General features: G+C 59.1%; 4 protein-coding genes and 1 pseudogene across 10 annotated transcripts; 2 read left to right on the top strand and 3 right to left on the bottom strand.

Annotated features, from left to right (window-relative positions):
- The first annotated feature begins 1,377 nt into the window (after positions 1–1,377).
- Positions 1,378–4,394, top strand: VENTX (VENT homeobox). Its single transcript, XM_019644073.1, has 3 exons — positions 1,378–1,615; positions 3,778–3,938; positions 4,014–4,394. Exons 1-3 carry the CDS (start codon positions 1,378–1,380, stop codon positions 4,392–4,394), a joined length of 780 nt encoding a protein of 259 aa, XP_019499618.1.
- A 13,959-nt stretch (positions 4,395–18,353) lies between these two features.
- On the bottom strand, positions 18,354–22,791 carry LOC109383523 (uncharacterized; annotated as a pseudogene).
- A 928-nt stretch (positions 22,792–23,719) lies between these two features.
- On the bottom strand, positions 23,720–37,547 carry ADAM8 (ADAM metallopeptidase domain 8). 5 transcript variants are annotated; one of them, XM_019644122.1, is made up of 25 exons: positions 37,460–37,547; positions 35,278–36,532; positions 34,432–34,535; positions 33,429–33,505; positions 33,210–33,288; positions 33,050–33,126; positions 32,591–32,774; positions 32,264–32,326; positions 32,103–32,171; positions 31,630–31,799; positions 31,445–31,526; positions 31,014–31,162; positions 30,715–30,892; positions 30,336–30,425; positions 30,000–30,189; positions 29,838–29,919; positions 29,365–29,527; positions 28,867–28,944; positions 28,297–28,381; positions 27,659–27,773; positions 26,918–27,104; positions 26,483–26,548; positions 26,238–26,288; positions 24,841–24,918; positions 23,720–24,418 (listed from the first exon to the last, which is right to left on the bottom strand). In XM_019644122.1, the coding sequence occupies exons 2-25, from the start codon at positions 36,056–36,058 to the stop codon at positions 24,368–24,370; spliced, it is 3,249 nt and encodes a 1,082-aa protein (XP_019499667.1). In that variant the 5' UTR covers positions 36,059–36,532; positions 37,460–37,547; the 3' UTR covers positions 23,720–24,367. The 5 variants fall into 5 exon arrangements, with proteins under 5 accessions (XP_019499667.1, XP_019499665.1, XP_019499666.1 ...); XM_019644120.1 differs by having other exon boundaries at positions 35,278–36,914; positions 37,460–37,537; XM_019644121.1 differs by lacking the exon at positions 37,460–37,547 and adding an exon at positions 36,698–37,377.
- Positions 37,476–55,911, bottom strand: TUBGCP2 (tubulin gamma complex component 2). Of its 3 annotated transcripts, none has more exons than XM_019644125.1 (18): positions 55,832–55,911; positions 52,235–52,417; positions 51,227–51,355; positions 50,288–50,464; positions 48,428–48,587; positions 47,424–47,631; positions 47,050–47,249; positions 46,584–46,773; positions 45,922–46,067; positions 44,430–44,610; positions 43,822–44,002; positions 42,343–42,515; positions 42,045–42,173; positions 41,545–41,665; positions 40,842–40,985; positions 40,240–40,368; positions 39,158–39,321; positions 37,476–37,900 (listed from the first exon to the last, which is right to left on the bottom strand). In XM_019644125.1, the coding sequence occupies exons 2-18, from the start codon at positions 52,382–52,384 to the stop codon at positions 37,765–37,767; spliced, it is 2,718 nt and encodes a 905-aa protein (XP_019499670.1). In that variant the 5' UTR covers positions 52,385–52,417; positions 55,832–55,911; the 3' UTR covers positions 37,476–37,764. The 3 variants fall into 3 exon arrangements, with proteins under 3 accessions (XP_019499670.1, XP_019499673.1, XP_019499671.1); XM_019644128.1 differs by lacking the exon at positions 55,832–55,911 and adding an exon at positions 54,532–54,614; XM_019644126.1 differs by lacking the exon at positions 55,832–55,911 and adding an exon at positions 54,343–54,521.
- ZNF511 (zinc finger protein 511) lies at positions 55,882–59,698 on the top strand. Its single transcript, XM_019644129.1, has 6 exons — positions 55,882–56,098; positions 56,267–56,340; positions 56,648–56,849; positions 57,041–57,165; positions 58,388–58,537; positions 59,291–59,698. The coding sequence occupies exons 1-6, from the start codon at positions 55,946–55,948 to the stop codon at positions 59,367–59,369; spliced, it is 783 nt and encodes a 260-aa protein (XP_019499674.1). The 5' UTR covers positions 55,882–55,945; the 3' UTR covers positions 59,370–59,698.
- The last annotated feature ends 7,382 nt before the right edge of the window (positions 59,699–67,080 follow it).

The following is a 67,080-nucleotide window of genomic DNA, read 5'->3' as shown; positions in this document are numbered from 1 at the left end:
CGGCTCCCACATTCCTGACCCCTTGCTGCCAGAGAGGCTGGGGAGGCGGCGCTGGGGTGTTAATCCCGGGGCGAGGCCCGCGGGCCCTTTGATTCCGCGGACGGGGGCGCGGAGGTGGACGTCGGTGCCCGGCCCAGACTGGCGCCGGCGCCCCAGGAGCCCAAGCTGCTGACCCGACGGTCTGCACCAAAGCCCCGGCGTAGGCTTGGAGGCTGGACCAGAGCCGGCACCCGACTCCGGCCCCCGGGGGCGCTCGCGGACTCCGAGCCGGCATTCGAGGGGTGTTCAGCTCCGGGCAGTGTTTTTTTTTTGCCCTGAACGCACCGGGTATGCGTCTGCCGGGTCCTGTCCAGGAGACAGATGCGGTCGGACAAGGTTGGGAGAGGGGTCCAGGTGAGGCGGCGCCAGCCTCGGGGTCGGGCCGAGCGCCGCGCTGTGCCCACCAGGCTGAGCCTGCTGCCTCCCCCAGAGTACCAGGTCCTGGCCAGTTCAGGAGTGAAGCGGCCACAGGGACAGGGTGACCGTCCTGAGGGCACTCCCCTGAAGCTCGGGCTCCATAGCCTCCGGTCCCAAAGGTGGCAGCAACTGAGTTACAACCCGCCGTCTAGGTGGTGAGCCTGTTGGCCTTCCTGCTGGGTTCCTCCTGCGAGCGCGCAGGCAGGTGCCCCTGCCCTCAGCCAGCAGACCCTCCTTTGTGTCACCCAAATCTGGAGGCAACTTCTGGCACCAGATCGAAACCCAGCAGAAGGGAGGGGCGTGGGCTGGAGGTGACGAGACCGAAGGGCTGCGGTGCCTGGCTCGTGGCAGTCGCCTTCCATGAATGCCAGCCTTACATTCCTACCCAGCCAGACAAACCTGGACACAGCAAACACTGGTCGAACCCACCCTGTCTTGGGAAGCAACCTCTCTCTCAGTTGCACAGTTGTCACCTCGGCACTGCAGACCCACAGGGCGGATGGAGAGGCAACCAGGGGAGAGAAGATGGTCTGGCACCCCACAGGACAAGCCCTCAGCTTGGGAGCGGAGGTGGGAGGAGCCATCCTCACCTTCCGACAACCTAGGCCTGCTGGGGTGGGGGTGGGGAGAGATAAAGGGATGTAACAAGTCCGCAGCCACCACATCTCCCTTAACCGTTGACCGCAGCCCCGCCCCTCCCCCAGACATCTTGGAGCCGGGGGAGGTGTGAATGGCCTCCTTTGTGCCTCTGAATTGCAGGCAATTAGATGCTACTTATCTGGGGGGATTTGAGCCATCTATGCAAACCCACCTCCCACCCGCTTCTCCTGAGTTTATAAATGCAGCCCAGCCCCGCTAAACCTGAGGCGATCCAGTGCTCAGCGCGGCCCCACCCGCTCGCCTGACCCCCACCGTCCAGTCATGCCTCCTTCCTCCACACCGCCCGGCGGCGGAAAGCCGGCCTCCAGCTTTGGCTCTGTGGACTGGCTCTCCCAGAGCAGCCACGTGGGGTGCTTGCACACCTCCAGACCCGCTGACATCTCCTGGGGGAGCCTCTCTGTCTCAGCCAGGGTGTCCAGCAGTTGGGAGGCCCCTCAGACCGTGGGCGTGGAGGAGCTGAAGTCCTCAGAAGCGTCTGTGCCAGGGACATCCACAGCTGGTAGGTCTGGGAGTGTGGGGGTCCTTTCCTTACCAGATTGGGATGGAAGTTGGAGAGAGGCTAGCATGCCCGGCCACATCCAGTGTGCCCCGGAAGGATGAGGGACCCAGGGGCTGGGGTTGGGGTCCCGCCTTACCCCTCTGGCAAGTGGAAGCTTCCCCCGGGAAGCAAAAGCCACAACGGGTTTCTCTCCTCCACCCCTTGGGGTTCCTCTTCTGCAGCCTCCCCCTAGAGGGGCTGGACCCCTGCCCCCCGCCCAGGTCCCCACGCTGAGCCGGCGTTAGCGCTTCAGTGCACATGGTTTTCAAGTCCGTAATAGTCCTGGACTCATTTCTACACGTGCCACAGGGTCGCAGATAAGTGTGTCTTAAAGCTTGTGACACCTGCCCAGGTCACAGGGGTGGTTGTGCCCCCCCACACACCCCCACAAAGCTGGCGCTTCAGTTTGGCATCTAGGTTTTGGCCAGTCCACAGTCCACCTGCGATCCTGCAGGTTTGGCTCCTGGGCGGCCAGGACTCTGCCTGAAGACGCAGCCTCTGCGTTTCCACAGGCGTCAAGTTGTGACTTTCTGCCGCTGGGCTCTAGGTCTCGGCGGCTCCTGAGCCTTATCTGGCCCTTTGTCATTTGCTGGCGGCACTTACTCAGTTTATCTTTCACTCTTTGTGACTTAACCATTGGTTTAGGTTTAAAATCCTACATGGTTGAAAGTGGAGGTTGATATCTGTTAAGTTTTCATTTTTAAGCAAGTTTAAGTAATCTTGATTAAGTAGTTTTGTACTTTGATGAGGTGAATTTTAAAATTTATTCTCTGCAACCAGTAGCCCCCTCCAAAATCCAGCCAAACGCCCTGCATCAGAACCCTTCCCGCTGACCAGTCACACCCCCCACCACCCCACCCTCCTCCACAGCCAGGGCGTGCCCTTCTTGTGCGTGCACACTTCCAGGTAAGAGTTAAAACTGATTTTGTAAAACCTGCTTCCCTTAAAACAACCGCTTGGCATTTGGTCAGACTTGTGTTAAGACCCCACACTGGCTGACCTGACGGCGTGGGGGTGCTGAGTGCCATCCCCCATCTCCTAATTTAGAAATTAGAAAATGGTACCGGCATCCTTGGCTCTTGTCATCTCCCAGGATGGAAGTCAGATCACCACAAGAAAGCTCAGGCAAGAGGCAAAGGTTTATTAAGCTTGCGCAAAAGGGAACCAACACCGAGAAAGGGACGGTTCGGGTGGCTCCCCGAAAGCAGTTGGGGCAGGGTTGAAGGGAGCGGGGCGGGGTCTCTTGGCGCCTGCGCAGTGCGGCTACACGCGTCTTCCTGCGCGCATGTCTCATTAGCATGGTAAAATCTCCACCCCAGGAGTGGTTTTTAGTATTTAAATTAGGGAAAGGTCACGTTAGGGATACGCTTGGCCTTACTGCACATGTGCTGTGAAAGGGACAGCCCCTTGTTGCTGCTACGAGGATCTTTGCGTTTTGCCTGGCAAGGCTCCTTGCCCATCGATGGTCCCCAGGTGGTACCTGAGGGCCGACATTTGTGAAACTTATCGGGTTCCAGCAGCTGACCTTTCTGGCTAACTCAACGCTAGGAAGCTGCCTTCCTGTCTCCAAAGCAGACTTGCCCGACACACAGTAGATCCTGGTTCGCGGTGACAAAGGCTGCTTTCCCAGCCCCTCAGGCCTTTGCATAGAATGGGCTCCACCAGCCCTCACTGCCACCCACCCCTCACCTGGTGAGTGAAGGGAGTTCCTTGTCTGCAGGCAACAGAAACTGCTTTCTGGGTGGGTGTGGGGCGTGTGGAGGCCACCCTTCAGGAGGGGACCGAGTGCTCTGGGGCAGCGGGTGAGGGGTCTGCGCCAGAACTACTGTCCCATCCCAGCCATCTTTTTGTGATAGCCACGCCCCTGCCGGAGCCACATCTCTGGACCCTATGCCATACTTGGCTGGGGGTTGGGGCTGTGGGACAGCAGAGCAGTGGAGGTTGTTTTCAAAAGTGAGGTAAGGGAGGGCGGTCTGCACTTCCTGACACCCCAGTCATATTTCTTATCACTGTGCCTGCCATCTGCAGCCACAGCGCTGTGGCACCTGCCAGGCGAGGGGAGTGGGTCACATGTGGGCTGCACCCATAGCTAGATGGACTCAGCGCCCTCCGCCCTCCTCCAGGGATGAGCAAGGAGGCAGGCAGCGCGCGGCCTCCACGCGTGCGCACGGCCTTCACGGCGGAGCAGGTCAGCACCTTGGAGAGCTCCTTCCGGCACCGCCGCTACCTGGGCCCCCTGGAGCGCCGGAGGCTGGCGCAAAAGATGCGGCTGTCCGAGGTGCAGGTGAGGCCCGTGGGCCGCGCTGGGGCAGGGCGATGGCCTGCTGTTCCCCTCGCTCTTACCTTGTCTTCCCCACAGATAAAAACATGGTTTCAGAACCGCCGAATGAAACACAAACGCCAACTGCAGGACTCGCAGCCGAGCGCCCGCCTCCCTGGAGCTCTCTACGCGCCCCTGGCTTTCTGCCCACCACCTTCTGCTCCGGACAGCGGCCTGCAGCTGCTGTACCCTTGGGCATCCCTGCCTCAGCCCTTGGTGCTGGCACAGCCCCCTGGCTCCTTCTGGGGCCCCTGCCAAGTGGAGCACGCCTCCGTGGCCTCAGCGTGGGCCCCAAGCGGCAGGCAGCCTCTGCTGTGCTGCCTGCCAGACCCGGGGAGCCAGGTGCACGCGCTGGGCCTGGCCTTGTCCACGGGGTCCTGGAGCCTGTGTTTCCTGCCGGAGACTGGGGATGCCTTTTGAGGATGCATGGCTGCCCGGAAGCCTGCAGCTGGCGTCACATGCCAGCCGTCTTACACACACCGGGTGTGTTCACAGCTGTGCCTGGCATCTACCTGGCCAGACAGACGTTCCCCACTTACACTGATATCACACTGACATCCTGGTGGGGCCTCCTGCTGATTCACAGGTGGGACCCGGGACCCTGACCTGCATTAAGATTCTGAGGGTTTACAGCTGAAGACATTTTAAAGCTGTTCCTTCCCTGACAGCTACTAAAGGTTTCATTCAGGAAGTCAAAAGCCAGAAGCGGACTTGTTCTGTGCTGGGCTTTTAGCATGTGATAAAAGGATAATTTATTCAATATAAGGTGTCGGATAAACTGGTTTCCCAGTTAGAAAAAATAAAGTTGGACCTTTCTCCCGGGGCCAAACACACATCCCCACTCTGAGTCCCCAGTTTCTGGTGCCCAGGCTGTGATCCCGGGGGTAGGAGGCAGGGGCAGGGAGGGGGTATAGACACTCCCATGAACCCCACAAGCAGAGTGGACATGTTGGGCTTGCTGAACAGATGCAGCCCCTCCGGTCTCTCAGGGGCATCTGGGGTGACTATATACCCCCTGGTACAGTGACTTAAAATGCAGCTCTCTGGGACACATTGACTACTCTGCCCAGCCATGGGGGACCCCGTGCTTTTCTCCCTGCACAGGGAGCTGTTGACCCCTGGACTGCGGTGAAGCACGTGACCCACAAGGCCAGTCAGGGGCCTGGGGAGGTCGTGCGTCTTCCCCCAGTGTGGTGACGCTGAGGGTGGTGCCCTGCAGCTGCTATCGGGATAAGAGTGGAGTGAAGCAGAGCTTTTGACTCCCTGGCTCCAGCCATGCCTGCAACCAGGGCTCGCTGCTCAGGGGACAGGGGCGTTTGCCTCAGTGCAGCTGGGGCTTATGCGCTGGGGGTGCTGCGATACACGCTTCCTGCCCCCACTGTCCCGCAGAGAGCCTCACGGGGCTCACCAGTACAGCCAACCCCCAGTCTTGGCGAAGAAGGACGGAGGGGCGGGGCTGTCTGAGCGGAGGGCTTCCTGGTGTCGCCGCCCCTGCTGTGCCCATTCGCTCCCACCTCCCACCGAAGGCTGTGGCCTCTGAAGGAGGAGCCGGTTCCTAGCACAGATTAGGGGGGCGGCCAGCCTGGGCGGGGCTGCTGATAAAGGGGCGCCTGCACTTTGCTGGGCTGATTAGCGATGTTAGTCGACAATTCACGGGAGCCCCTGTGTCCGCTTTTCCTCACCAGGAAGTTAAGACCAGACTCCCAGGTGGCCGAGGCTTCTGTTCGGGGCACACTGTGCCCTCATGGTCAGGCCCTGGCATTCCTGGCCCGCCCATCACCATCATGTGTCACCAGGCACCCTGGGGGGGGTCCCCGCCTCCAGTGACGCCGGTTATCAGGAACACCCCCCACCCCCGCAGCCATGGGCCTGGGAGTCAGTTCATTGCCCTCTGGAGTGTTTTTGGTTCCTTTTCTCCCAAGACCACTTAGTGATGTGACCCACCGACTCGGACGAGAGGAAACCGGGGCCCAAGGCCACAGTTTGGTTTTAAACTCATGTCAAACTTCACACTCAGGTTTACAGGAAAGTTGGCTTTATTGACATTTATGTTCAGGACGTCAACTCGAGCATCATTACAAAAGCAAGAGGGAGGTGTAAGAAGCAGAAACCACCCGCGAGGACCCCTGCTGACATTTGAGCCACAGCGAGACCTGGTGTGGCCCCAGACAGCTGACCCAGGTCCTCTTCAGGACATCCCTGGTGAGATTTGTCACAGGGGCTCCTGGGGGGCAGAGATGGGGATGGGAACTGGACCACACACCCTGACAGCTCCAGGGCACGCCCTCAGCAGCGAAGGTTCCGGATCCCGGCCTCGGAGATTCGACCCACCCTGTCCGAGGTGGGGCAAGGAAGCCTCTAGGCCCCAGAAAAGTGGAGGCAGGTCAGGACACAGGTGCGGCTGGAGGAGGACCTCGTCACCCCATTTTCCCATGCGCTACACCTCTTTAGGCCAGACCCTCAAAGAAGTATATGCATAGGAAAAAGGAACCACGAGACGCTGCGGCGGCGGCGGCGGCGGCGGCGGCGGCGGCTGGGCCCAGGCGGCGGTGCTGCGAGTCTCCTGCGAGGCCAGCGGGAGGGGCTGCGGAAATGAGGAGGGGGTCCCATGGCCGGGAGTCTCCCCCTTACCTGGTCCTGCCTCCTGTCCAGGTCCTGGGCGGCCGGCGAGGCGAGCGGAGCGTGGAGGAGAGCCGTCTGCTGACCGCTGGGCTCTGCCGCTGCCGACCCACACGCCCCATTTATGCTCGACAGAGACCTTGGCAGCCGGCACACAGGGCAGCAGCTGTCACATGTGATCGCAGGCTGCGCCGGCCAAGGCCCCGTCCACCCCCGCACCTGCGAGATCAGGGCACAAAGAACTGCTCTGAGCAGAGTGCTGAGCTGTGCCCCACCGGGCCGGGCGGCGTGGCCCACTGGGCTGGGGGCTGCAGGCAGGGCCTGGGACGGGGCCAGCCCTGGCCAGCACTTATCTCCCCACATGCAACCGCTTGCGTCAGGGCCCGAAAATGCACACGGGGCGTCCCTCCCCTCCCTGCTCTCAGCTCGTGGACAGCAGCACCTCCAGCCTCCTGCCCCACTGCCCAGAGCAGAGAGCCCCAGGAACCTGCCACCCCCACCAGTCTGCCCAGGGGATCAGGTGGGAGAGATCTCCCGGGGCCATACACACCTGACATGTGTCAGCTCTGCTCCCAGACCCCTGGGGTGTCAGAAGGGCAGGGGCCCTGCAGCCTTGGGGGTAAGAATGCAGAGACAAGCAAGGGAGATAGCACCTCGGGGACAGCTAACCCAAGGCCCACACAGAGAGACCACACACACACCACCGTCTCCCAGACAGGTGCCCCCGGCTGAGGGAGGGCCCAGGCAGGGCAGCTCAGCTCCTCTGTGTGTGGAGTAGGTGCCCTGTCTGCCCACTGGAGTTGGGGGTGGCTGGGTCCACGTGGGTGATTGTCCACTGCTGTTCACAGGAATTCCTGGCTTGTGGGAAGTGTCAGAGGTGGTGGCCTGAGTCTGAAAGTGAATGGCCTTCAGGTCCCCCACTTGTCTCCGGGGTCCTGGGGTCGTCCTGCCGTCGGCACCCACAGCCCACTGCCCTCCCCATGTCCTTCCTCCAGAGGCTGCTCTGCCAGCACTTACCTTCCCTGCCCGACTGCCCTGAGGCCTGAATCCATGTGTGTCCTTGTGTCTGTGTGTGTGTCCATGTGTGTGTGCACGCGTGCAGCAGCCCCTCGGGCTCTTACCCCACCTGTGGGGGTGGGGGCTTGTCGGGCTGTACCATCGACATCTCCGACTGAGTGTGGGCACCTGGGTGGGTAAAGACGAGTGGACAGGTGCAGGAAACCAGGTGAGCGAGCGTGACCATCCATGTGCCCTGGACATGCCTGGCCCCCTGCCGGCCTGGCTCAGGCCTTCCTGACACCCCACCCCCATGATGGCCAGGACCCCTGTGTGGACCGAAGGGTATGACTGAGAAACTGCAGAGCCTGGGCTGGGCTGGGGACAATGGGCCAGCTGGGGACAATGCTGCCTGTGCCAGGGGCTTGTGGGGGCCCCCCCAGACTCTGACCAGGACTTTACACCACTGCTCTGTGAGGGGGGCAGAGGAGTAGAGAGGCCAGAGGGTTGGCAGGGCAGGAGCCCCCTGGGGTGTCAGGGTCTAAAGGGGCGTCTGATGGATCCTGTCCTCTGCTGGAGGCGGGCAGGGCAGGCCTTGATGGAGGGGCGTGCTCTAAAGCTCAGACAGGCTAGCACTTGCTTATGCTCAGTGAGGCCCTAGAGGGGAGCCCCCTACGGAGCCCCAGGCTGACTCTGAGGCCCCACCTGCCTCCCGGAGCCCTTGCGGGGCCTCCTGCCCTGAGCCCCCCTCTCAGTCAACTCTCTCCCCTCAGCTGCTTCCCAGGGCTCCTGGGAGAGCACTGTTGCGCTTGGTCTTGGTCTCCTGGGGCTGCAGGGTCTGGGCAGGAAGGAGACGCAAAGCAGATGAAGACAGAGGGCAGCAGGGGTGGGGAGAGGCCCTGGGCTGTCCTAGGACTCCACCGAGTTTTTCGTTTTCTTAAACGTCTGTTCCTAATTATGAAATCAATGCCTACTGGTTATAAAGCACTTTTAAAATCCAGAGGGGTGTGAAGATGACCGGGGCAGGGGTGGGCAGGGACCCCACGCCACTGAGAGACGCAATCGCAATCTGAGTGTTTCTGGCCCCGCCCCACCCCAGCCCCCGCATGTGGCCCCCTGGCCGCCCTCTCCCCTCGTCCGGTGTCGCTGGACCCCTGCTCATTGTCCGATCACTACCCCCTGCCCCTGCCTTTCCCTTTTTTTCTTTTTTTTAAGATTTTTATTGAGAAATTGGGGGATGGGAACAGCGCTGGGGAATTGGGGAAGGGGAACAGACAAGTTGCTGTCGTTTTGTTCTTCAGTCTAGTTGTGGAGGACGTCGCTTCACTGGCCCAAGTTGGCACCATCATTGTGCTCTTCCTGGGTGAGGCAGGTCAGTCACCGGCTTCTGGACGGCCGCTTACCACGGCTTAAGGGCCGCTCACGCTGGCTGCTGGCTACACACAGTAGCCCATGGCAACCCACTGCAGCAGGGGCTGCAGCCCACGCCGTCCCCGGTGACTCACGGCAGCCCAGCTCCAGGCTGAGCTGTTGTTCAGCATCTTAGCTGTGGAGGGCAGTGTCACTGGCCCTCATATGTGGGATGCGAACCGGGGCCCTCTGACGTCCCAAGCCAGCTCTTAACCATCGCGCCACTCGGCCGGCCCTGCTGCCTTTCCCTTTGAAGTTGAGGAGCCCAAGGGCTTGGGTGGGAGGCCAGTCGGGGAGAGGGCTGGACCCACTCTCTCTGTCTCCAGAAGGCCATGGGGAGCCAGGTGGTGACGGTGGGTGACGCAGTAGATTCTGGGTCCAGGAGCCTCCGTCTGGCTGCCGCGTGGAGCTGGTCAGAGGGAGGAGGCAGCCGTGGGCCAGGCACAGACCTGGCTGTGGCCCCTGGAGAGCCCGCACCCCAGGGGTTAAGCCCCCCACCCATGCCTGTTTTGTGGATGCAGGCAGGTGATGGAAGGGACTCAGGGCAGCTCCAGCCTGGGGAGCTGAGGTCAGGAGGCCCCAGCAGGTGGACAGACGCTGGGGCCACTGGCTGCGTGACTCGCCCACCAGGCCCTGAGCTCAGTGTGCCACTGAAACCCAACACTGGGCCACACGGCCCTGCTCTGCCTGGCAGGGGACCCAGGCCAGACTTCCGTAGGAGCACAGCAGGGAGGATGGTTCTGCTGAGCAGACATGAAGGCTGGAGTCCAGCAGGCCAGGTGAGGGACAGGGGTCTTGCCCACTACTCCTGGGGCCTCCAGCCAGAACTTTGCCCCCAGGAAGCCTTCATGTTTGCCACCCTTTAGAGGGCATGCAGGCTCTGGGCACTGTGTCCTGGTCCCTGTTACCTGGGGCAGAGCCCCCTGTTGGGTCCAGCCAAAACCGGGGCACTGTGAACCCCCAGAGTGGCCCCTGCAATACCAAACATGCCAGGCCCAGCCCTCCCTTTGCCTACAAGACCGAGTATCCTTGTGGGCCCTGGGAAGGCGTGCTTGGCAGTGAGTTGGAGTGGAAGGGCGATAAGGGGTGGCCTTCAGAGCTCGGTCCTCACTCCCTGCTCCATTCCGGGGGGCGGGGGGCGGGCTCCCACATCTGTCTGCTGACCTCCTGCCTAAGCTGCCAGCCCCTGAAGGTAGCCTGTCATTAACCCTTGGGGGCTCTCCTGGCCTGTTCCCGGAGTGCAGCCCACTGGACTGTGGGGCACAGAGACCTTGGTGCCTGCCCTGCACCCCCCTGGTGTCACTGCAGTTCCCCGAGTAACTGTCCCCTGGTGTTTTCCACCCCAAGTGGCACTCCAGGCAGGGTCAGTGGCCCTCCACAAAGCACTGGCTGAGGCCTGGATCACAGCTCAGCAGGACGGCGTTGGGCAGCCCTCTCCTGGCTTCAGTTCCCCCACCTGTCAGGCAGATGCTGACAACGGCCAACCCTTTTGGAGCCATAAGGTTAAGTGTGTGTCTGACCCAACTCGGCAATCCCACCCTCAGGTGTTCCCCAGAGGAAGAGAAGCACCGGCTCTGAACAGACCGGACAAGGGTGTCCTCAGAGCAGACACCTCCCCGAGGCCCACTCACAGCGGGGCAGACAGCACGCACCTGGCTGGTGGGGCCCTGCACCGAGCACCACCCAGCAGCCACCCATTTCACCCATGAAAATTATCGTTGATCTGAAATTGGAATCTAACTGGGTCTTGAACGTTTGTTAACTCTGGCACCCTTACATCCCGTTTGTGGAGAGGGTGTGGGCTCAGAGAGCTGGGGTGACAGGACACCAGGCCTGGGCCTCGAACGAGCACTTGTTTGCTGGGAGAAAGGAGAGGTGGCAGGCGGAGACCCCTGCGGTTCCCAGGGCCACTAGGCATGGGGTTTCCCAAGTAGGAGCCTGGGCCGGGGCAGCACAGCCAGTGTGTCCAGGGTCAGAGGCTCCTGTGGGCCTGGCACCCATTGGAAGCCCCGTGGGTGCTGGGTCCCCAGGACCTGTGCTCCAAGCCAGGCTGTGCAGGGTGCTGCTGGGCCAGGGCCTGTGATGGGCCCCCGGGAGATGGGAGGGGAGGCGAAGGGTTAAGCCTGGGCCTTGGGATGCTTTCTCTGCGTCAGGCTTTCAAGGCTGGTCTGTGTGACTCCTTACTGGGGAGATAATCGTGGCTTCTTGATATTTTCTTTCTCTCCCGCTGGTATCAGGAACACTCGCCCGGCCATGGGAACTTCCCCCTGCCCTTCAAGGCCACGGTGCGATGGATTTCCCGGGCACCCTTGGCCTTTCCAGGAGCCTCTACCTCGAGCAAGGACTGTGACCTCTTTGTCCAAACTGCTGACTTGGCAGCCCCTGCACCCACCCCACCTGCAGGGAGCCCCACTGAGCACCTGGCCCAGAGCCTGGGCCGCTACGCTGTCACACAGGCGTGCACGCGTACTTGCACACACCCACACGTGCGCACACACACTCAGCCCGCTCCTCGCCTACCTACTCAGTGGGTCCAGGCACCAGCCTCAGCCCAGGTCCCCAGGTCCCCAATCACCACTGTCCATGGCCCGGGGGTCTCTCTCCCAGGTTGAAGGAGGACCTGTCACCTTCAGACTCCTCCCAGTAGCAGCCACTGCCTTCATAGCCCTGCCCACAATACCCTCGGGTCCTCAGGCCCCCAGAGTCCCCACAGGTGCGGCAGGCCCCTTGGCAGAGGCCTGGGGGTCAATCAGGGGTTAGGGGTGTGGGGAACACGGCCTGAGACCACCCCCTCCGTTGCTGAAGAGCAGCCAGGCCCCGGGCAGCAGGGTGAGCCTGGCTTCCTGAGGAAGAGGGCCAGCCGGGGTCAGAACCAACATCCTGCCAGCTCAAGGCGTCTCCGAGGAGAACCCTCCCCACTTTCCTGGGCTGGTTAGGCAGGTGGGGGCCGTGGGGTACCACCTCTCCAGGGAGTTCTGGCCAGCTGCTGGTGCAGACTCACTGCCCCTGACCTGGGACGTCCAAGTGGACCCAGAATCTGGGGAAGGGGCCAAGGTCCTGGTGGGAGGAAGTCCTCACCCTCTTGCCCAGGCAGTGATGGGACACAGGGGACATGTCGGGCACGGCCCCTGCGCGCCCAGTATGGAGGGTCAGAGCTGGGGAATGGGGTTGGGGACAAGGAGGGGTTCTGGGGGCTGAGTGTGTGCATGCGCACATGGGTGCACTTACGGGGCGTGTGTGCGAGAACCTGTGGGTTTGGGAGGTGGACTTGGACCTGAGTCCGAGTGGGGTGGAATGATGAAGGACGTGGGGGCCGTGAGGACAGCTCAGAGGCCACTGGGCTTGGAAATGTGGGTGAGCAGAGCCTCTCCTCCGTGTCCCACAGGAGATGGGGGGTGGGTCATGCTGGGGGACGTTGACACACGTCAAAGCAGGAGAGGGGACACAGGGGCAGAGGGGCCAGCGAGAATCGGAGCTTGGGGCGGGGTGTGGGGAGGGTCAAACCATCCCTGAGAGGCTGGGCTTTCCTCTGGGAGTCCAGAGAGGATTCGGCACCCGCTGGCCATCTGCCTAGAGTGGTCTGCACGCACAGTGCCACCCAGGGGCAGGGGTCTAGGTATGGCCGGCGTGTCCAGGCGACTGCCACTGTGGGGTGTGCAGTGGCGCCACAGCCCCTGCCCACGCCTCAGTCCTCACCCTCATCCCCACCCCAGCCTTGCACCCCCCAGTCCGACCTGCAATCCCTCGTCCCCCGCTCCTGACCTCCAGGCCACCCTGGCCGACTGGAGGGGTACAGTGAGGTCGGAGAGCAGGTTCCATTCTTTCCTGCCGTTCGGCCCATTACACTGTGGAGGGCGAGGGGAAGGAGACTGAGAACATGGGGGGCCGGCAGGGGGGTCTGGGCCTGGGGTCCCCACTTCCCTGGGGTCAGGCCACCCTGCCAGGGCTGCTGGGCCAGTGGTTCCGTTTCTTCTGGGGATTGAGGCTGACGCAGCAGGACGCCCTGAGGTGGTGAGTCCACACCTGAATACCTAGTTCGATGGACATCTGAGGCATTTTTCTCTTTTTACAACCAGCGTGTCCTTTTCAGAGTCTCTGAGTCAGGACAGCTGAAAGTGTATCAGACCCTCCGGGAGCAGCAGGCGCTCAGGAAGCATAGAGGAACCACGCACGGCGTTCGCTTCTTCCATCACGGAACAGCGAGGTGCGACAGTGGGCACTGGGAAGAATCCAGAGCAGAAGTGGCCATTTGCTGTCCAAAGGCCATCCTGTGAGCCCCTCTGGTTCTGTCAGCCTGTTCCTGGCATCATTTTGCCGACTGCCTGCAGTGCGTGCACCTGCCCTTCCATGCCCGCTTCTGGGCGCCCGCAGGACAGGGATGTTCCTTCCGGTCCTCGTCCACTGGGGTGCCCGGGTGTCTCTCTGCGCCCAGGCCCCGCCACACTGTGGCCACGGCCTCCCTACCCAAATGCAGAGCCTCCGGTTTGCCCAGCACCTTCCTGCGCACCCACCTTCCTCAGGGCAAGTCCCCCCCATTAGTCCGAATGCCACCTCGTGATCCCGACCCCTGGCTCTCTGCCCCAGGCCCTTTGCACCCGCTGCTCCTCTGTCTGAACCACCAGCCCCCTCATTTTCTTCACATATTTCCTCAAAAGCCAGTCTTGGTGGGGCAGCCATGTGGCTCAGATGGTTAGAACACAAGCTCTGAGCAACAGGGTTGCCGGTTCGATTCCCACATGGGCCAGTGAGCTGTGTCCTCCACAACTAGATTGAAGACAACTTGAGTTGAGCTGTTGCTGACCTGTCGGTAGGTGGCCAGATGGCTCAGTTGGTTAGAGCGCGTGCTCTTAACAAGGTTTTTGGTTTGATTCCCACGTGGGATGGTGGGCTGCAACTCCCGCAAAAAGATTGAAAACAATGACTGGACTTGGAGCTGAGCTGCGCCCTCCAGAGCTAAGATTAAAGGACAACTTGACTTGGAGCTGATGGGTCCTGGGAAAAACACGCTGTTCCACAATAAAAAATAAAAAATAAAAAAAATAAAAAGCCCATCTTGGTGGCTTTCCCTGGCCGCCCACTGCAGAACGTCAGGCCCCATGTTTTGTGTCCTCCACTCCCCACTCGCCGTCACGCTTCTCTTTCCACTCAGTTATCGTGCTCTTCACACTCTCTGCCACTGGAGGGCCTGCGCCCGCCCGAGCACACAGCGGCTGCGCTCGCGTCTCATTTCCTTGCCGCTGGAGCGGAGGTGGCAGGGACAGGCTCCTGTCTCCTTGCTGGGGCCCATTTGAACTGAAGCTTTCGGGAGTCCTGGGGCCAGCCTCAGCCTGGCGCCCCTCGAGGTGTGTCCACTGCAGCGCCGTCCACTCCGGCCCGGCCAGTGCTTCCCAGCTTCTGCTCGCTCGAGTACACGTCTGGCGACGACTGGTTGGATGTGAAAGTACTAAAAAGTCAAATCCAGTCAAATGTGCAAACCCAAGAGCTGGGAAGGGTTGGGGGGCATCGGGCGATAGGGACCGTGGGCGTGAGGGTTTCCCGTGTTCATCTGCCCACATGGGGCTGCCCTGCCGCCCTCACTCAGGCCACGGCAGCCTCACAGGTTTCTGGCAGAGTGGATTCCAGGTCGTTTCCAGCAGAGGCCAGGAGACCAGGCCTGCTGGTTCAGGGAATTGCAAACCTGTATTGTATCACAGCGAGCTGCCAATTTTAAGGGAGAGTCGGGAAGGTGTGATTTCCACACTGGCCATGCGGGGTCACCCTTGGGCCAGCCCACCGGGCTCCCGGGCGGTTTGCGTGCGTCCGGTCCAGCCCACCATCGCAGTACCAGACGCCCTGCAGGCACCTTCGCTTCCCCATTTCACAAATGAGGAAGTGAGTTCCAGAAACCCAGGCTCATGTCACATCTTGCTGACTAGGGTGGGCGGGCCTGAGGTGTGGTGACACCGCTGGCCCCATGCTCGGCCAGCTGGGCACAGTGGGTTTCTAAATTCCAGTTCACATTTACACTCCTGTGCATCCTAATGTTTTCCCTTAAAGTTTTAAAAATTATTATGAAATATTTAATACCCGCCTCCCAGCTGCACAAACACCCTAAGGCTCTGGTCTGTGTTGGGGGTCGGTGGGCTGGCCCATGTCTGCTCTGCACAGTTTACAGCAGGAGAGAGTGCAGTGACCTGAATCTCTACAACCAGAGGGTTATTTGAGCCCGTGGCCAGCAGCTGAGTGGGTCTGAGCGGAGTGAGGAGGGACGGCCGAGTGCACGACCAGAGTGGGTGGTGGTGGGGGGCTGCTCTGGCTGGACCGAGCTCCCCCCCCCGCCCCCCCGTTCTCCCAGAGCCTGTCCACTTGATCTTCCCGAGGAAGGGCCGACACTGCATTCAGACCCATCTTTACCCACTCGCTCTGCCTTCACCTTTGGACACAGGGATGAAGGTATTTGTCACCATGGATCACTTTTGTGGACAGTCACTTGGTTCTAGCATTTTCTGTGCTACTGTTGTAGGCCAACCAAGTAGCCCCCCCCCAAAAAAAAAACCAAACCTTTAAGTGTTTTTTCTTAATGAAATGTTAAGTTTTCTCCCTAGTTTCTTAGTTCTTTAGCTCCTGGCTTTGATCACTCTTTTAATCAGTTTGTGAATCCTAGGCTAAAGATTGCTCCTAGGCTGAATCATAGAATTCTCCTAACTCCCCGCTTCTTGATTGCTTTGTAAATCAGTTTCTGAATCCTAAACAATAGATTGTTCATAGAAGTCTCCTACCCTTGCTTCAGATAACTACTTGAAAGCCTGTGACCTCCTAATATCCCCCAGGCCAGTAAGCTAAATGCCAAACCCATTCTGGACCCAGACAACTGATGCTTCATGAGAGCTAACAGATTTATTAATTAAAATCTATTTTCCCTCATTCAGGGGCCTTGGGGATACAGAGGATACCCCAACAAGATTGCCAGTCACAACCAAAGAAGCCAACGCGGTCTTCCAGGTGGAGCTCGAGACCCCTTCCTCTCCTCTGAGATCAGCTAGGGTGAGAGTTCCGTGAATCCCCCAATAGGCAGGGACAGCTCTACACCCCTGCCCAGCAGGAAGCAGGTACAGAAGAAGAGAACTGCTGTCCCTCAGCTTCTCAGAGATTTTATGGGGATCACGTCTCTCAAGGGGAAAACAAGGCAGGCAGTTAGAGGCAGGCATTGGGTCTCTGCATTCCTGCACATCCCACAGAGTGACCACCAAGGGGACACCCCCTCTCCGCCCAAAACTCCCCTTTGTTATTGTGATTACCTACCCCTATGGGAAAACAAATGGGCACAAAATACCCAACGAGATCAGACCAGTCACTCGGCACCTGAGCAGTAACTCTTGTCAATCACAGGTGCCAATCAAGTGTTCCCACGCCCAGAGGGGAACAGCCCATTCTAGAGAAAGGGGATAAAAACTCCAAGTCCGGGGCAGTCTGGGCTTCTTCCCCTTCCTCCCTTTTTGAGCCTCGCCTTTGCGCGTGGCCCGCTCCATAAGCTCCAAACTCTTTAGAATGTAATTCCCCTTCTAGTAATGGGCCCATGAGCTGTCCTCTACTGCTCACGCCCACTTCTACTTCTTTAAAGTGTGCTCCCTCTTCTAGTAAACTGCTTTTTTACTACTTTGCCTCGGTAACTCTTTCAATTCTTTGCTCGAGATGCCAAGGACCTGGACTTTGCCCCGAGAAGGGCCCAGTCTCCAACAACACTACTACATCATGGAACAGGGATGACGGAGGTGGCACGGGCCCTCTGTGCACTGTCAGGCACTTCTCTGCCTCAACAGAAAGTCAGCGCTGAGGCAGACAGAGCTGGCTTAGCTGGGAGCACCGTCACTTCCCATCACAGGACGGGACTGGCCTGGCTTCAGGTTTTGTCCTAAATTTAACCTTGAGGCCAAATTCTTCCATTGATGACAGTGACATGGGGAACGGCACTGGCGGGTGTGACTTGCATCATGATGTTCAACACGGCACCTGCGTCACGGCCATGAGTCCTGAGGGGCCGTGGTTTCTCGGAACTAACTGCTGCTGAAACAGGTCCCCTGCAGAAGCAAGGCCAGCCCAGCACCCTGGAGCGGGCGGGTGGGTGGGGCTCTGGCTGGGATCCTTGCGCAGCCCTCCAGGTGTGGCACTCCTCACCTGGGCCAGTCCCCAGCCTCCAGGCACTTGATGCTCAGCACCTGCTCCTCTGTCCTGCCAGGTGGCACCATCACCCTGGCCAATTTCCAAACTCCATCGTCTCCACCCCAAAGCACACGCAAGCAAGCAAGCACGCACGCACGCAGCAGCCTGTGCTCAGCATCGGACCCAGTATGGCCAGAGGTGACCCCTTCTGTTTCCACACGCGTGTGCATGTGTGTCCGTGCGTGTCTGGGCCCCAGAACAGAGCGGCAGCCCCCTTGCTGTACCACGGAGGCCACCCCCACCCAGGCAGGCAGCCAGGTCTGAAGCCTCCCAGGCCTGTCCTGACTCAGCTTCTGGGCCAGGCCCTTCCCAGCTATTTCCTGCCCCTCCCCCAGCTGCCAGGAGCGGTAGGCGCGGAGCTGCGGGGACCCCCCCATCTCTGGGCAGATCCTCCCGCTCCTGACACGGGGACAGGTGGGTGCTGCTTGTGGTCTGGTTCCCACAACCAGCGGGGACTGGACCCCCCGCCGAGACCCATGGGAGCCTTCCTGACCCAAAGTGCCAGCGGGCCAGCAGAGCATGTGGCTCCGTGGTGCCTCCAAGGGGCTTAAGTCCCAATTCTCCCAACAAGGGCCTCGGACCCGTCTTGTGCTGCTGGGACGAGGCTGCGGTGAGGCCACCGGACATGCCATCTGACTCAGGGAACACGGGGGCTGTCTGACTCAGGCTGAAACCCTAATGAGTCTGTGGCTGTGACACTGCTTCTCAGGACTTTCCCCACCCCCCCAGCCCTGGAAGTAACGGGAGCGGGAGGAGAACCAGGGCTCGGGGTACCCCCAGCCCCCACGCTGGACTTGGGAGCAAGGGAGGCTGGATGCCAGGACACAGAAGCCAGCAGGCCACAGCCCCTGCCTGTCCCCACATCCACCGTGTCTGGGGGTGCCCCCGCCACACCAGCACACCACCCCTGAAGCTCCCATTCCAGGGCCAGGGACCCCCTGTGGACTGGGAGGGACCCATCCCATGGTCCCAACTCCACCATGAGTCTCAAAATCCCAGAGCAAAGCGGGCTGACCAGCCCATCTCAGGGGATCAACACCCCAGTGAGCTGTTTCTCCCACAGGGCTCAGGTTGGCTGACGGACGTGGGATGCTGCCGGCCAGCTGGTGAGGGTGGGCGCTGTGAGCCACACAGAGAAAATGACGACAAGACCCCTCAAGGTTCAAGGGAACCAGGCCCAAGTCTTCATGCCCAGACTGGTTCGTGGGGGACGAACCTCAGGAGACACCCAGTCGGGAGCCGCCACGCAGCCCGTGAATTCCACACACTGAGCCCCGACCCCCAGTCCTTTGTACACTGTCCCCTCCGAGCCTGCTGGACAGCGTGGCCACATCTGGAAGAACTCTGGTCTGGGGGAGTCCCACGTGGTTGAAGCAGTTCAGGGTCTGGCTGACTTGGGTGGGGTGGCCACCCTCTCGGAGCCTTCCTCTGTGGCCTCTCTCATTGGCTCATCCCTGCGTCTGGTCAGCTCTGCAATCTGCCGGTCCTTCAGCCTGACCAAGTGTTCCAGCCTCTCCACCTTCATCTGCAAGATCTTCAGGGAAACCACATCTCTGACCAGCATCTGGCACCCTGACTCCCTGACCATCTGCGAGCGCTGGGCAGTTCCGGCCAGCCCATGGCAAGGCCACATGGCCGGCGGTCAGACCCCAGGCCCTCGAGTGGGACACCATGGGGGGACGTGGACTGGGGGCCCTCAGGAAAGGTCCTGGGGATCAGCGTGAAGGCGGGGTCAGTCAGGGAGGGCCGGCTCCCCCAGGTCCCTCTGCAGCCTGCTCAGCGTCTGCATGTTAATGTTAATGGAATGCAATCTCTGCGGCTGCACAGTATGCCAAGTTCACTTCTAAGTTAATCGCCAAGAAAACACTGTCCTGAAAAACGATGGTGCGGTAAGAGCGGCCCAGCTCCTCACCCTCCCCAGCCCTTCTGCATCAGGACAGCCGGCCGTGTCACAGACCGTCCCTTACTGGAGGCAGAGACCTCACTACACTCCAGCAAGCAAGAAAAGTGGAGGAGTAGGATTTGGAAAGGCTCACATGCCCCAAACACCATGTCCAGAGTGAAGCCACAGCAGGACAGCCCAGCGCCAGCTGAGTGGGGACAGACCCCTCCAGCTGCCCAGGCACACAGTCCCCTCCTTAACCCTAGGCAGCGTGGGCCACCCAGGGGTGTTCTGGCCATACCCCTCCCCAGTGCCCACTCCTCAGTAACAAGCTGCAAAGGGCACACTCAGTGCTGCCCACTGACACTTCCTATTTCGGCCAACACAGAAGGCGCCCACCCCTGCACCAAGGAGTTCCCTCAAGGCCCCTGGGTGTCCTGTCAGCCCCGCCCAGTACCCACGCCCATCAGTGACTATCACCTGACGCCAGGTAGAGCTGCTTTCCCCGCTGGGTTTCGTAAAACACAACAGTTAAGGTTCACTTGGTTAGCATGCGGACAACCTAGGGTGGGCGCAAGGGGCTCCGAGAGCCCTCGCTGAGACAGCAGCTTTGAGCCGCCTGCCTCATCACTTCCTGTCTACTCTCCTCCAGCAAACTCAAACCACACGATGATATCACTTCCCTGCTAACTCAAGAAAACAGCTCACAGGATGGGGACACCCAACCAGGAACCACCGACATCACGATTTCCTCCAGCCCCTTTGACCTTCAGCCCACCGTGCAGCCTGCAAGCCCCACCTCGGGTCTGGGGTTGCAGCTTGTGCTCCAACAGGGTGTGGGGGGCATTTTCTACGGCAGTGAGGGGCCTGAGCTCTTCCTGAACTCTAGACCACCGCAGACGCTTGGTGAAGGGGTAGAGGGGCAGGCATGTGCCCTTGGAACCAGGCAGGCATCTTGGGGAGTGTCTCCACTCCCTGATTTGGCCCCCATGACCCTGGGCCTGCTGTCCAGCACATCTGTGTGGTGACCCCTTTGACTGCAGCCCCTGGGACATGGGCCCCGGGGTTTGGTAACTGGTGAGACTAGGTGGTGAGTTCTGCTTCTGGATGTGTTTGGAATATTCCATAGTTAAATTGTTTTCTAAATAACCAAACTAAATGTGGTTCTCCCTGGTCAAGGACCCTGCCTGCCCCACCCACCGTCACACCCCACACTAGGTCTGAGCCTCCCCTGACACCTGCAGCTAGTCCCCCCTCCGCTTCCTGGGGTGAGCGGACATTGAAGGTGTCCCGGGCACAGTACCTTGACCATCTCCTACAAAACGGCCAGCGCCTGTCCTTTTCCTCCAGCCTCTGCTGCACCCCAGGCTCCAGATGCTCCCAGGGCCCATAGGCTGGGTCCCAACTAAAAGGCAAGCAGCTGGGTTTTAACCCTGCAGGCTGGCAGGGAAGGGTGGCTGGAGGGGACAGCAGAGGGCTGGGAGACAGGGGCCCACCCTCTGCACACACAGGGGCCCGTCTTCTCCAGAGCCCTCTGACTCAGGAGGGTCTTCACGCTGGAGGGCGGAGGGCTCAGCAGGCCTGCGAGACAAGTGTGCACGTCGGCTCAGGCACCTGCCTTGAGAGGAGCCTGGCCCGGCAGCAGCACGTGGGGTGGGGGTGGGTGCAGAGCCCACACAGGCGTGCCACGTGGGCATGGCCCGGCTGACATTGCCCTGCGGTGACAGTGCAGCCTTGGATGCCACCAAATGGCCCCCGTTTGGAGGTGTCCATTGAACAACAGCCGACCCACAAGGCTCCTAACAGGAGCCACGGGCTCCCCTTTCCGTCCCATCGGTGGCCTACCAGCCCTCACTGGGGCCTGTGTCACCTGAACACACCTGCCCTCCCTTGCAGGTGTGTGAGCTTGAGAGTCTCACATGCCTGTCCTCTGGTGCTGCCCCTTAGGTCTCCCCCCTCAGGGGGTTCAGATACTACCAGCGTGTGGGGGGGTGGCGAGCCCCACCCACGGTCCAGCAGCATCACCCCTGGAGACTCCTGGGTCCTGCAAAGATTTCGGAGGTTGTGCAGTGAGATGCAGCCAGCAGGGCCTAACTCCCACCACTGGCCTCCCTGGATTTCCCAGTCACAGGCTGGAGAGGTGGGGGGAGAGGGTGCAGCCTGCACAGGCCTGGGAAGGAGCCATTGTGAAGTTTGCATGGCCCAGGATGGGGCACCAGGGGCTTCATCACCATTGATGTCCTGGTTTCTCTCTCGTTGGCAGGTAAGGGGACTTGCCCACACGATTGCACCAGCACGTACAGCTGTGCTGGGTGGGTCCTCGGGGTCCGTGTTGCAATCCACCACCTTTTCCCCAAGTGCACACAAGATGGGCTCACTGGCCTCAGGCGTGCTGCCCACCACCTTTCGGATATCCGCCTCTGAGACACAGAAACGCAGCTTGTGAAAGACTTTCCTGTGAAGGAAGCAGGTGGGAGGGGTGCAGCCCTCAGCAGCGAGCCTGGTGGGGCCAGGCAGCAGGCCTCGCTTTCCTCAGAGGGGGACGCTGGGACTGGGGACCCTTCTTGGCCCTGTACCTGTGGAGGCCTGGCGGCCATCTGGTTCCCAGCCGCCTCATCACGGGTGACAAGACACTCGGCGCCCTGTGCACTCAGGCCCAGCATGTCCCAGCCTGGGCCACCATCTCCTCGATGAGTGTGGCAGGGCTCTCTGTGGCAGAAGCCGTCATCCTATCTGAGCCACCTGCTGCTCTAGTGCCCAGAATCGAGGTCTTACCACCACGACACCTCACATCTGCCTGCCACCCTCACGCCCCTGGGGGTTAGGGCAGCCGCCTCCCCCTCCCCCATGGCCCTCGGAAACAAGTGCTATCAGAACCTGCCCGGGCCTCTACCCTGGAGGGCCACTTCACTGCCCGGGCTAGGAGCCGGGTCCTCAGCGTGGCCTCCAGGGACCCTTGGTGGCTCTGAGGGCCCCTCCCCACCCAGCTCTGACCCCTCAGCTCCCCCACAGGGACTCAGGGACGCTGCATTCCCCTCCCCCCCGCCCTGAAGCCTCCTTTTGCACCCACAGGTCACCCCGCTTTCCTGTGCTGTCATTTCCTCAGGGGCCCTGCCTTGTCCTTCATGGAACCCGTCACACGCGACACCTCTCCTTATTTGTCTTCCCTCCAGACTGTCAGCCCCACAGAAGCAGGGCCCCCTCACCGCCCTGTCTGCTGCACCTGGGGCAGCGCCTGGCACCAGAATTACTGTTGAGCGCGTGAGAGGTGTGGCCAGCGTGGGCTGGACACAGTCAGCGAGGGGGTTGCAAGGTGACCGGCGTTGTCCTCTCGGCGGGGAACCCTCAGGTTGATGGTGAGAACCCAGGGGTCAGGAACAGACACTGACAGGTGTCGGGGCAACCCAGAGCAAGAAAGGGCTTGAGAACTCGTCCCCGAGACCAGGAGGGCAGGGGAGAGGCTGCCCACCCGGACCAGCCTTGGAGGGAGGGCCGTCAGAGGCCGAGGGCGCGGCTCCGACAAGCGCAGGGAGGGGGGCCTGCAGGGCTGCGCTGGTCTGAGCGGCCGCCTGCCCGCGGCGCGGCGCCTGCCTGTGGAGCACGCCCCGCTGCTGAGCTTCCGGTCCGTGCTGCAGGTGGGGACAAAGGTGTGCAGGTCCCCGAGCTGGGGGCGCACGTGCTTCACGACCTCCGCCAGCATCACTAGGGCGGGGGCGGGGGCGCGCGGTGCGCCTGGCCCGCGGAGCTGAGTGCGTTTCCTGACGTCATCAGTGTCCCATGGCCCCCGAGTGGGTGAGGCCAGGAGTCCGGGGGGGTGATCGCTGCGCCTGGGGTGTGGCTGCCCCGGGGAGAGGGCTGCAGGAGGCCGGCTGGGGTCCGAGGAGGTGCTGGAGGGGACCCCGAGTCGGCCTCATCCTCCCCAGGGAATGCTGGGGTCGGGGACTCCCCAGGGACGGGGTGGAATGCACAGCGCGGCGCCCTCCGCTGCCACACTCTTCCCCCCGGGGCCCCATCTCTGCCTCCTCTCCTTTCCCGCGTTCTGCCACCCTTTCCGGGGCGCCCCTCACGCCCTGCTCCGGGGTCGTGAGCACTTCGCAGGCACCCCAGCCCTGCGTCCGGCCGGCCAGGTCCGCCTCCGCCTCGGGGCCCGCACCGCCGTCGCTGAAGTCCCGGGCCAGGCGGCGCTTGGAGCGGCTGAGCGGGAGCCCGTCCAGCCGGGCGTAGAGCCCGCGGAGCGCGCCGGGCAGCAGCGGCGTCGGGGCCGGGGGCCTCGGCCGGGCGGCGCCCAGCATGGCAGCGGGCTGGTTGTTGGGCCGGTTGCCGGGAGACGGCGCCGGATGGGGTGGGGCCGGCGGCGGCAGGGACCGGAAGGGGCGGGGCGCCGGGGCCGTTGCCGGGAGACCGGGGGCGGGCTGCGGCCTGGGGTCCCGCCCGCGCGTCTCCGCCAGTCGGTGGACTGGGACGGCTTAACTGTGTGTGTGGGGGTCTACGACAAAATCTACAGAGAAGGTTAAAAGCTGACGCCCAAGTACAGTATACATTTTATTTTAAGAAGCATTGGACCCTTAAATCTTGTAAGTTGAATTCCACATTGTTTAGTGCGCCATTTTCCATCCATCCAATAAAAATCTCTTGTAAGTCAGAACTTGATCAATAATTTAATCGTAAAAACAAGCTTGCTTTCTTAAATCTCAGGGAAACAGGCTCAGAAAACTGAGGGGCTTGCAGTCGGATCCAGATCCAATCCCGGGCCGCCACCCTGTGCTCAGCGGACCCTGGGGCGCTGCACACGCCCCGGTGTCTTTCTGGGAGGCACAGCACGCGCAGGGCCCTCCTGCCTGGAGCAGCAGCCGGGAGTGCGGGAGGCGTGGGAGCCGGTGGCGCGAGGTCCTGGCCTCCAGGCTGAGGGAGGCCGGCGGCCCTCTGGACACATGCACACACGCCACAAGGCGCTGGCTTCGCACCCCCAGCCTGGCGACTGCAGACACACTGAGCTAAGCGTGGCCAAGGTGCGTGAGAGCTCAGGCACAGCAATGGAGGGCCCAGCCCGGGAGCCCTGAGCTGAGAGGCCCTGGGCTGTGGCCCTGCCATGCTGAGAGCGACCTTGGCCATGAGGAGCAGGCTCTTCGGCTAGGACTTCTCACAGTGGACCAAGCCCGTCCGGGCACCAAGGGCCTGGGCAGAGGTGTGCATCAGCTGGCAGAGGCTGACGGGCTTTTTCAACTTAAACAATAGGCAACTTCCAGGAAAGTGTGCAGGTGCCCCCAGGGTGCTGTGAGCTGGCCCATCACCTCCTCTGGACGGGGGGTTTCAAAGCAACCTTTGGGCCAACAACTCCCTTGGAGGAGGAAAAAGGAACTGGTGTTAACCAGCAGCTGCTACAAGGAGCACAACTGAGTCTTCCTTCTCCATTTCGTAAAAGTTAGATTCTTCATTCGTCTGACAATACGATGGCCCTGTGCACACACTGAATGGCAACCGTACTCACACCTGACAGCCACAATACCCACCGCTAACCCCATAAATGCAGACTTTTGTATGAGTAGGTGCAGGAGACAACTTAGCAGCCAGTAGAGGGGCAGTCACTGAAAGGCCCTCTGGCAGAGTATCAATCAGATGATAAAATTAACCCACAGCTGACAGTTCTCCTTCCCATGACAACGCAGCCCTCTCAAGGCAGTGCCCCAATTGGCCTGCTGGGGGAGGACAGCCCGTTCCACTGCCCCTGTGGGTGGACACTGCCCTGGGTGAGGGGCTCACCTGAGTGGGTCCAGGGTTGGCCACTCCAGCCTTGGGCTTGACCGGTGGCATCGGAGGCGCAGAACTTGGCTTGACCACCTGGGAGGAGGCAGACATAGTCATAGTGATGGTGCCATGTAACCGTCCCCAGCCAGGCCAGGGCACCATCTCCCCAAGTGCTCTGCTGTGCTCCACACCAGCTTGCAGGATTCTCTGCTGAGCTCTCTACAGAGAAGTGTGCCCCAAGCCCCTGCCTCCATCCACAGGCATGGTTGCCCTCAAACCAATGCCCCCACACCACCCCAATCTAGCCCATGAAAAACTCGTAAATTGCCAGAACGTGAGTCTTGGAAATTCAAAAGCCAAGAAGTTACTATGGAATTTGCCATTGTTTTCATTTCTGCTTTCTCAGGGAGACGCTGGGATGGAGGTGGAGACTGCCCAGGCCTAGCGCGCTGTGCTCAGCCCTTGCCTCATACCCCAGCACCCAGGATGCCTGGCTGGGGCCCAGCATCTGTAGTTTCCGATTACCCAGAAGGACCCTAGTGACCAGCCATGGGCCTCCAGCATGACTCCCCTGTGGCCTTGGCCAGCTGGCCACCACCTCCTGGGTCAGAAAGCTCTCTGCCAGCCCACCCTCCTCCATCTGGCTGGTCAAACCCTCCAAAGACCAGTTTTGCAACTTTTCTGTAGGTCTAAAATTAGTTTGAAACAAAAAGTTAAAAAGAGGGGGCCGGCCGAGTGGCTCAGTTGGTTAAGAGCTTGCTCAAGAGTGCGAGCTCTGAGCAACAGTGGTTCAATGCCCGGCCTGAGCTGAGCTGCTAACAGGTGGCAGGATGGCTCAGCTAAAAAAAAAAAGTTAAAAAGGAAAAAAATAGAGAATGTCTATTAAGAGAGTACCACAGTAAATGTTTGTTGCAGGAAACCCCATGTGGGTCACAGTTTAAGGGGTGACAGGGTTCTCACTCTCAGAGTATCTCCCAGACACCGAGTACAAAGGGAAAACGGGGCTCTACAGGGAGGGGCTGGTACAGGTGAACAACACTGGTGGTCACCGGGTGGGTGGAGCCCGTCCCAGGAGGGGACCCCAGGGTGTTGAGAAAGCCCAGCCCTTCCTGCTGTCCCCCGTTTGCCAGAAGCAGCTGGCAACTGCCCGCGGGGGCCAGTGTTCGTCAAGGGCCGAGGTGGCCATTCGGCAGGCCCTGCAGCAGTGCTGCCAGGGCCAGACCCTGCGACCCACAAAGGAGCTCGGGGTAAGTACAAAGGCAGGCAGGGCGTGCTGGCGAGCCCACACCCTTCTGTGGGGTTTGGGTTGCCGGGGAGGCTGCGGGTCTGGCCTGAGAGGGCCCCCCGGCCAAGGCAGGGCACAGGCCCAGCCGCGGAGTCTCCTGAGTGGCCGAGTGGCCATGTCCTCTCACCTGCCTGGGCTTCAGCTCTGGGAGGGGCTTGGTGGGAGGAGCAGGTCGGAGCTGGAAGGAGAAGGGGCAGTCAGGACCTCGGGCCCTGGGTGCAGTGAATCTCCTCACTGAGCCTGGGCCATCAGCCTTCTGAAAGTGCATCCCGGGGTCCCCAGCCCACCAAATCCAACCCCTGGGCCCCCCACTTGCAGGAACCCGCTTTTCACCACCGAGATGGCTTGGCTACGGCCCCCACCGCTGCTCACCTGGGCTGGCGCCTGCTGGGTGTACATGGGAACAGGGAAGGGTAGGTTGGACATGGCGACCGGAGGCTGCAGGAAACAGGGCCGTGAGCCTGGACCTCACTGGGAGGCCGCCTCCAGGAGCTGTCCCCCCAGCTCAGGACCCGAGGTTCCTGCCTCCCACTTGTGTGCATGGGGGCTCTGCCTCACCACCCGGCAGGGCCCAAGCCCGAATGTGACCTCACGCTCCCTCCCCTAAGCCATGTGGGGCTACAGTGGTGGGCGTCTGGGCCTCAAACAGACCCCGTGAGGCCCCGAGACTCCGATTCCAGTGGAAACTCCAATTCCATCACCAGTTCACAGGGATCCTCACACCTGCAGCCCTGAGCCCTGTTCCTGCCTCTAACCAGGGTGATCATGGCGGCTGCCCCAAGGCCTGGGGAGCCGGCTGGTGCTTACAGCAGGGGGTGGCCGTTTAGGTGTCACTGCAGCAGCTGTGGGCCTGGGAGGCTGGCTGGTGTGCGTGGTAGGGACGGGCTCCGGGGGGCCCACGGTGTGGGCCGGAGCCCCGCCCTTAGCTGGCGCGCTGCCCCCCTCATGGAACAGGGGGTTGGAGAGCCCCATGGCGGCCTTGGGTACCAAATTCCTGCAGAAAAAGTAAGGCGGGTCAGTGCATCCTGGCCTCAGGGGGTCCCCTGGCTTGACCAGGATACCTCTCGGCTGCAGTGCCCCGCCACTCCCACATGGTCCGTCAGTCATAGACAGGCAAAAAGGAGAGGTGGCCTCATGTGTCCTGGGCCCCATCGGCCAGGAGGGTGGGTCTCAGAGGTCGCTGGGCAAGTGTGCTGTGCTGCAGCCAACACGGGGGTCAGGGTCGCTGCTGAGGGCAGGCAGCAGGACACCAGGCCGTGTGGGGAAGCTTCGCTGAGCCCATGTCATCCCAGTGCTGACCTGACAGGGGTCAGGGGTGTGGGAGGACAGGGTCTCTCTCTATGGGCTCACCACATCACCTCATGTCACCAAAACTTGTCACCTGCTCCCCCCACCTCAGTGAGAGGCCAAGTGCCCGCAGCAAAGGCCCCGGGACACGCTACATGAACTGGGGGCTCTCTTCCTTCCCGAGCGACAACAGCCATTTCCCAGTAGTGCGAGGGGGGCCATGCCTGCTGCACACGCTGATGCTTTGCACCCAGTGCTCACCTCCACCGGGTGGGGCTCCTGGCCTTGCAGTAGATGACCACGCCGGCAACGATGAGCACCAGAACCACCAGGAGCAACACGGGCACCAGCACGCCCACCGGGAGGCTCCCAGACGCTGTGGAGCATGCAAAGCCAGGCGTCAGTGGGCAGTGGGGGCTGGGAGGGTCCATGGGTGACAGGCTGCCTGGGACCTGGGACCTTCCTGGGACCCCTGGTCTCTTCCCTGCAGCCAAGTGCCCAGCTGGAATGCTCGGCACAGAGACCTGGTAACGTTACACCAGTGGTCCAGGCTCTTGGTGACAGGTCGGAGGGCTTGGTGACTGGTGGCCCCAGGCCCACAGTGACTCAGGCATGGCCTGGCCAGGCTCCAGAGGCTGTGGTGCTGTGCACAGCCACATGCTGTGGACCATCTGGGGGTGGGTGTCCCAGGAGGGACTTGGGACCCGGCACAGGGGTGGGTGCTGTCCTGTGACCTCCCACGCCCCTCCCCCCAGGACAGGGCCTCCCTTCTTGTGTGGGGCTGAGGTGGGGACACGGGCTCCTGGGCCCTGCCCTAGACCTGGGGGGTCAGGAGGCCCAGGGACTACAAGCCGGAACTTTTAACAACACTTGATGGTTTAGGGGCATGTGGGCCCTACCTGTGTGCATTTGGGCCAGCAGCTCTGTGCAGTGGGGTGGGGCCCAGCCCAGCTGGCAGTGGCACTCCTTCTTGTGGTTACACACCTGGGGGACAACCAGGCATCACCTGCACAGCAGTCACGAGGCCCAGCCTCAGGCTTGCGAGGGGCTCTGCCATGACCCCCTGACCGGGACAGGTTGGGCTCATCCACGAGCCTGGCTGCTACGCCAGGTGTGCAGGGCTCCGTCACACAGAGCAGCAGCCCCTTCCCCGGGGCCATGAGGGGGACTGAGCACAAGGGGTACCCCCCCGCCTCCCCACCATCCATCCCCGAGACAGGGCTCAGGAGGGCTACTCCCATTCGTTTCAAGCTCTCGGTGGCCTAACGGTCCCTAGTCACAGACGCATCACTCACAGCTGAGCGCAGTGTGCACCTCAGCACAGAGCCGTCCCAGCCCATGTATCCAGTGGCACTGTGACCGCCCGGGCCTCAGGTCACACATGGGGTGCGTCCCTGGGGCACTAGCCCTGCCCTCTGTCCACCAAGGTTTGTCCTACAAGTCTCCGTCATCACCCCAAGGCCACGTACCCCATGCCCGCTGCACTTGGCGGAGCAGTTTTCGGCTCTGTAAACTCGGAGGTCCTCGCACAGTCCTTTCCAGCAAACCTGGAGGGCAGGGGGTCCCCTTAGGTAGCTGCCTCCACCACTGCCCCCATGCCTGTCAGCCAAAGCTGACCCAAAACCTGCAGGGGGGGCTTTCAGGGGGCAGGTGGTGGTCACTCAGCCCACAATGCCGCCAGGGCCACAGAGGACTGGCCCCAGACGTCCCCTGTGGGGACTTGCAGAATGGAGAGGTCCTCAGACCACGTGAGCCGAGAGCAGGCTCTCCTGGCGCCTCCCCCTGCACCTCCAAGTTTCTGCTGAGAACAGAGGGGTCCACCCCGCACTGCCCTGCTCGCAGGGTGGGATACCCGTCCGGGACCTGGCGGCCCAGCAGCCTGACCCCCTTAGGGGCGCGTCCGGGCTTGTGGCCGGCCCCGACGCTCGGGAGCCTGAGCTGCGTCCGGTGGACGTGCGCGCACTCACCCTTTCCTCGCCGCACTTGGTGCCTTCGAGCACCGGCTCGAACCCAGAGCCCCCACTCAGGACAAGAGCCTGGCAGACAGCTGAGGAGGAGGTGAGCGTGCAGGCGGATCGCTCTCGGGGCTTCTGCCCACCCTGGCAGAACAGGACGCCGCATCTGTTAACGCTACGGACAGAGGGACTTGCTGTGTTGCCAGCTCAGCCAGGTCTCCTGCTCCGTGCACGCTGATCGTGCTCAGAGGGGACGCAGGGAGCGGCCAGGAGATGAGGCCCAGTACCCCTGGACAGGCTGTGGGGTCCACTGACAGGGCGTCCACACCCCCAGCTGCAGTGGCAGCATGTTCAGGCCTGGGGGTCCTGGAAAGCGGGGTGTGTCCCCGGACAGACGCCTGAGGCCCGACTCCTCTACACAGAGGACTCTCTTGGGCAGCCCTATGCCCTGGAGCCAGGCAGTCAGGCTGTGGATTGACAATCACCTGCGGGAGCCAAGGGGCATCCGGCTGCTGCAGTCCGATGAGATGCTATAGCTGTAGCACGTCTCCACGGCAGCCCGTGTGCCTGTGGGCCAGAGGCAGTCAGTCGTCTGGCTCGGGACCCGAGGCCACCCTGCAGGCCTGTGGGTCTCCTGCCCACCTCACCTGGCCCCCACAGATCCTGGCATCTCTGGGCCAGCGTAGGGCAGGTCCCGTCGTAGCAATAACCCCCCAGGCAAGGGGTGCCGTTCTCCTGGAAGGCGTCCTCTGGGCACGCCGGCTGCCGGCCATCGCAGTACTCCTCCAGGTCACACACATCCTTCGCGGCACGGCACAGCGTGCCAGCCGGCTTCACCTGGCCCAGCACAGTGAAGCTCACCCGAGGGGACAGGAGGCGCCAAAGCAGGCCCACTCCTGCTGCTTTGCCTCCCATGTCCCCGGGGCCCCTTCCCACCCGCTGACGTTGGGCACAGGAGGGGCATCTGGGAGCCCCATGCTCACCCTGCATTCATGACAGCAGGTGCCATGGGCACACTCGGCCCCCTCAAGCAGCCGGCAGGTGGTGGCATTGCAGCAGCGGTTCTGACAGTCCTGGGGAGCAGGGGGCAATGGGGAGGGGCTCGGCAGGCTACACGCCGGGTCAGACCCCGGGGCCCCACACCCTCCATGGCCGGCCCCTTGGGCGGGGCCTTCCCACGAGCAGGCTTTTGTTGCTCCCTCCCTTGGGTCCCCTACAGCTCATTGCAGGTATCAGATGACAGGTGGGCATGCAGGGTGCCTGCTGGTTCAGGAACGGATGTCCTAACCTGCGGGACGGAGACCCATGGCACCCCTGTGCTGGTGGAGGACGGAGGGTGGCAGCAGGTGCCGGGCCCTGTACCTGGGGCTGGCCGCAGTCACACTGCTCCCCACGCTCCACGAAGCCGTTCCCACACACGGGGCCGCCCACCAGGCGGTCGAGGTCTGGGGCGTTCGCCATGCAGGTTATATAGGGCTTTTCTACGAACGTTTCCAGGTCGGCCCGGCTGCACTGGCTGAACCTCCTGGGGAATGCAGAACTGGGGGGAGGGGGAGTTGCTGTGCCCCATCAGGGGGAGGGCAGGTATGCAGGCCCCTTACCCCGCAGGGTGCCCACTCTGCAGGTAGCCCACAGTCAGGCTGAACTGGGACAAGCCTCACCCAATTTTGGCCGCCATGATACAGCCGCCGCTGTTTTGAGGCACAGGGCAGTAGCAGCCGTGGACTTCCTCGTCATGGTCCATGCCCAGGTTGTGGCCCATCTCGTGGGCCATGGTGCACGCCACACCGATGGGGCTGTGGCTGTGGTCCTGCAGGGAGAGGCTGTGTGGCCGGTGGCGTCCTCCTGCCGCCCTCGGCCCTCAACTCCCCCAAGCAAGGCCTTCCTGCAGCAACACTTCTTAAAACATAAAAGCATCAATGTATCCTCCCATGGAGGCAGCCATTCAGGCATTCATGGGGACAGCTTGGGAACCAGCAGGTGGACCGGAGTCCCGAGGTCACCCCCTCACGTGCCCAGCTCAGCTCCAAGCTTGGCTCCCCACCCAGCTGCAGCTCCAGCCCACGCGCAAAGCAAGCACGTGCCCCCGCACCTGGTTCACAGCCCCCGAGTCCTGGGAGCACATGGCGGACACCTTGGCCAGTCCCACGGTGTTCCCGGTGAAGTCAACCCCACTGGAAACAAGAGCAGTGTCTGCAGGTGGCACCCTGGAAGCCGCCGCATCCCCGCGCAGCCCTTCCTGGCGACGGCCAGGCGGTGTGCCAGCCACCCACTCACGTGATAAGCTGCGCGTTGTCATGAGGGTGCCGCCCCACAAGGCTTCGCTCCCGCCAGGCCAGGAAGTTGTCCAGTGTGGTGCTGGCCTCGGAGCTGATGTGGATCTTGTCCTCTTGGTTCCAGATGTCCAGGCCCACCAGGACCACGCGGAACTTGAGTTCCTGATAAAGCTGTGAGAGGACAGGTATCCCATGGGTCAGGCTCTGGACAGTAAGGCCAGAGGCTCACCCCAGAGCGGGCACAGCCTGGGCTATGAGGCGCATCCATTGTCCATGGTACCAGGCTGAGCGCTGGGCGGAGTCCCAGCTCCCTCCTCACCTGCTGACACCCCCTCTCTAGGCGCCCCCACCCCACCTCCTCAATCAGGGTTTCTATATAGGGCTGGGAGATGCCTGGTCTGGAAGGCATCTGTGCTGTCAGCAGGCCTGGCAGCCCCTAGAGCCCCCACCCCCCACCGTGGTAGCAGCCCCCACCTTGTCCACGTGGTTCACCACCTCCAGCACCCGCTTGCGCACAGCCTCTCTGCTCCCCTGCTGCCGGAACTGGAAGACAGCAGACCCTCAGCATGCAGCCTCGGCTCCGCCCCGCCACGCCCCCGCCACGCCCTCGGCCACGCCTCCGTCGGTCCCCGCACCAATGTCCTGTCGGTGACCACATACAGCTCTACGTAGCGGGTCTCTTGGGACAGCGGCCGGTTCTGTAAAGCAGCAATAAGAAGCTAGTCAGTGCCCCAGCCACGGACCTCCTGGCCTCGGCCTAGTCTCCACACACTGCCCATCTTTCAGGGCCCGGGAGCTGGCGCCCGGCCCTGCAACTCAGGGTTGGGGGGCCTGTCCAGGAGACACGAGCACAGACCAAGAAGCTGTGTCTGCAGCTGCTGGGCAGATCCAGACCCACTGGCCCTGAGCTTGTACATGGGGAGTCTAGGGGGCAGGGATGAAGCTGGGAGGGGACCCCTCACCCGGGGCCTGATGGCTGCCGAGGTCCGGGGGCCCAGGATGCTCTCCAGGCTGGCGTTGCTGACCCCGCAGGTCCCCACCTTCTGCCGCAGGTGCTGGGCCTGGTAGAGTGCATGCTGCCCCCCTTCACTGCCTCCGTGCAGGGGCTCAATCAGGTGGATGGCCTCACCCGCCCGGAAGAAGCCCCTGAGGGTAGGCGGGAGCAGGGGGCTCGGAATCAGTGCCCCATGGGGAGGAACAGAAGGCCTGGAAGGTACAAGGCTCCCACTCTGTAGTGGGACATGCTGGGGACAGTGTCCCACGCCCAGTGGGAGCCTCGCAGGTCAGGGAGCCTGTAACTTCTAAGAGGAACCCAGACACCCAGGTGCAGAAAGGGGTCCCCAGGCGTGGCCCTTTCTTCTTAGCCTCCATTCACTTCTCTGGAAGGTGAGGCGTGCCCTGCCCAGGTCTGCAGCACCCACCTGAGGCCGTCACAGGTGCTGAGGCTGGCGGCAGAGTGAGGGTGGCCCTCCACATGGCCCTGGTAGAAGCAGTGATCCTGCGGGAGGTGGGCATGACAGCTTTGCAGTCCCGTTCCCGGTGCCTACAGCCACCCCCAGGAAGGGCTGCCCGGGTCCCTACCTGCTTCTGCAGCTGTTCCGTCACCTGAGAGCCATTAGCGGCCGTGTAGGTCTCCGTGTAGCCCGAACGCACCAGGTCCCTGGAAAATTTTGAACCACTGTGGCGCCCTGGGCCTCCCCTGCCTCCCCTCTGAAGCCGAGTCTGGCATGAAGAGGTCGGGCCAGGGAGCTGGATGCCCAGGACACAGGTGGCTGGGGGAGGGCTCAGGCCCCTGCTCACCTGTTCTTCCGCAGGTGCAGGGTGAAGGTGTGCCCGCGGGCCTCCAGGACATAACTCACATTGTCTGGGTATAGGCCCTGAGCCAGGAAAAGGGAGGGGTCCTGGGTGAGGGCTCTGGCCACAGGCCACACCCACCTCAAACCTGGGGGTGTAGGGAGGTCCACCGCCAGGCAGGGGTGCGGCCAAGGCCAGGGAGCCCCAGCCTGAAAGGCTCTCAGAGGACTGGGGTTTGCTCAGCATCAGGCTAGTGAAGGGTGCTGGGCCAGGCTGGGATGTATTAAAGGGGTCCTGGGCAGGCCTCAGTTTCCCCATCTGTCCACACAAGGACCATGATGGTGACATTCCTTCCCCAGAAAGCAAGGAGAGGGGGCACATGACCCAACAGGCAGCAAAGGAGCAAGGGGGCCTGGCGCCCTTCCCACAAGAGGCCCTGCCCCTCTCTGCCCTGCTGACCCCTGGGATAGTAAGCACCTTGCCAGCGGGTGGGATGAAGGCCTAGGGGGGCACCGAGCCCAGGACGTGGCTCTTCCCTGATAGGACACGTGTGCATGTGCACACACCCACGTGGGTTTCAGAACTGCCCCCAGGCGGCTGTGGGGAATCCCAGCCCAGCCCCTAAAGCCCAAAAAAGGTGTGTCACAGCAAACATGAAACGCAGCAGGCTCCAGGTGAGCTATCTCCCCCGCTGGCCAGGCAGGAATTTGAGTGAGACTAGGGAGTGGCCGGGGCCAGAAAGGCTGCTGGAAGGAAGACAGGGGCCATCCCCAGGGCAGGGCAGGGCAGCCGGTGGCCCCGCCCACAGGGCGAGGCCGGATGCAGGAAGGTGAGGCTGGGGGGGGGGAGGAGGAAGCCCCACAGGAACAGACACCCAGCCCACCTGGGCCTCGGCCACCACGATGGCCCCTCACAACTGGCTGGACATAGAGGAGGTACAATCCTTTAACAAACCAGCTCAGAGGGGCCAGGTTGGGGCCCCCCAAGCCAGCTTCTGGACCACACTTACCAAGTGGGAGGGCAGGGCTCGGCGGGTGCGGGGTCCTGGCAGGCGCTGGGGCCACACCACCTCGTACTGCTCCACATGGGGCAGGGGGCCACGAGGGGTGACCACTGCGGGAGGGAGGGGTCAGCAGGTGTGCAGGGCACCCACCCTTCTGCCCTGGTAGGACGCTGCTGGGACCAGACTCTAGAGACCTAGCATTAAAAATACCACAGGACACCTGCCCTGTGTGGGGCCAGCAGACCCTTCCACGAGCCAGCCCTTCCAGGAGCCCCCCGACCTGCTCCTAGATGGCCCTTTCCCCCTCCCCGGAGCCTAGACGCGCGCGCGCACGCCCTGGGGTGGGGGAAAGGCCTGGCCAGACTTTCCATCTCAACTAATCACATAACCGCATCTAACTGGGGAGCTGCCTAGGCCGCCAGTGTGCACTCATGCGGGATCTCAAAGCATGCGCGTACCGGACAATAGACAGCAGGGACCCAGCCCGAGGTGGGGGGCAGTTGGAGCTCGGTCCTCCTCAGGCGGGAGGCGGGACCCCCTTGTGGCTGGACTACCAGCCCTCAGCTCCAGTCACTGCTCCTCCGTCCTCCCTTCCCTGCCCGCCTGGGGGCTCCTGGTGGGGGTGGGCGATCAACCCAAGACCCAGGGAGGATCTCGGAGCTCCGGTCCTGCGCCCTGCTCTGTCCCAGCCCGTTTCGAGTAGGAGCCCTGGAAACGCCGTAGGCGCCGTTTTCTCTGTTCCCTTTTGAAGGTCAGTCTGTCCGCAGCGGGGGGCCCTCCCCGATGAGTGACCCCCAGGTGGCCATCCCGCGCCGGGCTGGGCTTGGCCCGAGCCCGACCCCCAGCACTCACCCTGCAGCCACAGCGCGCCCAGCAGCCAGAGCCGGAGGCGGCGCATGGCCCGGCGCGGATGGGGATCTGCGGTTAGGAGTCTGGGGGCACGGACAGGGATCCAGGGACCTGGGGTCCGGAGGCGCGGATGTGGGTCTGAGATTCGCAGTCTGGGGGTGCGATCGAGGATCTGGGAACCCGGGGTCCGAGGGCGCAGTGCGTGTGGGAGCGCGGCTCTGCGCGCTCTGTCTAGTCCTGGCGCTCGACTTTCCCAAGCGCCCCGCCCAGGCCACCCCCTCACCCCCCAATTGGCCCGGGACGCGGGGAGGGGCGGGGTCTGGGACACCTTGGGGTGCGCGCCCCGCCCTCCCCTTGTAGCCTCTCCCTGGTCGGGTTGCTCCTCGGGGTTCCTGGGGCTCCTTCTGGTGCCCTGGGGTCTCCTGGACCATGTGCGCTTTATACATGTGGGCTGAATGAATGACCTGAGGGAGGCGCACGGGCCCATTCGAACCCCTCCCTGCATTTCAGCCTCCCCTCCGTGTAGGAGAGAAGATGAAGCTGCGCCGCAAGGGGGGAGGTGGCTGGCCAGGCGCCTTGGAGAGGAAGTGACTTGGGACATGCTGTGGGGGGAGGGGTCGGGAGGTGGGACGTGCCCTCCGGCTTCCTGGGGAACTGGCCACAGATCCTGCTGTGTGCAGAGGGCACCCCCCAGCGCGTTTGTCCATGAGGTCCCAGGCCCCGCGGCCTGCAACTCCCCACTGGTACCTCTCCCTGCTTTCTGCCCTCGGTGGGCTGACATCATCCTTCACCTTGGGAGCCAGGCCTCCTGTGGCTGAGCCAAGTGGGCTTGCCCTGCGCAGCCTGTGGGGCCTGAGCCACATCCCTGACTCCCTTCCGGGGATGTCTGGAGGCCAGGTGAGAGGGTGTGGTGGACACCACAGGCGATTCCGGACCAGAAGTCCAAGTTCAGTGGACATGATTTTCCCCAAAGTGAATGGCATAACAAGAAAGAAAAGGCAGGAACTTGGGGGTGACAGCCAGCACCCCAAACCCTGGCTGCAGCCAGCAGTGTGGGTGCAGCGGCTAGGCATGGGTCCATGGTGGGGCTCCTGGCGGGGTGGGGTGGGGTGCTGGCCTGTGAGGGGTTCTGGCCGAGCCTATGCATGACTTGGTATCATAGACGTGCCACGCAACCCCAAGCCCTCCGGGCAGTTTTACTTGTTCCTTAGTCTTACATCCAAGTCATTTGACAGCGAAAGTCCAACAGCGGTGTGTCCTGCACAGGCAAAAACAGGGTGCTGTGAACGGGCAGCCCCAGAGCTGACCAGATCCCGGTGCAGCTCACCGGCCGGGACCTCAATTAGCAGCTAGGACCACCGCAGGCCCAGAGCCCCTATGATGCAGGAACCCCCAGGCAGCCCACAGGACACACCCAACTCACCCCCAGCAACCCTGGGGCAGGCGCTGCTGGACGCTACCCCACCTCACCACCCGCAGCCTGGAGGTGTGGGTGGCAGGGTTTCTGGCCTCGGGGGTCATGCAGGAGGGCCCCCCCAATGAAAGCCAGCAGCTTCCTCGGCTCAGGCTTCACCCACAGCGTGACTGACAACCTGGGTTGGCAGAAAAGCCTGTCTGCTCACAGGTAACAGCTGTACACACTGCAGATCAGAAAGGGGGCAGTCAGCCTATGGTTTGCCCAGTCCTGCAAGGCAGCAGCTGAGCTGAGACACCCAGGCCCCAGGGGACCCTGTCTGTGCGCTGGCCACTTCTGGTTCTCATCTGCCAATGCCACCTGGAGCAGGTGGTTGGAACTGAATTTCAAAAATGACACGCATGAAATCCAGCAGGAAGGGGCAGCTTGTCTGGGAGCACCAGCACACTGGCATGGAGCTGTTCCTGAGTGTCACACCTAGGACTGGTGTCACCTACTGCCTTACTGGGAAGGCAGGTGACTGTGGAGGCGGAAGCCACAGATCTGTGGAGCAGGGCTCCCAGTCCTACCAGGCCAGAGGCCTCAGCCAGCCTGAGGCCCTTCACTGGGAGTGCCTCCTGACCCCCCCCCCCCCCACCCTCGACCACTGAACTGTAGGACGGGGAGCTGCTGCCACCTAGTGCCAGGAGCAAACCCCAGCCCATCTGCAGCCAGGACCAGGTGCGGACGGCAGGCAGGGTCTGATGCCCCACACAGCATCTTGGCAATTACCTTGATGTTGAGCAAATGCCATTTTCAGTTTGTCTTTATTTGAGGCCAAAAATCAAAAGCCAAAAAAGTGCTCCTGCTCCCTTTAAGAGAGCTCACAGGTCAGCTCACTGTGGAGATGCACTGTGGTCGGGGCAGCTGCTGCGAGGAGAAACCGACCCTGAGAAAAGGGGTCCGTGCGGGCGCCGTTCAGGTTTACAGACGCTGACACAGACAGCATTTCAGGGAAGTCTGATTGGAAACCTGGTACTCAGCTGTCCGCAGCAACCAGCACACTCTTTATTCCTTTGTGGCGGGCCCCAAGGGCCTCACTGGGCAGTGATGGGGACCCTGGGTGCTAGTGCGGGGGGTCCGCGTGGGGTGGGCACTTGGGGGACTGCCTTCTGGCTCCTCTCTGCAGATAGGCGCTCCAGGCGCTCCGCGTAGAAGCCGTTGAAGTCGAGCCTGCAGGGTGGGGACGAGGCTGGGGTTCCTCCTGCAGGGGTGCTGTCCCTGGGGAGGTCACACTGGGACCCCACTCCCAACCCATGGGGAGGGGTCAGCTCTGCACTGAGCGCAAGGGGCACTTAAGCCACCAGCACATGCACGCACAGGTGCACACACGAGCCTCTTCCCACAGCCTTCACCAGTTCAAGCAATACTGACATGGGAATAAACATACAAATCTGAAAACAAGACAACCAAATCCTCTAACCAGATGGTTAGGAGGAACTGTGTCCAGAGCACTGGTCTCCCTTCTCCCAGCCCCGGGCCCTGGGCTCTCCTGTCATCCAGCCTGGCTCAGCAGCAGCGACCCCAAGGCTGGGGGTACCTCTGAAACCCCAGGACATCCGGATGCCTGTGGTGGCACCTGCCCAGGGGGTGAGGACAGTCCCTCCTCATGAGAAGCTGGGCCTGGCAGACCCACTGCTTCCCCTCAGAGGAGCAAGGTGTCCAGGGCACTGCGGGGACTGGCCAGCCCCAGAGCCACAATCCCACCCACCTGCCCACCTGCCCGGTAGCCACCACGCAGGTCTGTCCTCACTGCTTCTGTGCAGTCCTCCCCATGAGGCACCAAGGATACCGTCAGCTCCCGTGGGACCTGCACTCTGGCCACCAGTCACGGGGCATGCACCCCAGGAACGCACCATCACACCCACGGGGGTGGTGACATGGGAGGTGTTGCCAGCCCCAAGTGCCCACACCCGGCAGGTTCAGTAAGCACTGCCTTGATGGCACTGTGCTCCCAGGGCCCTCCTGGCCCACCGACATCACCCAGGCAGCGCCAGGGGGTGGGACAGCACTGCTGGCCCGAGCCGCCTCCTCACTGCTCATCTAAAAATGGGGGTGATGCTGCTGTGTACCACCCAGGGCTCAGGGGCCAGAGGAGGCTCTTCCAGAGTCTGGGCTCGGAGAACAGCAGTGAGTGAGGCTGACCCAGGCCTGGTCCACGGACAGGAACCAAGGGTGGGGGGCGCTGCAGGGGCGGCCTGACACACGCACCAGGGGACACACACCTGGGAACACACGTGCAGGGGTCACTTCAGAGTGATGAGTGGCCAGCATAAAGAGGCCCTGGACAGATGCCCTTGTGCCTGAGCAGACCCAGCCTCATGGGGGTGAAATTGAGATGGCAGCAGGGCAGGGAGCCAGCAAGGGAGCCTCGGCCTCACAGGCACAAGGGGACAGGGACACACGTGACAGCACAGCTTCCACACCCACCTGGAGATGACGCTGGCCATGCCGTGCTCACAGTCACTGGTGCTGTAGATGCTCAGGCGGGCCAGGAGGTCAAGCAGATGGGCTGAGAAGTTCTTATCAAACTTACTGATGGTGGCCTCGAAGCTGGAGGCCAGCTGAGGCGTGTCCACATGCTCGGCCAGGTGCTGGAAGGCAGTGTGGGGCGCTGTGAGCCTGGCAGGATGTTGCGCCTGGCTTTGCTCTCCAGCAGCCCAGCTTGCCTTTCCCTCCCTTCTTCTTTTTTAAATAGATAAATGGGTTTCAGGAAGCTTTCAAGTGATACAAGGTATAAAGTTAAGGCATAAACATTCCTGAGACCACAGGACAGAGACGCACTTGCGCTTGTCAGCTGGTGCCCACCCAATCCCCACCCCTCAAATGCCTGCACCCGCAGAGCTTGACTGTCCAGTTAAGGATGGACTCTAATCAGGGCCAAGGGCGCACATCCCCTGGCTCAGCCCTGAACGCAACCCCCGCCCTACAGGTAAGCGTGGCCTCGCCCTGAGGAGCACAGCCAGGGCTGAGATTCAGGTGAGGCAGGAAGGAGATTTCTGAGGTTTGTGTTTGAAACCTACTGTATTTCCCCATGTATAAGACGCACCTTTTCCGAAAAATTTGGGGTCTAAAAACTGGGTGTGTCTTATACAGTGGTTGTATGAGTGCAAAAACAAGCACGAAAAAAGCGGGAAATGCAAGTAAAAAACCTACAACCACTGTATAAGATGCACACAGTTTTTAGACCCCAAATTTTTCGAAAAAGGGTGCATCTTATACATGGGGAAATACTGTAATTTAAAGCCTGTTGTTTTTTAATCAAACAAAAGGGTGGTAGCAGGTTTGGTGTTTTTTTTTTTTTAGCTTAGCCATCCTGCTACCTGTTGGCTGCTCAGCTCGGGCCGGGACTCGAACCGCTGTTGCTCAGAGCTCAAACTCTTGAGCGAGCTCTTAACCAACTGAGCCATTCAGCTGGCCCTGCAGGTTTGGTTTTAAGTGTTGGAATCCTGGCACCGTCAGCTCTCCCAGGAAAGCGGAAGGGCCTGCACCCCAGCAGCCCGGCCACGCACCTTCCTGGTCCGCTCCTTCCGGGCGCGCTCCTCAGCCCGCTCAGCCTCAGTGGGTGGCCCCAGCATGGTGCCGTGCTCCAGCGCCGGGCGACCCAGCTCACCATCTAATTTCATGCTCTGCGTAAACCTCTTGGGGTAGGAAGAACACTTGTTAAAACCAAGTCGCCCCCAGCGAAACGCTCTGTGGCCGATGGACGGAGGGCCACGGATGGGCTTGACACCATTTCCAGTCTGCCATCCAGGGCTTAGGGACTGAGTTTTCGGAACAGTTTCTTTACATGGTGTTTCCATCTGCAACGCAGTGTGGCTCCGAAATGTCTACAGAATCGGGTTCACATGCTCCTCCCATCACCGGCCATGAGGCCGCAGGCTCCCCCACCCCCACGCTTTCCCTCTAGCCCACTGGCTCAGACGCCCCCAGGTCACCCTTCCTGCTGTCTGATGCTGATTTCCTGCATGGCAGCTTTTGGGAAACTGCTTGTGACAGGTGCCCAATAAACACTGAATGAAGTAGCTCAAGTTGACAAAAGGATGTGCAAGGTGTTCAGAGAAAGGCCAGGCCAGACCCTGCAGCCAGCTGGTGGGCTCGGGCGGACGCGCACCTGCATGCAGTTGGTGAACATGACGCACACGGACATGAGCTTGGAGAAGACCTTGAGCAGCTCGGGGTTGGTGAGCATGCAGTCCTTCAGGCAGGTGTCCAGGAAGCTGGTGTGGTGCCCCAGCACGTCGTCAATGTTGGAGGCCTGGGGACAGGGCGCCACCTTCCTCACTTTGTGGCAGGGACAGCCCCGACTGCCTCGCACACCCTGCTATTTGCCTTGTTTAATGCCCTGTAGTCTTTTGGGGGAAACTGCACTGTACTAGTAAGAGTAACACTGAACAGGCCCTCGAGGTCCAAAGTTTTGAGTCCCACAGACAGGAATCAGGAAGAAAACAAACACTGCAACTGGGCACTTCCTGCTTCTGGAACTTGGGCCAGTTGAGATTTCTGGCTGAGAGGCCCCAGAGGCTGAGGATGTGCTGGGGGGGTTGCCAGCCACCCCCCAGCTCTGAGGGGCTCAAAGCTCCATCAGAGGGCCAGGTGCTGCACTGGGTGCTGGGGCAGCAGGTGGGAGTAACCCCCACGCCCACAATCACACTCACCCACACTCCCTCATCAAGTCTCTGCAGAAGGCATGGCTTCCTCCTAAAGAGGCTGCAAGCCGCCTCTGCAAGGGGGTTCAGAGGGGCAGTCACTGCCCTGTCACCTGCCCCCCCTCCCCCCGAAACACATCCTGGACTGCACATCCAGTGAAAACTCACGGATTTCAGGTTTTTCTCGAGCACATGCCAGGTTGGCTCCAGCACCTCAAACATCATGTAGCACTGGATATTCTGGACGAAGTTCAGCATCCGCTGCCGCAGTGTGAAGGCGCCAGCGAACCTGGGCAGATGGGAAGGCGTCAGAGCGGCACCCAGGGTGCCTGAGAACCCTGCCCCCCATGGCGAGCGCAAAGGTGGCAGATGAGCCGTCCCCCAAGAGTGAGGAGGTGTCAGAGCAGCATCTGGGGTGCCCGAGAATTCCCCAGTGGCTCAGACACAGGCCCGGGTGACACATGAGGTCACGGCCCAGCACGCAGAGTGCTGCAGGCACGTCGGGGTCGGCCACAGCCAAAGGTCCTCCAAGGGCTCTCGCTCAGACCTGGCCGCCTACAAGGCCGAGCCAGCGTCCCCTGTGGTTGGTGACAGCCCAGCACGGCCACGCGACACAGTGGCTCCATAAAGTGTGCCCAAGCCGTGCTAAGGAACGAGCGCAAACGCACCCCTGGGCGCTGTGTGGGGAGTGCTGCTTGGCAGCCTTGTTGCTGAGCCACACGCTGCACAGCCGCCGCTCCACGTGCTTGCAGTAGAAGAGGTGCCGGAAGAGCATCTGGTAGCGGGTCAGGGCCTTCCTGCAGGGGAAGTGTGACACTGGCGGGTGCTGGTACTGGCCACTGTCAGCGAGGCTCAGGGTGCCGGCAGCGGCCCAGCCCAGCGACCGTGTCACTCCAGGCAGCCGGGGAGCCCCACCGGGCACAAGGGGATGCAGAGGAGGTGGCGCCCAGAGGGACCCGCACTCACCTGTTGATAATCAGCGACAGGGGCCACTTGACAACGTAGTCAAAGGAGAAGGCCTCCAGGCCGCTGAGGGCCAGCTCGGTGGGGTCGGCGTGGACCACTGCCTTCTCCTGCTTCGTCTCAATGGCCAGGACCCGCAGGAGCTGAGTGATCAGGTCGTGAGGCATGAGCTCGATCTTGGGGAAAGAGAAACAAAGCACCAAGTATGGCCACCCGGTAAGGCGGACAAACGTCTAACCACCGCGTCGCACCCCTGAAACCAGCACAATGCCGTGTATCAACTGAAAATTTTTCTTTTTGTTGTAATTTAAAATGTATCATTAAAGAGAAAAGGTATCAAGCCCTGACCTCCACTCCACCGTGTCATGAGCTAGAGAAGCAAACCCAGGACTGAGGTAAGTTCCTCTGAACGCAGATTCTAAATCTCAGGGGCTGGCTTGAAAAAACCCATACATCTGATAAGTCCTAATTCAAAAATTAAACCACTTCCATGAAAGTAGAAAAAGAAAAACACAGAGGAATTACTTTAAAAATATCCCAATGGCATAAATGAGAAACCACGAGGGCAAGTCAGATAAACCTGAATCCCTTATGACTTAAGCCTTTTACTACGAAAAGCACCACCAGGCCCAGGTCCAAAGAGAAAGCACACTTGGTGAAAAATATAATAATCATTATGGGCTAAGTAGTACGGTTCACAACGCTAGTTTATTCTAATATTTATTAAGTGCCACTATATTTTCTAGAAATTGCCCTTCCAGGAATTTATCCTCCCTAAGTACTCTCACACCTAACAACAGACCCCAAAACATAGGAAGCAAAAACTGACAGACTTAAAAGGAGACAGTCCTGGGCCGGTCGAGTGCGGCGCGTTGGTTAAGAGCTGGCTTGGTCTAAGACACTGGGAAAGGAGAGACTAAACCCAAAGTAGCAGAAAGAAGGAAAACTAAAGGTAAAAGCACAAAGAAAACAGAGAACAAAAAACAACAGAGAAAAATCAATGAAACAAACACTTGGTTCTTTGAAAGATCAACAAAACTGACACGTCTGGCTACATTAGCTAAAATGAGGGTGAAGACACTAAACTTAGGAGTGAAAGCAGGGGCCCTACTGCCGACCTCACAGGCGCGAAAAGGCTCAGGACGGCAGCTCCAGCACAAGCCTAGGTGCACAAGCCACCAACTGCCGGGAGACACGGGAACCGGCACACCTGTCCCCAGTGCTGACACGGAAGCACCAAAAGCCTCCCAACAAAGCCCGGGGCGGGGGCGACTTCACTGTGGAACTCCAGCAAACCCTTAAAGAATGATTAACACCAACCCAGAGGCAGGACGTGCGGCAAGGAAGGCCAGCACGCAGCCCAGCAGCTCGCTAGGGGGGCGCCCGGCACAGCCCAAGGCCGCTCAGCAGCTAACAGGCGCGAAGGAGAGAAGGAGAGCCCCGCGCCACCCCGCGGAGGCCTCCGGGGCGCCCACCGCCCACCTTGAGGTCGTCCTTGAAGGGGTCGGTGTTGGCGGTGCTCATGCGCAGGGCCAGCTCCAGCAGCGCCTCCAGGCGGGGCGGCGTGATGTCGTCCACCGGCTTCTTCAGCTCCTCCTCCGTGAGGTCCATGAAGTGCACGAAGAAGTCCCCCTGGTCCATCAGGAAGTACCGCTTGATGGACCTGCGGGAGGGGGCGGGCATATGGGCGCTGGAGGAGCAAAGCCCGCGCTCGCAGAGGCTCAGCCAGTGTGCCGTGGGTGGGGCGAGCGGGGCCGTGGGTGGGGCCGGTGGCGCTGTGGGTGGGGACGCGGGTGGGGTGAGTGGGGCCGTGGGTGGGGCCAGGGTGGAGGCCTGTTGCCAAGAGCTGCCTTTCAAAGGGGTGACCGGTGGTCAGCTGAACCCGAGCCCAGACAAGCGGCTCTGTTCGGCAGGGGCACAGGCCCTCCGTGCCAGGCTGGGCAGGGCGCATCGCCAACAAGGAGCCACTGCGGGGGCTGGGGAGGGAGCGGGCAGGCCGCCCGGGCAGGAGCAGAGCTGGGGCATTGAGGCTGGAGCCCACAGCAGGGCGGGCAGAGCGCTAAGGGGACATGGGTCTCGCGTGGGCGCACCTCAGGTGGGCCAGGAGCTCCTGCCCCTCCATCAGGAAGTCCAGCAGCACCTTGCTGGCGTAGTTGAACGCCTTCTCGATCTGCTCCACGTACGCCCGCTCCTTCAACGTGTAGATGACCTCCTTGGCCACTGGGCAGGTGACATCGTGACCACACTCTCTGACCACATTTAGGTATTTTCCTGAGAAGAGATGGAGGGCAGATTAAAACGTGTCACACACACAGCAAATGGCAGGCCTAAGGCTGACGTCGTGGACCCGACACAGCTGGAAGACTGCAGGCAGAAGACTGCAGCCAATTCTGGAAACCACTCCCCCCACATACAGGGACACACTGGCACCTACAGGCTACGGAAGCAGTGACTCTGCATCGGACTTTTCCAACCAAGGGCACAGAGACAATTTCAAGAAGCCTTGTGAGCACCAGATTCTAAGCCACCTTGCGACCCTGTCCCACAGAGCTCAGCTCTCAGAACCAAACTGCCACGCCCTGGCCGGCAGCCTGTCTTCAAGTAACTCCCCACAACGGCAGCGACCAAACAGTGATGGCCCAGTGGGGCCTGTGTCCTTGACGATTTTTCCATCGTATTATGTGTGATCCTGTGATGTAACGAGAAACCAGAATTTGGTCGTTTGGTTCCTGGCACCCGGCCCGACACCCTGGGAATTTTGTTTTTCCTAAGCGCCTGCCAAGCACACCTGAGTTTATGCTAATGAGGTGACTCGCAGCCCCAGTGGGCTGGTGGCCAGAGGACCCAGCCTGGCGATCAGGGGGCTGGAACTTCCAGCTGACCCCCATGATGCCTGGGGAGGGGAGGGCTAGGGGTGGGCTAATAACTGGCAGCCAATGACTTCATCAGCTGTGCCCACCTGATCTGATGAGGCTGCCTAACGAGCCCCACAGGAAGGGTTTGGAGCTTGCGGCTTGGTGGACACACCCAGAGGGAGGGGGCACCCCCAGCTCCACCAGGACAGAAGCCCCTGCACTCCAGACCCTCCCAGACCTCTTCCCACACACCTCTGCATCTGGCTGCTCGCCTGTGTCCTTTGTAATAAACCAGTCACCTAGTAACAAGTTTCCTGAGTTCTGTGAGCCATTACAGTAAGTGATTAAACCTGAGGAGGGTGTGCCCCCCATCCCCAATCTACAGCTGGCTGGTAAGGACTTGTGACTGGCATGTGCGGTGGGGGCCATCTTGGGGGGGCTGAGCCCCTTCCTGTGGGGCCTGTGCTACCTCGGGGCAGTCGGAGTCAGGACCGAGGGGGGCTGTAGGCCACCAGTGGGTGTCCAGACAGCCGGACAGTGGGGGTGCTGGTGTGCAAAACCCACACATCTGGTGTCACAAGTGCTGGGAGCAGAAAACAGTTTTCCTTTAAGTAGCAAGAGTTCTAGAAATTCAATAGTAAAGAGGAAGGAAAGGCCCATGACGCAAGGGTCAGGGACCAGAGCCCACTCGCGCGCGGCTGGCAGGCGGAGATGGCCACGGCGTTACCTGTGCTGAGGACCTTGCCCGCCATCTTCTGCAGGAAGGACGGGATGTGCCGCTGCACCACGGTGTAGCGCTGGTCCCAGTACTTGTCGTTGTAGTCCTCCTGGATTTTCTCCTTGCGCAGCTCGTGCTCCTCAACCATGAACTCGCTGAGAAGGACGGCACTGCTCAGGCCACCAGCAGCGGGCACCTCCTGCAGGCCGAGCTGCTGCCTCGCCCCCGCCCCCTCCCTCTGGGCAGGGCTGTACCTGGGGCTCAGAGAACTCGGGCCACAGAGCTGGAGGAAAACTGGGTCTGTTTTCATTCCCTTATGGGAGTGGCAACAGAATGACACACGGGGGGAATGTGTGCCTGTCTTCACATAGCGTCCACTCTCACCTGCGAGCCCTGTGACTAGACGTGCCCACCACGCCCACCACACGGCGCTCTAGTGCCCGGTCACTGTGGGGAGCACTGTGCTGGCCCCCGGATTTATTCTGAAACACCGACAGATGACCCTGAATGTGACAGGGCTCTTTGTGTTCACAAACACCACATGAGAGCCAAACTGAGGGGCTAAGGGCCCACTCAGGACGTCTTGCCCCCCACAACGGAATACAGCTGCTGGAAAGCTGCAGGCCCTGCTCCCGTGTCCTACGTGTGCCCCGTCAGGCCCCCAGCCCTACCTGTACGGGTCATTGATTGTCCCTCTGTAGATCCACTTCTCCAGGATCTCGAAGTAGGGCACGCTGGCGGCCTTGGTGAGGTATAGGCACAGCTCCTGTGCCTGGCTGTCCCCCATGTAGTTGACACTCCGGTCATGGAGAAGGCTCAGGGTGGACCCCCCAACACACTCGCCTTTGTCCACCGAGCTGGCTGCAAGGAGGAGCCACTCAGTGCCAACAAGGGGCACCCAGCAGGGCCATGTCCCACCTCCAAGAGTCACGTCAAGTGCCTCACTCACTACCAACAGAGCCTCGACGCTTCCTCCCCAAATTAGTAAAACATGAAGCAACACAGGCCTTGGCCTCGCCACCCTGGTGACAAGAGTAAGACATGAACGCCTGGCACCCTGGCCCGGGAGGTCCCTCCCGCCCATGAGACCAGCCGAGTCTCAGGTTCGCAGCCCGGACTGGGCAGCAGGGCGCATACCGACTGAGGCAAGGATGTGCATGGTGCGCGTGGCCGGCTGGACGTAGAACCAGAGCTTCTGCAGCGACAGCAGGCCCTGCCTCTGCAGCTGCTCCAGCTGTGTCACCAGCACCAGGTGCTCCTTCATCAGGGTCCGCATGGCAGCCGCCAGTGCATGGTTCACCTGCCCGTACTCGAAGGAAGACTTCTCTTCAATGAACCTGCGAGGGAGGGAAGGGCCAGGCCTGAGAAGGCACAGACTAAGCAAGCCAGTCCTCCAAGGAGCAAACGCCCAATCACGCTCTGGCCCAGGCCCTTCACAGCACCCAGTAAAGCTGGGTCACAACGGGCTGCGGGGGCCAAGTGCATCTGAAAGGCCCATGAGCAGCGCCTACCTGGTCACGGTGGAATAGCTGGCGGCCACTGGGAGGACCCTGTTCACCAGCTCCTTGATGGACAGGTCCAGGCTGGGGTCCAGGAGGAAGGTTCGGCTCTGCCTCCCAGCGAGGGGCTGGGCGGTGATGTACTTGCCGTCCACACCCACCAGCACGTACAGCAGGTCCTCCACGACAGCTGACTCCTGGGAGGCCAGGGGCAGCGAGCCTGTGGGCCGCAGACACCAGCTGGGGCCACTCTCCTGGCCTGAGCTGCGCACTCCCACTGCCTTTCTCCTGACGTAATCTACCCACTGAAAGTCACACTTACTCACTGCCTCCGTGAAGCTTCCATAAATACGTGTGGACATAAAAACTGAGTCATTAGTGTGGCCTTGATCAACCCAATGGGGAACCAAAGCTGGGATTCCAAAACCACCAGGAGGAAAGGTGCTGACGCTGGCAGGCCAGGCGAGGCCTAAACCAGCTCATCAGAGCCTTAGAGCAAACAAAGCCCTCTGCACACAGGTGGACGCCTGACACCGACAGGATACAGTCAGGGATCCAAAGGCACTTCCAACAGGAAGCGTGCTTACGGCGTTTGCTACAACTCGTGAGGCTGGGCGGCTCTGGCATATACAAAGGTTTTCTTTCACGACTTTAAAACGCTGACAATTTCTTTCATAAACACAGTGTGAAATGGTTCCCTTATTACCACCCAATGGACTTGAGGACAGTCACAGGCCACCAAATGCCTCATGGCCCAGGCAGCTCCCAGCCCTAGACTGACCCTTGGTGTCCTCCCCGACACCTGCTGGGGAGCCATGGGGAGGCAGCATAGGAGACAGGTGTCTCCGAGAAATCGCCACCCACCCGAGCCCCCGGGCACCCTGACACCAAGGCCTGGTGGTGCGGGATGACACTGCACCACACATCTGCCTGCTGACGCAGGACGGGGTCTGAGCGCAGGGCCATCTGTCCCTGGCGTCACCACACAGGCGGTTAGAAATAAATGCTCCGCGTACCTATGGGCACAGCTGTGTCTGCGCTCACGCCTGAGCCAGTCAGGAAATCCCCTACCAGCGTGGGCCGCTCGTACACCCACGTCGGGAACACGGGGAGGCGCTGGCCTGAGTTTTTTTTGTTCTGCTTGTCTCGAAGCATCTTTCTTGTAAGTTCCAGAGACTGGTGAGAATATTTAAAAAATAAAAAGAGAAAGGTACATTTTTAGTATGAGTACTTACTTAAGGTTAACAACAACGGCATTGAAAAGGTCCATCGCTGAGCACACAATAAGGTTCAATAAAGACGTGTACAAATGAAATGAACGGCTCCAGGCCCGGCACAGTGCAAGGGGCCGGGGACAGGAGACGGGAATGCAGTCCCTTGACAGGGTCTCCGTCTGTGCAGGGCCCATCCCAAACAGCAACAGGCTGCACTCCCCGGAGCAGGCCGCTCCTTGGAAACACCTAGAGTCTCAACTGCTTTTTCCTGGTGGCTCGAAGTCTAGACATCACCTGCTGGGTGAAGACATGGCCCTAGTGACAGACATTGGAGAAGGGGGTGCCCCCTCAGGGTACAAGGGACACATGGAGAGAGCCGCACCAAGAAAGGCCAGCTCTAGGCATAGGCACAGAGCAGTGCTCCTCCTGAAGGACTGGCCACCAGAGGCCGACTGGGACCATCGGGGCAGGCTGGCCTTCAGAAGCACCGGCTCAGGAGTGGTCAGAGGCAGATGCAAACGCACTTTCCTCGGTCACATGGGGAGTGGTGTGAGGACTGCATGAGGTGCAGGACACAGGACATGTCCAACCAGCACTGGCTGTGGTCCTTGTCAGAGATGCTGCGCTCAAAAAGCACAAGCTAAGGTCAGACCCTCACGGGACGCAGCTGTGTGGGGAGCCTGAAGGCCATAGAGGCCATGCTGTGAGAAGACAGACGTGCATCCAGAGAAGACGGAAAGACGAGGAATCAAAACCAAGAAAAATGAAAACGAAAATGACCTAGAGAAAATTATCTCTAAAGTATAGTCTTAAAAAGACAAATTGTGGGGCCGGCCGAGTGGCGCAATGGTTAAGAACTCGCTTGGGATGCCAGAGGGCCCCGGTTCGTATCCCACATATGAGGGCCAGTGACACTGCCCTCCACAGCTAAGACGCTGAACAACAGCTCAACCTGGAGCTGGGCTGCCAAGAGTTGCCAGTGACAGCGTAGGCTGCAGCCTCTGTGGCAGTGGGTTGCCATGGGCCACTGTATGTAGCCAGCAGCCAGCGTGAGCGGCCAGCAGCCACCGTGAGCGGCCGTCCAGAAGCTGGTGACTGATCTGCCTCGCCCAGGAAGAGCGCAATGATGGTGCCAACTTGGGCCAGTGAAGCAACGTCCTCCACAACTAGACTGAAGAACAAAAGGACAGCAACTTGTCTGTTCCCCTTCCCCCAATTCCCCAGCGGTGTTCCCATTCCCCCAATTCCCCAGTAAAAAAAATCTTAAAAAAAAAAAAAAAGACAAATTGTGGGGGCAGGCCGAGTGGCTCAGTTGGTTAAGAGCTCACTCAAGAGTTTGAGCTCTGAGCAAGAGCGGTTCGAAGCCTGGCCCAAGCTGAGCTGCCAACAGGTGGCAGGATGGCTCAGCTAAAAAAAAAGACAAATCGTCAAAAACTAACAAAGGGAAATGGGGAAGTCATGGTGGCGTTGGCTGAACCCACCCGACTGCCCTGGGCGGGTCAGAACCTTCCTGTCTCCCCGTGTCTAGGGTCCTGACCACACACAGCTAGTCCTGATCAGTGTCTCCACATCCACATTCATCTTTAACGCACAGCCGCCAGACGTGCACCTCCCACTGGCACCCACTGCACTGTGGGGCCCGTGGACAATGGGGTGCAATACCTGCTGCACCGTGGGGCCCGTGGCCATGCTTCCAAGCTGCTTCCTCAGCTCCTCGAGCTCCTGCATGGAGATCTTGGAGGCCGCGGCCGGGGCACTGAAGCTGGGGGTGCTGCTGGCTGCAGCGGCAGCTGCGAGCTCGGCTCTTTCTTTGGCATTCTGTTGTAAATACTGCAGAGTCTGAATACACAGAACCATGTGTCATTCTGGGCTGCGTGCTGGTGCACTGGGCCGGCCACGGCTATCCCACTCCTTTCCCCCAAACCCAGGGACCACGTGGAGGGCGAGAGCAGGGCTCCCCGTCAGTCCTGCGGTCTGGTCTCCCAGTGCTTCCTGCCATGAGAAGCCACATCCCCTGCTTGCGCGGCAGGAAACCCTACGGCTGTCTTAACACCAGTTCCCAAACTCTGTTCCCAAGGGCACTGCCTTTTCTCTACACTTGACGGGTCCCCTTTGTCTGTTCCCGGCGCTGGCAGTCAACACGCGCCAGCTCGCACCTTCACCCTGAACAGACTCTGGGCTGGTGAAGCGGCAGGGACCTGACGCGTTCCTGACACTCCCAGGGGCCCCGGCTCCTTTCCTCAGGAAAGCCCCACAGCTGCTTTCCTCAGTGTCACACGTATCGTGTGCACCCTTAAAACAGACAGAAAGCATGGCATGAGCCAACAAAAAGTACAGCACCCTCACAGATACTGTTAATACCTCTCATATTTGTCACCATTAGTCTCACGCTGACGCACCGTAAATCCATCTCTATGTGCTGGCCTATGTGCTGGTATGAGGAAGGGAATGCGTCCCCAAGAGCGGTGCTACGGGGTCAGAAACGTGGCAGTGCCGGGAAGCGGCACCAGTGAGAGCAGACCTGGAGGTGCCCCCTGTACTGTGCCACACCTGTCAGAACAACTGCAAGGAGCTCCCGACACCGGGTGCGACAGCACTCACCTCCCTGTCTTCCGTCAGCTTTGACAGCAGGTACACCAGTGGGTCAAGGTTCCTCGTGTTCTTAGATTTCAGTTCATCGTATTTCTTTAGAAAGTCTTCTGGAGTACGAGAAAACTCTGCGATTTTAACCTCAAAAGCACAAACACAGGTGATTTAGTGACAACAGTATAGAACGTTAAAAACATATCCCAGAAAATTGAACACAAAACCCGAAATAGAGTGAAGTCTAGGACGCTAAATTAAATTAGCATCTATCTCTGAGAAAAAATGGAAAAGACTCATCAGACGCCTTTCCCTCATGTTTCACGTAAACCACATGGCCTCTCTCAGCCCGCACTTCCTAAGTCGCAGGTCACATAATAACCACTTATGTTTTTCCTAGTAGTTTATGCATTTATTTCACCCTTTTCCCTCTGGGATTTATCAGTGTGCACAGGCTCAGGGTCCCATCTGCTCACTGATTCATAATGCTCCCCTTACAACAGGTGAAACACAACTGTGTTCCTAACCCGTTCTGCTCAGCGACTTTCTAGTCATGCTCATGCCGTTATGGAATGGAACGGTTTAAATAACTGAAACTTCACAAATCGTTTTTAAAATAGATCCTACAACTGCTTTTTTTGCATATCTATAATTTTGAATTACATATTTTTTAAATAAAGAAAAAAATCCACTTCAAAGGGATTAATGCGGTTAATGCCAGGAGCTTCCTTTCTCATCCAAAGGGACATCTGTGTCACAATGTGAACAGCTATCAGAGACGTGTGGTGATGAGTCTGGGCTCTGAGGTCGGGCCGATGGCCAGGGCTCCCCGAGCCCCATTCACTCGTCGTACAGGGCTGACGCACAGAGGGGCCACGAGGAGCCCAAGCCACTGCGCTGAGCGGAGCATGTGGCCCATGGACAGCACCCGGCAAGCACTGTCTGACACCATCACAGGCACCGCCGTGGCCACCGGTCAGGAAGGTGAACTCTGTGCAAAGCGCGCCACCAGGGCAGGGCTCTCACCTTGGCACTGTGTGCTGACACGGTGGTGGTGACATACGGGGTCCTGTTCTTCTGCAGCAGGTCGATGTAAACCTCGGCCCCATCCCCTCCATGGACATGGAGCAGGCTGAGCAGCTCGTTGACGTCATGGTGAATGCGAAACTCACTCATTGTCTCGGCTCTAAGACATCACACTGTGTTCTCCTAAAGGTTAGAGAAAAGCCGTTTATAAAAACAAAACCCTATAAATAAAAAATGCTTAAAGGAATCAAAGTTGGCCAATGTCAGGTCTTTGAGAAACTGGATTATTCTGGGGGCCGCAGGACCCCGCCTCCTGGATGCCACGGAAAGGGCCTCTTGCCGACTGTCTCCTCGGAGGGCTTGCTCCCTCCAGGTGGCGCTCACTGGTATGGCGTGTCATTTCCTGCTGGGAACCCTCTTCAGTGGGCATGCTCCCTTTAGGAACCCTCAGTCTCCTTCGCTCCGGCCAGTTCCCAGGCCCCTGCCTCAGCTCGGGGGGCCGCGGGTGCAGAGTGTGTGGACTCCTCATCCTGGGTAATGGGGCTGCGGGGAGCCACCGCCCTCAGCCAGCAGACAGCGCTCTCCAGTCCCAGCTATGCAGACACAGTGGTCCTGCCCCTTCAGGGTCCTGGGCCTGTGCAGGGAGCTCTGCACAGGCCTAAGCCACTGTCCCTATCCCACCACAGATGTTAAGACCCCAGCTCCAGCCCATCAGGCCCACACCTGGTTCTCAGACCCTGCTGTTCTGCTGCAGGTCCATGCACCCTCTTTTTTTGCGTCCTCTCTGCACTCTGGTACCTAGCACATTTCCTTTTCTTGCCTAACACTGGCTATATATGCAGATGCTTTGGGTAAAACTGCTATATGTTTCCGATGCATATGAGTTGGCTGGGGTTCCACTTCAGCTCAGTCAGCCCTGCTGACCGCGTGTCCTAGGGTTTCACCATTACAAACATAACCCTCTGGAGTCAAAGCCACAACTGAGATGCCACCAAGCAGGCAGCAGTAGGCTGCAGGGGACTTCTACACTGATGCCCCCAAGCGGACAGCAGTGGCCTGCACAGGCTTCTGCTTTCCCACTGATGACTGGTCAGGTTAGCCAGTGTCGGCAACAGCTGGATAAACGGGGAGTAGATAGGCGCACATGGGTCAAAAAGTAAACACGAGCAAACTGCACCCACTTCACATACACATTTCAGTGTACCCACACATGCTTATTCATTTGGGATCCACGAATAACAAAAGAACCTGTGGAACCATAGGCAAAAGCATTTGTGAATTTCCTGGGTGTCTTTAAACAGAATCTCAAAGGCTCTGGGACCCCAAAAAAGGTGATGAACCCCTGTGCTAACAGCTCCAGTGAAGACAAGCCATGCGTTAAGCAAAACATCAAGTGGAGAAGACGCAGCACACACCCCAATCTTGTGGGTGGAAAACAAGCTCTCTGAACGTGAACATCACAGTTCATGGTACAGAAATGCCACATGCTGGCCAGAGGCAGGGCGTCTCCACACGGGAAGGCAGAACGGGAGGCAGGAGCCTGTGTGCATCTTGGGCACACATAGTTTTCGCAGGAGGCACTGACGGCAGCTGCAATTACAGGATGAGGTGCAGCAGGGGCCAGGTGGCTGGCCCTCTCTAAGCTCCCCAAAGAGGGTTGAGTAGTAAGTCCCACCACAGAGCTGCCGTGGAGAGCACACACCACCATTCTTACAAAGCCTGCACACAGAACGCTGCTGCGCTGTCACTAGGAGTGCAGGTCAGACGTGGTCGCTGTTGCTACAAAGGGCCAACCACCTGGAGACGTTCATTGTCTATTACCTGTGAAATGCTGCTTTTACAGAAGGAAAACGATCTGCCTCATGACGGCACCCTACACCACTTGTTACCGTATTATCAGTCACAGAGGGCCCTGAACGAAGCTCTGCAAACCATCAGCAAAGCAGAAAGACAACACAGAACTTTCCCACCGACAGCCCCTTCAAATCCAAGGGCAACCAACCGGTTTTCCCCATATCCTAGGAGGTTTCCCAAGGACTGCAGGTTGTCCTGCAATGGCTGGACAGAGGATCAGTTGGTCACACAAGTAGCAAGGACACTGCATTTACCTCCAAAAGAAAACACCGCTCCCCCAGATACGAGTAGGTGGAGAGAGCCCTTCTGAAGATAGATCACGTGAGTTTATTTGAAAACTATCTTCGTAATACTTTACAGTTGTCGTAGAAAAGCAGACACCCCACATCACAAGTGTTAACACCACAAGGACCTGCTGTCCCCTGTGGATTCGGGAACGATACCTGCAAGAGCGTGGCTCTCACTGGCGGGCAGTGCCTCCCTTGGGGGCCGCGGGCAATGTGCACCGGTAACTCCTGGTTGTCACAGTGCCTGGAGGGGGCCCTGGAATTTAGTGGGCAGGAGGCTGGGGAAGCCAAACGCCAACAGAAGCGTCCCACCAAAGATGCCAGCAGCGTTCCCACTGAAAACAACTTGAAAGAACATTTCATTGTAACAGCTCTCTCGTCCTTGTTGGTGCTCCTGAGTTCTACTAGTTGCCACAAATGGACCAACAGACTCCACCAGCGCAGGACTTAGCTCGCCTCACACTGAGTGTGTGTGTGTGTGTGGGGGGCCTCACACCTACGTCCCACTTCCCTGTGAAGGAGTCGGGCACACAGAAGGAAGTGACAGAGTCTTTGCTGAGAGCGCAAAGCTAATTGCACAAATTGGATTTAAAAATTTTTAAACTTGGGAAAAATGTCAAGGGCTCGGAGGCTTTTTCAGAGACAGAAAAGCAAAGAGGTGAAAACAGTCTTGGTCTGTCCAGACCTCCTCTTGGACACGAACATAATGGTTGGGGACACAGCCCCACACATCCTTCACTTCCAGAACGACGTGACCAAACGTATTAAATTCTACTTGTATTTTTTACTGTAGTTTAACTTCTTAAAGGAACAGCACCGCCTTTTCCTTGCCATCGCACGAGCCGGAACGTGGCCCGCTCAGCGCCGAGCGCTCTGGGGGACGCGGGGACAGCCCGGCTCTGAGCCTCCGGGCCCACCCTCCACAGCGAGGCTCACGCCTCCCGGGCTCCCTCCGTGCCAACCATCGCCGCGTTAGTCAAGTGGCTGCCCCGCCGGGCGCACGCCCGTCCCTCCGGGCGGCGGGGACCTCCCGATTTCCGCGCCGTGCACCGGAGCACCCGGCGCAGCGCCCTGGGCCTCTCAGGGTCCCGGGATGGAGGAGGCAGGCGGCACACGCGGGCCCGATAGGCCGGGGAGGGCCGCTGCACGGAGGTCGCGGGAAGCCACCGAAGGCCTTGAAGCGAAGACGGGTTAAACGAAACGCGAGTTTTCCGAAGGCCGCTTTGGCTCCAGCTGGCGGCTGGTCTGGAGCCGAGGACGAGCCACCGGAGCCGCCCGGCGGGAGACGAGGGCGGTGTGGGCGAGGGGGCCGCGCCACGAGAGTTTGGGAAGGACACGGAGGTCCCGCTTGGGGCCTGAACCGCGGCCGCACGACGCGCCAGGGCGCGGGCTGGGCGTCGGGGCGCAGGAAGGGCCCCGCAGCCCCCAGGGTCGCGGACGCCCAGCCCGCACTCACCGCAGCAGCCTCAGCCCGACCCGCCGACAGCCGCGGCGCAGCGCGTGACGGCAGCGGAAGTGCTGCTACGTCACGTCCGGTTCCGGCAGCCCGCGGCTTCGCCGGCGCGCCGGGATGCAGCTGCCGCCCGCGCTGCACGCCCGCCTGTTGGCGGGGCCCGGGGCAAGTGAGCCGCTCCCCGTGGAGCGGGACCCCTCGGCCGGGGCCGCCCCCTTCCGCTTTGCGGCGCGTCGGGTGCGCTTCCCGCGGGAGCACGAGTTCTTCGAGGTGCGTGAGCCCAGGACGGGGAGGGCAGTTGTCGAGGGCGGGGCCTACAGCCTTGGGGGGGCGGGTATTGGCGGGGCTGTAGCTGCGGGGCGGGGCTAAGGGTGTGCGGGCCGGGGTCCCGGTGCGCGGGGCCTGTAGTTGTGGGTCCATGGCACGTGTGTCCTGCAGGACGGGGACGTGCAGCGGCACCTCTACCTCCAGGATGTGCTCACGCAGGTGGCCTGGGCGCCCGAGAGGCCCAGGTGAGCAGCTCTGGGCCTAGCGCCCCCCCACTTCGTCCCCCACCTCGCCCCTTTTCCGGGCCGGCCGCCCCTCCTTCAAGCTTGCCCTTCCCTGGTGACCTGCCACCGCGCCCTCTGCCTGGACCACCGTCCAAGCCTTACATGATTGCCCCACCCCCACATCCTAGCTGGCCTCTGAAAATTTAATTCTTAAAAAAGTAAGATCTGAGATTGCAAGAGAAACATCCAGAACTTTATAAAGCCACTTAAAGGGAAGCTATGGACAGGGAACCTAGTGTTCTTTGTCAGCAGTCGTTTGCTTTGCCAGGGTGCCCGAGTTCACCTGTCAGGTGGCGGGCTGCTGCCAGGTGTTCGACGTCCTGGAGGCCTATGAGCACCACTACCACACTCTGCACAGAAATGTGTGCTCCTTTTGCAAGAGGGCCTTCCCCTCGGGACACCTGCTGGACATCCACATCCTGGAGTGGCACGACTCCTTGTTCCAGATCCTGTCTGAGAGGCAAGACATGGTGGGTGAGGCAGTTGTCCTGTGGGGCTTGGACTGAAGCCATCTGCCTGGGGGGTCAGAGCTTCCCGCTCTCGGGGTCGGGGGCAAGGCCAGGGGCACCTTCCCCTCCCCTGGGCCCCAGCCCTCTGCCCATCCAGGTGTGGGAGGAGTATTCCAGGGTCCAGGATGCAGATGACACCATTTCTGTTTTAGTATCAGTGCCTGGTGGAAGGCTGCACAGAGAAGTTCAAGACCAGCAAAGACAGGAAGGATCACCTGGTGAGACGTCACCTCTACCCTGCAGACTTCCGCTTTGATAAACCAAAGAAAAGCAGGGGGTACGTGTAGCCACCCACTGAATTTAGAAGAGCTGAGTATATAGACTTCAAGGATATAGACACCTTAGTTCAGCATTAGTGTTACTTAATATCATATTTGGCTGCAGGTAACGGAAACCCTGACAGATTGGAGGCTGTTAACGAAAATGGGTTAAACAAATAGAGGCAGGTTTTGCGTGGCCACCCCTGCTGGCAGGAGAACAGGAAGGGGAGAGCCTGGCTGCGAAAGACTGGGGTGCCATCTGTGTCTTCCCTGGCACAATTAGGAACGTCACGAGGTTGTACCTCAGCTGCACCCACATATCAGCTCTGCTCCCACATCACGTGCTGATGTGGGCCTTTGGGAATCTGCCCCAGCCCTCCCCCTGCCCCCCGGCCCCCGCCATTGTAGGGCCCTCTGGTTTTTCATTTGTCCTGTTGGTATGTTGACTAATGTGACACAAAGCCATTTGTTTACACATTATTGTTCAGCATGCACTGTGGGGAAATGCCTCCAGGAATAATTCTTAAATTTGTGTTATATTTCTTTGCCTCCTTTTTTAACTGATTCTCTCAGGTGAACTTTTATAACTATCTAAAAAATACATTAATTAAAGTTTTTTCAAATTAACTTGTTTTCCCCAAACAGGACTTTGCTTTTTAAAGTAAGATAATTGCGAGAGCCCTCTGCAATGTGGGACATTGTTGTAAGGTCTTGAGTATAAGGGAATGCACTCCTTTCTGAGGGATCATTTTAAGAAGACACACCCCGTAATGCTAGGTTGAGACTTTCATAGTAGGGAGCCACCACCCCACCTAAAATACTATTTTTAAAAAACAAAGTGTGGGGTGACCGGTTAGCTCAGTTGGTTAGAGCACAGTGCTCATAACACCAAGACTGCTAGTTCTATCCCCACATGGGCCAGTGAGTTGCGCTCTCCACAACTAGATTGAAGACAACTACTCAACTTGGAGCTGATGGGCCCTGGAAAAACACACTGTTCCCCAATAAAATAAAAACAAAAAAAATGTAATTGTTATACCTAAATTGACAATGTGTGGCATTTATCATATAAACATTTACTGACAACCTTGCTGTAATCCTTCTCCTTGTCCTGATAGCCTGAAAATTACACTATCCCGAAATAGTTATGAAACACTTTTGCAAGAAAAAATAGTCTTTTCCTAGAGAGTTCATTTCTGGGGGCAGGCGGGGCCACTGCTCACCCTCTGCCTCCCACAGCCCAGGCCTGCCTGCCGCTGCCTTGCCGGAGCCGGCAGAAACCCTGCCAGAGGGCGGCCAGCAGTCAGAAGGGGATGACATGGAAGTCTGCTCTGAACACATGGCGACCCCCCTAGAACCCAGGGGTGAGAGGCGGACCCTCGGCCACAGGTCAGTAGCTGGAGTCTCTGAAGCAAGGTCTGAACATTTGCTTTATGGAGAGAATACTGGGTGTGAGTGGCCAGCGAGCACGCTGGCCCTGCCCCGAGTGCGGGCAGACTGCCTTTCCCCATTGTCTGGGGCAGTTTCTCCTGCAGACTCTGCTCTCGGACACTGCAGTTCAGGCATGCGAAGCGCGGCCCCCTTTCCCCTAAACTGGGTAGAGAGAACCTCGGTTGTAACGGCTTCAGTTAACCTGCGAGTCTCTTTCTGGTCTTAACTTTTCTGTTATTGCGATACACTTGATTTCAAATCTAATTTGAGGAAAAATATTGGACAAATGAAAAAAAATCGCTAATGAATCCAAACTGACAGGAAGAAGGACTTGCGTCCCTTAGCTGTCGTCATGCAGCTGCCTGGACTTTGGCCTGTGAGTGAGTCCCAATGCCGGTGGGCAGTCAGGGTGTCTGCGTGGAGGGTGACAGGACATCAGGGTTGGGAGCTTGGCTGGAGCCAGCCTCGGTGCCAAGTTCTCCAAGCATTGCTGTCCCGGCCAGTCTCCCACAGGAAGCAGGTCAGAGGCGGCCTGCCAGCTGCAGAAGGGAGCAGAGTCTTCACAGAAGAAGAGCTACTGTCCGGAATGTTCCACAGAGTGGGGAAGGAAGCATTCCAGAGCACGAAGCAAACACACAAGGCTGCTGATGAGCTGGCTGCTTATTGCAAGGGGTATGATCCACTATAGTATGACGGTTTTTTCCATTTCAGGATACCTTCGACCATCTGTTTTGGTCAAGGTGCAGCACGAGGATTTAAAAGCACCAAGAAAAGAAATAAACAGCATTGATGACCAAGACACAGACCCTGCAGGCCTGAGAGCAGTCCTGAAGTGGGACAGGTGCCTTTTGTGGACATGGTGTCAGTGGTCAGCTCTGTTCCTTGCCTTCTGGTGTGGCTACCTCAGGACCAGGCCTCTGCTACCCTCTGTGTCTCAGTCCCCTGGGGAATGGCCGATGACGCCAGTAGCCATTGTCAGCAGTGAGAGACACACGGATTCCCGGGACGACCCTGACTCATGCTCCGGTGCCTGAGATGTGCAGACCTGCCGGGCTTCCTCTGCAGGAGCTACCCTACGAATGTCATTTATAAGCATGTAAAGCAAAGGTTTTTCATTAATCGTCTCTCTCACCGTCATTTGTGTTGTTGAACTAGACAGGGAAACGAGCAGTGGCTGCGTGTGAGTGTCTTGGTTTCAGCAAGATTTATGAAGTCTTGGCGCCTCTGGTGGGGTGACTGGGCAGGATGCCACATTGAGAGCTCATGGCTTTTCAAGAGATTTTGGGTCATCCTCCCCCCACACAGAACCCTGACTGGGCGCAGTGAGAGCCTGAGAAGGCTGCCTTCCAGGGCCTCAGGCAGAGCACGCAGTGCTGGAAAAAGGAGTGCTATCGGGTGGCCCCCCCTCACTCCCAGGAAGGGGGCCCGCACCAGAGCTTGGGTGCCTGGCTGGCGTCTTCCTGGCAGGAACAGCAGAGCCACTCATTGATGATCACAGGGTAGCTATAGAGAGTGCACCACCAGAGGCACATGGAGCCCCGACGGAGAAGACAAACCGCGAGACCGGCTGTTGTGCTAAAGTAAGGGCTTTTGGGGCTAGGCCTGGTGGAGTGGGGACCGCCAGCAGGGTGCTTCCCTGCTGGCTGGCCCAGCCTGAGGGTTCTGGCTCAGCCAGCAGGAGCATGGCCCCCACCCCTATGCCACCTCCACCCGCTCCTGTTGTAGATTCTAGGTTTGGCCGGAGGCAGCTGGGTCATTGGTGTCTCCAGGCACAAAGGCTACTGCCCCAGCTCTGAGCCACAGAGGCCATCGAGACCTGGAGCTGAGGGAATATGGAGGGTGGCGCCCCATCACGCCAGCGGTTCCACGCAGTAGACGGTTGATGGTTACCACATGCTCCAGGAAACAACCCAGTCCTTAAGTGAAGGGCCTTGGAGATGAGGCGAGACCTGGCGGACTTTTCCAGGTGGGACAAGGACCACCCTCAGCTGCCTGGGTCCCGTCTTTGGCTCTTGAGAAGAATGCTAGCTTTCGGGAACACTACTCCAGTGCGTGCTCCTCAGACCTCGCTCATGTCCCGGGCGCCCCCTCCCGCACACCAGAGGCTCCTTTCCTGGCAGCACGTGCCGCTCCAGTTCTGTCCACATGTGTGCTCCCCGCCTCGCAGGCTGTTCCAGTCAGTCCTGGGATGTGATGGTAGCGACACCCCTACCTAAAAAGCTACTTGTTCAATGTCTCCATTATTCTTCTGAAAAGCAAGGAATATACAACTTCAGTGTAAAGAATGTTAGTGATGAAACCCCAGTTCTGAGGAGGTGCCTGTGTTTCTGCTGCAAAACCTGGGCTTGGTTTCCAGGTCTCAGTGTTGGGGACTCCGAGGATGGGGACAGGAGCTGGTCTACAGGGCGCGGGTCACACTGTAGAGCTGGCCGGCACATGCTGGCAGCACTTGGTTACCGAGTTGGCGCTGGTCTGCTCACGGCGGGAAGTGTGCTTACCACCATTAGGTTCGTAGGAAACTCACTGCTTATTATGTGGAGACCAGGACTTGTCGGGGTGAAAACCCAGGTTCTTTAGCTGGTGTGTGCAGTGCTTGGTCCCCTTGGGAGCGGCAGCGGCAGCAGCGAGCATTTGTGTCAGCTCCCACACAGTGACCACCGGTCCCGTCAGCACATGCTGAGTTCCTCAGAGCCCTGTCGGACCTCGAGTCCGTGCTGCAAACGCTCCGTGCCTCGTCTGGTGGTCTTCTGTCCCTGTGTGCCCTATCTCGATGGCAGCACTGCTCTTCTCATCCTGTTATTTGGGAACTTAGGCTCCCTCTAGTGACTATTTCAGTAGTCACCACAAAATTGTAACGGGAACACTTAACGTGTGGGTGTCTAAGATCCATCAACACATTTCCCTTCCCTAACGGGACAAGGACCATGGACACTCAGACCGCACCTCTTGTGGCACATGCACTCTGAGAGTTGTGGGTTGTCCTCTAGAGTCTGTCCTTGACCCCACAAGATGCTGGGGCTGTGGTTCCCCATGGTCAGTGTTACGTAGCTTGACCCGTGTCACCACGTCCTTTGCCGGTCATGTCTTTGCCTCTGGGACCCTCCATATGGGGACACTTTCCTCTGCCTAACAGATATTGAGTTGTCGGAAAAGTCATGATGCATTTAGCAATGAAAAACAGAAAAAATACGTCATGACTTTTCCAACAACCCAGTGTCTTTAGAGTTTTCTTGACAGTCAGTAGTAACAAATGTTCTCAATTCTGTTTGCCTGGAAGAGTTTTACATTCTTGTTCTTGAAAGATGCTTTGCTGGGAATACAGGACTGCGCGGCAGTGTCGTCCCCAAGGCCAGAGACCCTGTCATCTCACTGCCTCAAGGCTTCCATTGCAGCTGCAAGAACTCAGCTTTCAGTCTCGTTTGTTAGCGGACAGTTTGTGTTTTCTGCTGTGGTGGGGTACCTGTCCACCCTGGTCACTCTTCACTGGCATTTTATCTAGGGTTTTCTCTCTTCAGATGTTGCGTCTACCCATTCTGTTCCTTCTCCTTCGAAAACAACAACTAAATCTACATTAGCCAGTCTCACTCTGTCTTCTGTGTTTCTTAACAGTTCTTTTGTATTTTCCATTCCTTATGTGTCTGCTACAGTTTGGATAATTTCTTCAGATCTACTTTTCCGTTTACTGTTATCAGCTGTATCAAATGTGCTGTTAAACTTTTCAACTTTTAATTTCCATAATTGTGATTTTCAGTTACATAAGTTGTGTTGCTTTTTTAAATTTGCTGGATTTTTATAGCTTACATTCATCACATTTTCAATCCATTTTAATTTTTAAGCATATTAAACTTGTTTTGTAGTCTCCAATTAATATCAACATCTGAAGACTTAGTGGGTCGGATTCTTCTGTCCATTTTTTGTTTTTTTAAATATTTTATAGGGGAATTGGGGAAGGGAAACAGCTAAATTGTTGTCCTTCCATCTTAGTTGTGGAGGGCGCAGCTAGCTCAGCTCCAAGTACAGTCGCCATCCGGCTGGCCGTCAGCAGCTCACAGCCACTCAGCTCAAGGTACCATCTTCTGTCTATTTTTTCTGCTGACTCACTCATGGTGCCTTGTTTCCTGGTGAATTTATGATTTTTGGCTATGAGTTTATATTTCTTGGAACTTTACCTCTGGAATTTTCCTGACACTTCTGGGTTCTTCCCAAAAATATTAGTATTTGCTTCTGCCATGTGACTAGGAGTGCTCCCAGCCTAGGACCACTTTAAAATAAACTACTAGGTGTGAGTTTACACTGCCAGCCCATTTTTTCCATAAATAACCTTCCTGTGTTGCCTTAACACAACCTGTAGCCGAAGCAGAACACCTGAGTGATAAAAACAGACCCCTCATTTCACTCACAGCAAGAGAAATAGAAAGTGCACTGAGAGACCCTGTCTTGTGCATCCAGTTGACAAAAATCTAAGGTTTGGTGGCACTTGGCTGTGGAGAGACGCATACCATCACTGTCAGTGGGGAGGCTGAGTGCTGCAGCCCGAGGGGAATGTCACAAGCCAGCAAAGTCACTTTTGCACTCACCCTGACCCAGCAGCCCTGCTTCTGGGGATGTGTCCTGAACACTGGCAAAAATTCAAAAGATCTACTCAAAAGGCAGTCTATTCAGTAACATTTTTTTTTTTAAGTTTTTTTTTTTTATTGGGTAATTGGGGGGTTGGGAACAGTACTGGGAAATTAGGGGAAGGGGAACAGACAAGTTGCTGTCGTTTTGTTCTTCAATCTAGTTGTGGAGGACGCTGCTTCACTGGCCCAAGTTGGCACCATCATTGCGCTCTTCCCGGGCGAGGCAGATCAGTCGCCGGCTTCTGGACGGCCGCTCACTGCGGCTGCTGGCCGCTCACGCTGGCTGCTGGCTACACACGGTAGCCCATGGCAACCCACTGCCACAGGGACTGCAGCCTACGCCGTCGCCAGCGACTCACGGCAGCCCAGCTCCAGGTTGAGCTGTTGTTCAGCATCTTAGCTGTAGAGGGCAGTGTCACTGGCCCTCATATGTGGGATCCAAACTGGGGCCCTCTGGCATCCCAAGCGAGTTCTTAACCATCGCGCCACTCGGCCGGCCCTCAGTAACATTTTTAATAGCTAACAACCGAAAACCACTCAGATGTCCCAAGTACCAGGAGAGCCGAGTGGCATTGACAATGGTATTCTTTGGTGTGGGAAAAAGACCCACGAAGTGAATAAAAACCCTGTTTTTATTTGAATTGGAAGTGTTGCTATGAAGTCATAACGTGTATTCCACATGTGGTAAGTCAATAGTTCTACTGAAAGCCTGGGTTAGACTTCAGGAATAAGGACATTACTGAAGAACGCTTCAAGTGGACTCAAGAGCCAGCATCATGAGGTCCCCTGCCAAAGGTCACACAGGTGGAACATTAATAATAACTACACTCAAACGAAACAACAAATATGTTTAAGTACATGAGCTCATAATGATTCTTTTAAAACTAAAACCTCATTGTCTAGCTTTGGGAGGATAACAGGAACAGACATCATTTTGAAAACTGAGAGATCAAGCAAAAATGAATTTCTGGGGATGGCCGAGTGGCGTGTTGGTTAGGAGTTGGCTTGGGATGCCAGCTCTGAGCAGCAGGGCTCTGGTTCGGATCTCACATGAGGTCCAGTAACGCTGTGCCCTCTACAGCTAAGATGGTGAACAACAGCTCGACCTGGAGCTGGGCTGCCGTGAGTCGTTGGCGGCGGCGTAGGCTGCAGTGGGGCTGGCCGGCAGTGGGCGTGCGCTTTCGTGAGCGGCTGTCCAATGGCCGGCAACTGATCTGCCTCACCTGGGAAGAGCGCAATGATAATACCAACATGGGTCAGTGAAGCGACATCCTCCACAACTAGACTGAAGAACAAAAGGACAGCAATTTGTCTGTTCCCCTTCCCCGATTCCCCAATTAAAAAAATATCTGTAATAAATAAATAAAAAACAAAGAATTTCTACCTTTGCGGCCAAGGACAGTATCTTGGGATAACTGAGTTATGGTGTCAGCGAGTGCTGACAGCTAAAGAGTGACCCAGATGCTGAGCGTTTCCTGACGGAAGTGTACCCCACAGTCGGGGCACTGAGGCCAGTCTGATTGTCTTAGCAGCCTCCCTGCAAAGGCTGAGCCCGAACTTAGGGCTTCACCAGGTGGTTTATTTGGAGAACTGATCTTAAGTAATAGGCGTGGGGAGTGGGGGAGAGCGAAAGAAGGAAGCAGGTGAAGCCCCCCCAGTGGCACAGAGTTGGAGTGGCCCCTCTGTGGGCAGTTACAGCTCCCACCGTCTGTTGGAGACCTGAGAGGAGCCCTGGAGTGTGTGCCTCAAGTGCCCACCCAAGACGGAGAGGACAGGGCTCATGGACTGATTGCCCCAAGGCGCATCCCCCCTCCCACTTCAGTAAAAACAAGAACAAGACATAAGTGTGTGTCTGTTCAGTTTCAGCTCCATTTAACAGAAAACCCAAAGGATTGCTTAGAGGTAAGAAGGCAGTCCTCTCTTGCCCTGAGGCCTCCCTGCCTCCTGCAGGGTCCTAGGGCCCTGACCCCACCCCCACCCCACCCCCTGCCCTGTGCTGCGCTCACCACCCCACTTGAAAACCGGCTCACTGGGGCAGGGGTGAGTACGTGGTTCCTCATTCTACAAAGTTTCAAGTACAACCTGGAAAACAGCCTCCCCTGAATGTTTAAAGGAATAATGTAGCTGTTCCGCGTGGTTTTAAAAAACACACACTGACACGTCCCTCCCGCATTTTACTACCTCTGAAATTCGGCATCTTGGCACCACTGGCCATGTCAGCTTATGCCACATGGTTACTTTAATGGTCTAATGGATGGAAATACAGCCTACAGTATAGAATATTAGAAACAGCAAAAACAGTGCATATTGAGGTAAAGGGGACAACACTTGAAACGTTAAAGTACCAGAACTTCAGACCATCTGGACCGTGTTATGGATCACCACGCTGTGGGCCCAGTTGTCCAAAAACACTTCCTGAGGGTACTCACAGATTTGGGACGGGAGGCACTGGGGCCGAAGCGCCCAGCCAAGAATCGGTGATGCAGAAATGGCCCTTAGTCTATCGGGATGAAGTTCTGCCCAGTAGTGCGTTCTAGTCATGAAATAAACTTCATTCGTACAAAGGCATCTGCGAAACCACACCTCCTGATGGCAACAGTAGACACCGCAGCCCTGCCACCCAGCTTAAGAAGCCGCCGCAGTGTCGCATTTTTAGAAGTTGCATGAGGAATTCACCTCCAGACAACTTCTTTATGACCAGACAAGATTAGTCAGGTCTCAGGAATCTGACCTTCCTCCAGAAACACTGAACGGGCCTGAGCCAGCCCCTCCCTCGAGTTGTCCACAGGCACAGGACCTATGGCCTGGGGCCCATGTCTGGTGTGGGCTAAGACAGCACCTTGGACAGGAGGCAAGGCTGGTACAGGAGGCACCGTGGCTAGTGAGAGCTGACTATGTACCAGGAAGGGACCCTGGGGGCCCAACCCAATCCTCACCCAGGAACCAGAGTGAAGGAGCCTGCAAGCCTAGCCCTGCTGCCTTTTCTGATGGGACACTGACATAGGAGCCCAGGCTCAGGTGGATTCTGGTCACCCACACCTGCAAGGCCCATCTGTTATGTGACTCATTTAATGAGACTGACGAGAAACCCAGGCTTAGCAGGTGTCTTCTGTGGGGTCCTCCACGGTCCCGCTGTCCCCACTTTGGCCCTACCAGGGGTCACCCAGTGCCCATCATTGCACAACCCAGCCCACTCCTTTCCAGACCAGGTGGCCCCTGCACCCCCAAAGAGGTGTGGTCTGCCCTGAACTGCTGTCCTGTCGCCCTGGTCCAAGTGTTTCGCAAGGACAGGGCTAGGGTCGCCAAATCCACCAGCAGCAGATGAAAGGGCCTGGATGGGGGGGGGGGCAGGACTCAGGCGTTGGGCGTATCTGTCCTCTGACAAAGGTCGTGATCAGTGAATAGCTCTAGTGGTTCCCAGCAGCCTCGGGGGCTCGGAGATCTTCCACTCGGAGACACGCTGGCTGAAGAAGGTGGCCGGCAGGTGGGCAGAGTCCGGGGTCTGGCCCAAGGTGTTCGGGGACCCGGTCAGAGGAGGACAGGAAGGGGGGGGGCCTCTGGAACGGTGGGAGAGGCCTGGTCTTGACAAATTTACTTCCCAACCACAGGAGCGCTCAGCTGGGGGGCTCGCACGTATGGGGTCCCCGCAGGCCTCACTCACCCTCTGGTGTTGCCCAGCTCCGTGGGGGAACCTGGATGGGGGGGCCTTCCCAGATAGGTGTCTTGGTCAGAAGTGGAGGTCGGCAGTCCTCAGACTACTTGCAAAGTGAGCATTGTCCTGGCTGTAAAGCCCGGCCCTGACTTTCCCGGTGGGCGCCTCTCAGGAACCTCAGGTGTGAGAAGAGGATCCAAGTACTGTGTAGCTTTAAAAAGCAACAGACA

Source organism: Hipposideros armiger, unplaced genomic scaffold (assembly GCF_001890085.2).
Source record: "Hipposideros armiger isolate ML-2016 unplaced genomic scaffold, ASM189008v1 scaffold_85, whole genome shotgun sequence".
NCBI lineage: Eukaryota > Metazoa > Chordata > Mammalia > Chiroptera > Hipposideridae > Hipposideros > Hipposideros armiger.
The sequence above is the reverse complement of the archived record's forward strand: the minus strand, read 5'-3'. Positions and strand labels throughout refer to the sequence as shown.

Excerpts from the sequence above, each read along its gene's own strand:
- ADAM8 (XM_019644122.1), bottom strand. The coding sequence starts at position 36,058 with ATGATGTCAGCCCACCGAGGGCAGAAAGCAGGGAGAGGTACCAGTGGG. Across the intron at positions 33,506-34,431 it reads GAGCCCTGCCCTCCCACTTG|GGCCTATACCCAGACAATGT; the intron begins GTAAGTGTGGTC and ends TTCCTGGCTCAG. Across the intron at positions 30,893-31,013 it reads ATCATGGCGGCCAAAATTGG|TTCTGCATTCCCCAGGAGGT; the intron begins GTGAGGCTTGTC and ends CCCTCCCCCCAG.
- TUBGCP2 (XM_019644125.1), bottom strand. The coding sequence starts at position 52,384 with ATGAGTGAGTTTCGCATTCACCATGACGTCAACGAGCTGCTCAGCCTG. Across the intron at positions 41,666-42,044 it reads TCCCCACACAGCGCCCAGGG|GTTCGCTGGCGCCTTCACAC; the intron begins GTGCGTTTGCGC and ends CCATCTGCCCAG. Across the intron at positions 40,986-41,544 it reads TCGAGAAAAACCTGAAATCC|GCCTCCAACATTGACGACGT; the intron begins GTGAGTTTTCAC and ends CCCTGTCCCCAG.
- ZNF511 (XM_019644129.1), top strand. The coding sequence starts at position 55,946 with ATGCAGCTGCCGCCCGCGCTGCACGCCCGCCTGTTGGCGGGGCCCGGG. Across the intron at positions 56,341-56,647 it reads TGGGCGCCCGAGAGGCCCAG|GGTGCCCGAGTTCACCTGTC; the intron begins GTGAGCAGCTCT and ends TTGCTTTGCCAG. Across the intron at positions 56,850-57,040 it reads TGTCTGAGAGGCAAGACATG|TATCAGTGCCTGGTGGAAGG; the intron begins GTGGGTGAGGCA and ends TTTCTGTTTTAG.
- VENTX (XM_019644073.1), top strand. The coding sequence starts at position 1,378 with ATGCCTCCTTCCTCCACACCGCCCGGCGGCGGAAAGCCGGCCTCCAGC. Across the intron at positions 1,616-3,777 it reads GCCAGGGACATCCACAGCTG|GGATGAGCAAGGAGGCAGGC; the intron begins GTAGGTCTGGGA and ends GCCCTCCTCCAG. Across the intron at positions 3,939-4,013 it reads TGCGGCTGTCCGAGGTGCAG|ATAAAAACATGGTTTCAGAA; the intron begins GTGAGGCCCGTG and ends TCTTCCCCACAG.